This window comes from Oncorhynchus gorbuscha, linkage group LG21, assembly GCF_021184085.1.
Source record: "Oncorhynchus gorbuscha isolate QuinsamMale2020 ecotype Even-year linkage group LG21, OgorEven_v1.0, whole genome shotgun sequence".
NCBI classification, from domain to species: domain Eukaryota; kingdom Metazoa; phylum Chordata; class Actinopteri; order Salmoniformes; family Salmonidae; genus Oncorhynchus; species Oncorhynchus gorbuscha.
Window position 1 is genome coordinate 18,415,995 of NC_060193.1, and position 70,983 is coordinate 18,486,977.

Here is a 70,983-nt window from a genome sequence, read left to right on the forward strand (position 1 = left end):
CTGTTCTGTCCTGTCCTGTTCTGTCCCGTCCTGTTCTGTTCCGTCCTGTTCTGTCCTGTCCTGTTCTGATCCGTCCTGTTCTGTCCTGTCCTGTTCTGTCCCGTCCTGTTCTGTCCTGTCCTGTTCTGTTCCGTCCTGTTCTGTCCTGTCCTGTTCTGTCCCGTCCTGTTCTGTCCTGTCCTGTTCTGTTCCGTCCTGTTCTGTCCTGTCCTGTTCTGTTCCGTCCTGTTCTGTCCTGTTCTGTTCTGTCCTGTTCTGTCCTGTTCTGTCCTGTCCTGTTCTTTCCCGTCCTGTTCTTTCCCGTCCTGTTCTGTCCCATCCTGTCCTGTTCTTTCCCATCCTGTTCTGCTCCATAGTGTCTTTGTTTTCCTCTTAGGTCTGTCTACTCTGTGGGTTAGCACCCTATGGAGAGATGTCCCAACTAAGCATCTTCAACCTGCTGCATTACAATACATCTGTTGTTTATACCCAACACCACTGCATGACTGATAAGGGCCTTTTCATGTATCTACACAGTGCACCAAATGCAGTAAACTAAATGGGGGGACTAATACTATTCAATGATCAACAAATGATCAACATTTGATCCAAAGTCAGTAAATCAAATATGAAACCAGTCGGATCAAGTCTGGGCCTGTGTGTCTAACAAGTGTTTACTCTTCTCACTTGCTGCTCTTCCTCTCCACGCCTCCTCCTCCTCCTCCTCCTCCTCCTCCTCCTCCTCCTCCTCCTCCTCCTTCAGACCTCAAAATGTTCCCAACTTCCCACACATCCAAGCTCTTGTGGGTTTTGGCAGGGGTCGGGGTAAGAGGGCCTGGGGGACAAGCTGGTTGATGTCGCCCTCAGCTGGTTCTTGTGTCCACCAGCTTGAGGACATGATGTCCCCTTCCCTCCCCTCCCGTTCCCTCTTTCCTCTTTCTGTTGATGATAATCACGTTATTGTTTTTATTCTGTTACTATGTCTCATTTCTTTAACTCTGCACTGTTGGGAATGGGCTCGTTAGTAAGCATTACACTGTAAATTCTACACCTGTTGTACACCTGTTCAGTGCATGTGACCAATACAATTTTATTTTATTTTTAAGCAACCAGCAAACCAAAAAACTATTTGTTAAAACTAGGTACAGTGGGGCAAAAAAAGTATTTCGTCAGCCACCAATTGTGCAGATTCTCCCACTTAAAAAGATGATTTTCATCATAGGTACACTTCAACTATGACAGACAAAATGAGAAAAAAAATCCAGAAAATCACATTGTAGGATTTGTAATGAATTTATTTGCAAATTATGGTGGAAAATAAGTATTTGGTCACCTACAAACAAGCAGGATTTCTGGCTCTCACAGACCTGTAACTTCTTCTTTAAGAGGCTCCTCTCTCCTCCCCTGTATTAATGGCACCTGTTTGAACTTGTTATCAGTATAAAAGACACCTGTCCACAACCTCAAACAGTCACACTCCAAACTCCACTATGGCCAAGACCAAAGAGCTGTAAAAGGACACCAGAAACAAAATTGTAGACCTTCACCAGGCTGGGAAGACTGAATCTGCAATAGGTAAGCAGCTTGGTTTGAAGAAATCAACTGTGGGAGCAATTATTAGCAAATGGAAGACATACAAGATAATCTCCCTCGATCTGGGGCTCCACGCAAGATCTCACCCCGTGGGGTCAAAATGTCACAAGAACGGGGGACCTAGTGAATGACCTGCAGAGAGCTGGGATCAAAGTAACAAAGCATACCATCAGTAACACACTACGCCGCCAGGGACTCAAATCCTGCAGTGCCAGACGTGTCCCCCTGCTTAAGCCAGTACATGCCCAGGCCCGTCTGAAGTTTGCTAGAGAGCATTTGGATGATCCAGAAGAAGTTTGGGAGAATGTCATATGGTCAGATGAAAGCAAAATATAACTTTTTGGTAAAAACTCAACTCGTCGTGTTTGGAGGACAAAGAATGCTGAGTTGCATCCAAAGAACACCATACCTACTGTGAAGCATGGGGGTGGAAACATCATGCTTTGGGGCTGTTTTTCTGCAAAGGGACCAGGACGACTGATCCGTGTAAAGGAAAGAATGAATGGGGCCATATATTGTGAGATTTTGAGTGAAAACCTCCTTCCATCAGCAAGGGCATTGAAGATGAAACGTGGCTTGGTTTTTCAGCATGACAATGATCCCAAACACACAGCCCGGGTGTAACAGTATAACTTTAGACCGTTCCCTCGCCCATACCCGGGCGCGAACCAGGGACCCTCTGCACATCAACAACAGTCAACCACGAAGCATCGTTACCCATCGCTCCACAAAAGCCATGGCCCTTGCAGAGTAAGGGGAACTACTACTTCAAGGTCTCAGAGCAAGTGACGTCACCGATTGAAGCGCTATTTAGCGCGAACACCTCTAACTAGCTAGCCATTTCACATCCGTTACACTCACCCCCCTTTTGACCACCTCCTTTTCCTCAGCAACCAGTGATCCGGGTCACGGCACCAATGTAACAGTATAACTTTAGACCGTCCCCTCGCCCATACCCGGGCGCGAACCAGGGACCCTCTGCACACATCAACAACAGTCACCCACGAAGCATCGTTACCCATCGCTCCACAAAAGTCACGGCCAATTGCAGAGCAAGGGGAACTACTACTTCAAGGTCTCAGAGCAAGTGACGTCACCGATTGAAATGCTATTTAGTGCGAACACCGCTAACTAGCTAGCCATTTCACATCCATTACAAGGGCAACGAAGGAGTGGCTTCGTAAGAAGCATTTCAAGGTCCTGGAGTGGCCTAGCCAGTCTCCAGATCTCAACCCCATAGAAAATCTTTGGAGGTAGTTGAAAGTCCGTGTTGCCCAGCAACAGCCCCAAAACATCACTGCTCTAGAGAAGATCTGCATGGAGGAATGGGCCAAAATACCAGCAACAGTGTGTGAAAACCTTGTGAAGACTTACAGAAAACGTTTGACCTTGATCTGTCATTGCCAATAAGGGGTATATAACAAAGTTTTGAGATAAACTTTTGTTATTGAACAAATACTTATTTTCCACCATAATTTGCAAATAAATTCATAAAAAATCCTACAATGTGATTTTCTGGATTTTTTCCCCTCATTTTGTCTGTCATAGTTGAAGTGTACCTATGATGAAAATTACAGGCCTCTCTCATCTTTTTAAGTGGGAGAACTTGCACAATTGGTGGCTGACTAAAAACTTTTTTTGCCCCACTGTACATATTCCTTGAACTGTTTCCTAGAAATATGATGTCAAAGATCAATATCATACATGCTTTTTCTCTCGTCGCTTTCCGCTTATTATTTACAACATAGCTCAAATTCCTCCGTACTCAGAGCTCCATTTAAATGATGAAGCTGCGGTGGCGGCAATACTAATGTGATGTCTGTTGTATGAACTCTATTTATTGTGCATCAACATACTCTAACAAACATGCTAAGAATGTGGAGGCTTGGCTGAATCGAGAGCTTGGAACTCTAAGGTTATAGCTGAAAAATAATATGATTCTGAGATAATTGGCTTTACATTTCCAAGCCCTCATTGGTTTAAATGGTGTCAGCAATTTTCATCTTATATTCTTTTGAACTTAACATGAATGTGGATATTTAGAATAATATATAGGTAGAGAACATTGAACAGAACAAGGCTAAATGTCAATAACTACATTTGGATAAAAATGCAGATAAAACCGTTTAGTCTCAAGCTCTCATGATGCCGTCATAGTAACAGTAATGTGAAAACAGGTACCCATCCTTGATAAGCAAGCAGAAAGCCGTCTTGGTTTGGACATGAACAGGTTTTGAAAGGTAATCTAGACTCTTCTCTGATTCGAAACAGCTTGATGTTAGGATCTGTTATGGTTGAATTTGATCATCTACCTAATGGTCATACTGTGAATGTTGTCTTTGGCCAAAGTGTCATATTTGAATCATCTAGAATACATACTCTCTGCAAGATACGATATACTTTATTGTCCATAAAATGGAAATTCAATTTGTGAAGTCGGCGTACAAATACACAAAACAATACACTATAATACCTGTTAGCACAGTCTTTCCTGTCCTGTTATGTCCCGTCCTGTCCTGTTCTTTCCCGTCCTGTTATGTCCCGTCCTGTCCTGTTCTTTCCTGTCCTGTTATGTCCCGTCCTGTCCTGTTCTTTCCCGTCCTGTTATGTCCCGTCCTGTCCTGTTCTTTCCCGTCCTGTTCTGTCCCGTCCTGTCCTGTCCCGTCCTGTCCTGTTCCGTTACGTCCTGTTCTGTCCCGTCCTGTTCTGTCCCGTCCTGTCCTGTCCCGTCCTGTCCTGTCCCGTCCTGTCGTGTTCTGTCCCGTCCTGTTATGTCCCGTCCTGTCCTGTTCTTTCCCGTCCTGTTCTGTCCCGTCCTGTCCCGTCCTGTTCTGTCCCGTCCTGTTCTGTCCCGTCCTGTTCTGTCCCGTCCTGTCCTGTCCCGTCCTGTCGTGTTCTGTCCCGTCCTGTTATGTCCCGTCCTGTCCTGTTCTTTCCCGTCCTGTTCTGTCCCGTCCTGTCCTGTCCCGTCCTGTTATGTCCCGTCCTGTCCTGTTCTTTCCCGTCTTGTTCTGTCCCGTCCTGTCCTGTCCCGTCCTGTCCTGTTCCGTTACGTCCTGTTCTGTCCCGTCCTGTCCTGTCCCGTCCTGTCCTGTTCCGTTACGTCCTGTTCTGTCCCGTCCTGTTCTGTCCCGTCCTGTCCTGTCCCGTCCTGTCGTGTTCTGTCCCGTCCTGTCCCGTCCTGTCCTGTTCTGTCCCATCCTGTCCTGTTCTGTCCCGTCCTGTCCTGTTCTTTCCCGTCCTGTTCTGTCCCGTCCTGTTCTGTCCTGTCCTGTTCTCTCCCGTCCTGTTCTTTCCCGTCCTGTTCTGTCCCATCCTGTTCTTTCCCGTCCTGTTCTCTCCCGTCCTGTTCTGTCCCGTCCTGTCCTGTTCTTTCCCGTCCTGTTCTGTCCCATCCTGTTCTTTCCCGTCCTGTTCTCTCCCGTCCTGTTCTGTCCCGTCCTGTTCTGTCCCGTCCTGTCCTGTTCTTTCCCGTCCTGTTCTGTCCCGTCCTGTCCCGTCCTGTTCTGTCCCGTCCTGTCCTGTTCTTTCCTGTCCCGTCCTGTTCTGTCCCGTCCTGTCCTGTTCTTTCCCGTCCTGTTCTGTCCCGTCCTGTCCCGTCCTGTTCTGTCCCGTCCTGTCCCGTCCTGTTCTGTCCCGTCCTGTCCTGTTCTTTCCTGTCCTGTTCTGTTCCGTCCTGTCCTGTTCTTTCCCATCCTGTTCTGTCCCGTCCTGTCCCATCCTGGTCTGTCAGTTCTGTTCTGTCCCATTCTGTCCTGTTCTGTCCCGTCCTGTTCCGTACTGTCCTGTTCTCTCCCGTCCTGTTCTCTCCCGTCCTGTTCTGTCCTGTCCTGTCCTGTTCCGTCCTGTCCTGTTCTCTCCCGTCCTGTTCTGTCCTGTCCTGTTCTGTTCTGTCCTGTCCTGTTCTGTCCCGTCCTGTCCCATCCTGGTCTGTCAGTTCTGTTCTGTCCCATTCTGTCCTGTTCTCTCCCGTCCTGTTCTGTCCCGTCCTGTTCTGTCCCGTCCTGTCCTGTTCTTTCCCGTCCTGTTCTGCTCCATAGTGTCTTTGTTTTCCTCTTAGGTCTGTCTACTCTGTGGGTTAGCACCCTATGGAGAGATGTCCCAACTAAGCATCTTCAACCTGCTGCATTACAATACATCTGTTGTTTATACCCAACACCACTGCATGACTGATAAGGGCCTTTTCATGTATCTACACAGTGCACCAAATGCAGTAAACTAAATGGGGGGACTAAATGGGTAGGACGCTTGGATTGCGTCCTACCTGACAGGTCGCTCCTACCAGGTGGCGTGGCGAGAATCTGTCTCCTCACCACGCGCTCTCACCACTGGTGTCCCCCAGGGCTCTGTTCTAGGCCCTATCCTATTCTCGCTATACACCAAGTCACTTGGCTCTGTCATAACCTCACATGGTCTCTCCTATCATTGCTATGCAGACGACACACAACTAATCTTCTCCTTTCCCCCTTCTGATGACCAGGTGGCGAATCGCATCTCTGCATGTCTGGCAGACATATCAGTGTGGATGACGGATCACCACCTCAAGCTGAACCTCGGCAAGACGGAGCTGCTCTTCCTCCCGGGGAAGGACTGCCCGTTCCATGATCTCGCCATCACGGTTGACAACTCCATTGTGTCCTCCTCCCAGAGCGCTAAGAACCTAAATGACTTAAATGGAAATGGAAATGTGAATGTAATGATCAACAAATGATCAACATTTGAATCAAAGTCAGTAATTCAAATACTCAACCAGTCAGATCAAATCTGGGCCTGTGTGTCTAACAAGTGTTTACTCTTCTCACTCGCTTCTCCCTATCCCCCCTCTCCTCCTCCTCCTCCTCCTCCTCCTCCACCTCCTCCTCCTCCTCCTTCAGACCTCAAAATGTTCCCAACTTCCCACACATCCAGGCTCTTGTGGGTTTTGGCAGGGGCCGGGATAAGGGGGCCTGGGGGACAAGCCGGTTGACGTCGCCCTCAGCTGGTTCTTGTGTCCAGCAGCTTGAGAACATGATGTCCCCTTCCCTCCCCTCCCGTTCCCTCTTTTTTCCCATTTAGGAGTCCCCAACTCTCTCTCCCCTCTTCTTGTACCCTCACCTTCCTTTGTGGCATGGGAACAAATAGAACAGAAAACAAGACCAAGACAACCATTCCATATAGGATCCTACCAGCCACCACAAATACATGTTGATGATAAAACCAACCAGCAAACCAAATAACAATTTACTAAAACGATATATATATTCCTTGAAATGTTTCCCAGAACTATGATTTCAAAGATCGGTATCATACATTCTTTTTCTCTCTTGTCGCTTGTTGCTTTATTATTTACAAATTCCTCTGTTACTCAGAGCTCCATTTAGATGAAGCTGCTGTGGGGGGCGAAACTAACGTGATGTCTGTTGTATAAACTCTGTTTATGGTGCATGAACATACACGAATAAACATGTCTAGAATATGGAGGCTTGGCTGATGTCGACGTAGTAACAGTAATGTGAAAACAGGTACCCATCCTTGAGAAGCAAGCAGAATGTCTTGTTGGTTTGGACATTGACACGTTTTGAAAGGTAATCTAGACTCTTCTCTGTTTCGATACAGCTTGATGTCAGGATCTGTTATGGATGAATTTGATCATCTACCCAGATACATAAGTAGTGGAACATTTTCATATTAGAGAGGGTAGATGTGTACTGTACAATGGTTATACTGTGAATGTTGACTTTGGCCAAAGTGTCATATTTGAATCATCTAGAATACATACTCTCTGCACGATACAATATACTTTATTGTCCATAATACCTGTTAGCACAGTCCTGCCCTGCTCTTTCCTGTCCGGTGCTGTTCGGTCCTGTCCTATTCTGTGCTGTTCTGTCCCGTCCCGCTCCATTGCGTCTATGTTCTCCTCCGTCTGTTTGTCTACTCTGTGGGTTGGCACCCTACGGTTGGCCCGGGTCAGGACTGCTTTGTGTAATCATATGGATGTAATTACAGAGGTGGTCAATGCTTCGTCAGAGTTAGTGTGTCTGGGTACAGCAGCCCACAGCAGCCGTGGTCTGGGCACCAGGTCTGTTGTTTCAAACCAGCTCTTTGGTTGCTGATCTGCTGACTCCTGGCATGATAGTATCCCTGGGGAAGGAAAGAAGACAAGGAAAAAGGAAATGAGAGAAAGGAAGACAGTTGAAAGAATAGCAGAATAACAATGTCATTTGCTGTTATTCTGAACAAGAATAGCCCATACACAGGGCATTTGGAAAGTATTCAGACCCCTTAGACTTTTTCCACATTTTGTTATGTTACAGCCTTATTCTAAAATGATTTCAATGTTTTTTCCCTCATCCATTTACACACAATACTATTTTCAGGTCTCTCCAGAGATGTTCGATAGGGTTTAAGTCCAAGCTCAAGCAGGGCAACTCAAGGACATTCAGAGACTTGTCCCAAAACCACTCTTGCGTCGTCTTGGCTGTGGGCTGAGGGTCATTGTCGTGTTGAAAGGTGAACTTTCGCCCCAGTCTGCGGTCCAGAGCAATCTAAAGCAGGTTTTCTTCAAGGATCTCTCTTTACTCTGCTCCGTTCATCTTTCCTCGATCCTGACTAGTCTCCCCGCCCCTCCTGCTGAAAAACATCCCCACAGCATGCTGCTGCCACCACCATGCTTCACCGTAGGGATGATGTCAGGTTTCCTCCAGACGTAACGCTTGGCATTCAGGCCAAATAGTTCAATCTTGGTTTCATCAGACCAGATAATCTTGTTTCTCATGGCCTGAGAGCCTTTAGGTGCCTTTTGGCAAACTCCAAGCGGGTTATCATGTGCCTTACTGAGGAGTAGCTTTCGTCTGGCCACTCTACCATAAAGGCCTGATTGGAGAGTGTTGCAGAGATGGTTGTGTTCTGGAAGGTTCTCCCATCTCCACAGAGGAATTCTGGAGCTCTGTCAGAGTGACCATTGGGTTCTTGGTGGTTCCAAACTTCTTCCATTTTCATCTTCAATGCTACAGAAATGTTTTGGTACCCTTCCCCAGTACCGTGCCTCAACATAATCCTGTCCCGGAGCTCTACAGACAATTCCTTCGACCTCATGTTTTAGTTTTTGCTCTGAGATGCACTGTCAAATGTGGGACCTTATATAGACAGGTATGTGCCTTACCAAATCATGTCCAAACAATTGAATTTACCACAGATGGACTCCAATCAAGTTGTAGAAACATCTCAAGGATGATCAATGGAAACAGGATGCACCTGAGCTCAATTTTCGAGTCTCATCGCAAATGGTCTGAATAATTATGTAAATAAGTTATTTCTGGTTTTTAAGTTTAATAAATGTGGAAAAAAATCAAAAAAACAGTTTTTGCTTTGTCATTATGGGGTATTGTGTGTAGATTGATGAGAATTTTTATTTATTTAATCCATTTTAGGATAAGGCTGTAACTTAACAAAATGTGGAAAAAGGGAAGGTGTCTGAATAGTTTCCGAATGCACTCTATGATTTATGTAGGATTCATGTACATCACTGGTCAAACGTTTTAGAACACCTACTCATTCAAGGGTTTTTCTTTATTTAGACTATTTTCTACATTGTAGAATAATAGTGAATACATCAAAACTATGAAATAACACATATGGAATCATGTAGTAACCAAAAAAGTGTTAAACAAATCAAAATATATTTTAGATTTTTCAAATAACCACCCTTTGCCTTGATGACAGCTTTGCACACTCTTGGCATTCTCTCAACCAGCTTCATGAGGTAGTCACTTGGGATGCATTTCAATTAACAGGTATGCCTTCTTAAAACTTATTTTGTGAAATTTATTTCCTTCTTAATGTGTTTGAGCCAATCAGTTGTGTTGTGACATGGTACGGTTGGTAAACAGAAGATAGCCCTATTTGGTAAAAGACCAAGTCCATATTGTAGCAAGAACAGCTCAAATAAGCAAAGAGAAATGACAGTCCATCATTACTTTAAGACCTGAAGGTCAGTCAGTACGGAAAATTTCAAGAAGTTTGAACGTTTCTTCAAGTGCAGTCGCAAAAACCATCAAGCTCTATGATGAAACTGGCTCTCATGAGGACCGTCACAGGAATGGAAGACCTCAGAAATTGCAGACCAAATAAATGCTTCACAGAGTTCAAATAACAGACACATCTCAACATCAAGAGGAGACTGCGTGAATCAGGCCTTCATGGTCGAATTGCTGCAAAGAAACCACTACTAAAGGACACCAATAAGAAGAAGATACTTCCTTGGGCCAAGAAACACAAGCAATGGACATAAGACCGGTGGAAATCTGTCCTTTGGTCTGGAGTCCAAATGTGAGATTTTTGGTTCCAACCGCGTGTCTTAGTGTTACACGGTGTGGGTAAACGGATGATCTCTGCATGTGTATTTCCCACCATAAAGAATGGAGGAGGAGGTGTTATGGTGTGGGGGTGCTTTGCTGGTGACACTGTCTGTGATTTATTTAGAATTCAAGGCACACTTAACCAGCATGGCTACAAAAGCATTCTGCAGCAATACGCCATCCCATCTGGTTTAAGCTTAGTGGGACTATCATTTGTTTTTCTTGTGTAAGGGCTATTTGACCAAGAAGGAGAGTGATGGAGTGCTGCATCAGATGACCTGGCCTCCACAATCCCCCGACCTCGTCCAAATTGAGATGGTTTGGGATGGGTCAGACCGCAGAGTGAAGGAAAATCAGCCAGCAAGTGCTTAGCACATGTGGGAACTCCTTCAAGACTGTTGGAAAAGCATTCCAGGTAAAGCTGGTCGAGAGAATGCCAAGAGTGTGCAAAGCTGTCATCAAGGCAAGGGTGGCTATTTGAAGAATCTCAAATATAAAATACATTTTGATTTGTTTAACACTTTATTGGTTACTACATGATTCCTTGTGTTATTTCATAGTTTTGATGTCTTCACTATTATTCAACGATGTAGAAAATAGTAAAAATAATGAAAAACCCTTGAATCAGTAGGTGTTCTAAAACTTTTGAGTTGTGTATAAGCTATTGTGACCAGTTGAAACCAGTTGTGTTCTGTTCTGCTCTGTTCCATTCTGTCTCCTCAGCCCAGATGGGGAATCAGAGTCTAGAGGGAAAGGTTCCAAAAGGGTTCTGCAGTTGTCCCCATAGGAGAACCCTTTTTGCTTCCAGGTGAACTCTTTTGGATCCAGGTATAACTATTTTGGGTTCCATGTAGAACCTTCTGTGGGGAGGGTTCTACATGGAACCCAAAAATGTTCTTCCTTGAACAAAAAGGGGTTCTTCAAAGGGTTCTCCTATGGGGAAAACCAAATAACCCTTTTTGGTTGAAATAATTGGTTCTGCTCTGTCTCGGTCTGCCTCTTTGGGCCAGACGGGGTCAGGGTCCTATGGGGGGAGTGAGAAGGGGAGTAGGGCAGATGTTTTCGGGAAATAAGGGGTTGAGTGCCAAAAAATGGGTATAAATCACAAGAAGTCTTGGCTTCATACTCGACTTACCAAACTGGCCAATGCCTTCTAATTGTTTGTCCATTTCCTCTCTATCTTCCTCTCGCCCTCTCATCTTCAGCTCTTGTGTCCTCTTTTAGCTTTCTTGTCCTTCTCTTATTCAGTCTCATTCTGTTTGTGTGTAAGTCACATGAGAAGTGGCAGTCAAAGAATGCCCCTTTCCATCTCTCTTTCTCTCTTTGTCTCTGTAAACTCTTTCTCTGTTTTTCCATTCCATTTCCCTTCACCCCCCCCCCACACACACACGATGTCATGCCTAGTCTTATTTTATAACAGAGCTACCTGACATAGGAGCCTGGCAGGTAGCCTAGTGTTTAGAACGTTGGGCCAGTAACTGAAAGGTTGCTGGATTAAATCCCTGAAATGACAAGGTAAAGATCTGTCCTTCTGACCCTGAGCAAGGCAGTTAACCCACTGTTCCCCGGTCGCCCGAAGACATAGATGTTGATTATGGCAGTCCCCCGCAACTCTCTGATACAGAGGGGTTGGATTAAATGCGGAAGACACATTTCAGTTGTACAACTGACTATGTATCCCAATTGACTTTTCTTATGTGTAGTGTTCCTCTGTCAGTCCGACAGTCATATAACAGCCTCTCTGCTTTTCTCGCCCTCTTTCAGCTTGTTTTCCTATTGAGGAAAGAATCTATATTTATCCCCTTCTAGTGCTAGTAAGGGTGTTTATCTGGAAAGTTAGGTAACAATTACCACAAAGCTGCTGGGTGGCAACAAAAGATTACGAGCTTAAACTGATCTTGTTCTACTACTACACGAACGCAGCAACTCACTCCAGTCCACTCCGGCCCCAGACATCAGGCTTTCCATCTGTATGTCTTACGGTCACCACAGGGCTCGCTGTGACCTCTCACCTGCCCCTGATGCACACTTCTGTTAGTTCTGAGCTGGCTGCCTGTGTCTAACACAACTAATGAAAGCTATCTCCTCTCTTCTATCTATCCCTATGCTTCTGACAGCCTTGCAAAAAACTTGATGTCAGTTATTGACAGGTTTAACAGACCAGTGATTCTGCTTACGTATCACACAGTTATTAAAGTGAATCATTCCTATTGAGTTTACCGGATGTACAGTTTTTGTGCTTTATCAAGGGATTCTTTATTGCTTTCCATTATGTAACTCTGGGTCAAGTTGGGTTAGGGCTTTGATACATGTGAACTTCTCAGTTGTCTGCCTTCTTCATTAACTGTTGGCCAGTATTGAATTACCAGAACCCAGATCATTAAGACTTCATAGGCTACTTGACCAATGACTACTTGACCAATAACAGAAAAACATGTCTAATTTCCCAAAAGTTTTATTGCTTATTTGTATTGTTTTGAGGTATGTGATTATACAAAACAAATATACAAAAGATCATGTTAAAGAAATGGTTGCTTAAAATAAATGAAATAAAGAATGGAAAATAACTTGAGAAACTCCGGAGGAATCCTCAGATGACGTACTGTATGATGTTTCCATGGGCAACACATGAAACAGAAGCAAGGGTTACAACTATGACATGGCAGTTTTGAGATTAAAGAACTACAATGATTATGATTGATATGGCACACTGGCATGATTTGAACATATTAAAAGTAGACAATATGCTTCAAACACAAAAGGGAAAGCTCCTGGCAGAAAGGCACTTTAAAAAAAAGTTGTGTAGTAAGTGATTGGCAGTCCTGGTGCTGGTATGTCATCAGTAGTACTGAGCAATTAACCGAAATGTTGGTTATTTTTTCTTTAAATAAAAAAAACTTATTGAAAGACGTCGGTTAAATGATTTGAATTCCATTTAGTTTGGTTATTTTCTGTGAGCTCAATGTGCAATTTCTGTAGAGATTAAATCAGATCAAGCCTGAAATGAACTGACTTGGAATGAAATAATGAAGTCATAAAGTAAAGTAATGTGAATAAATTATGGTCAATAAGTAATTTTTTATTTATTTTTAATTTTACCTTTATTTAACCAGGCAAGTCAGTTAAGAACACATTCTTATTTTCAATGGGAACAGCGGGTTAACTGCCTGTTCAGGGGCAGAACGACAGATTTGTACCTTGTCAGCTCAGGGGTTTGAACTCGCAACCTTCCGGTTACTAGTCCAACGCTCTAACCACTAGGCTACACTGCCGCCCCAGCAGTTAAGGACCGTCACTACCACCATGGGACTTGTATTAAATGTTTTATTCTGTGTTGTTACAGCGTTCAACACAACATAGTGTATTATATAATCGAACGCAAAATCAAAAACCGTGATAATTTTTTATAATCGAACCGAAACTGAACCGACATGAAAAAGCACTAATCGCTCAGCACTAGTCGTCATTAAAATAGGCTGTGGCATTGCTACTTCTTCTCTCGCTCCATCTCACAATCCACCATCATCCTGAAAAAATAAAACAGAAACAATTATATGTGTTCATAATCACTTCTTGAAAAGGCAACCTCAGATTCAGGGTATTGTGGTTTCTGGAAGAAGAGTAATTCATATTGTTAATGTTCGATATTTTATACATCACTGATTTGACACAGTAATTCAACAAGAGTCAATGGATATGAATATATATGCAAGCGTCTGAAATGGCATCCTATTCCCTAGGGCGCCATAGGCTCTGGTCAAAAGTAGTGCACTATATAAGGAATAGGGTGCCATTTGGGATGCACTAGGTGAGTGAATAAAGGTACACAACACGGGCCTACTCTTACTGTATGTTCGCTCAGCAACTACATCTCAGCTTAATCTTAAACCACGAATTGATTTATTCATTTTAGCCTGGATTTCACTGAGCTGGACTTCAGTCAAATTAGGCTTATTTTTCATCTTTATTTAACTAGGCAAGTCAGTTAAGAACGCATTCTTATTTACAATGACGGCCTAGGAACAGTGGGTTAACTGCCTGTTCAGGGGCAAAACAACAGATTTTTGCCTTGTCAGCTCTGGGATTTGATCTAGCAACCTTTCAGTTGCTAGTCCAACGCTCTAATCACTAGGCTACCTGTGTTGGGTCATCAGATGCTACTCAGGCAATAGTAACCTTTCATAAATGCTTGTTAGAGTGGTTTCTGTGTAATTTCTTCACATGAACCTTACCCAACTATACAGACATGTTGTGCTATACTGTAAATGTTACAGTTCTTAGAAATGGCATTCTTTTACTTCAGAACCACAACTCAACACTCCTCAACTCAAATGTTACAACAGAATTATGACTTCTGCAGAAACACTGGGTCAGCAATATAATATAATTACTTCTAATGAATCAACAGTCATTTAAAATCAATTGATGAATTGGTTTAATTACCTCCTTGTCATCACGGCAGTCCCCACAGAAGCAGCCGATGCAGCCGTTGACCACCTGGATGCCACAGTGATACATTTAAAAAATATAATAATCATTTTTAAACGTTATTTATTTCACCTTAATTTAACCAGGCAGGCTAGTTGAGAACAAGTTCTCATTTACAACTGAGACCTGGCCAAGATAAAGCACAGCAATGATGCACAAGCAACAACACAGAGTTACACATGGAGTAAAACAGACATACAGGCAATAATGCAGTAGAAAAGAGGTCTATATACAGTGTGTGCAAATGAGGTAGGATACCGGAGGTAAGGCAATAAATAGGCCATAGTGGAGAAATAATTACAATATAGCAATTAAACACTGGAGTGACAGATGTGCAGAAGGTGAGTGTACAAGTAGAGATGCTAGGGTGCAAAGGAGCAAAAATGACATGCATCATTATGACAGTATGTCTATGCCCCAAAATGCACCTTATTCCCTTTATAGTGCACAACTTGTGACCAGGGCCCATAGAGTTCTGGTCAAAAGTAGTGCACTAGTATATAGGGAATAGGGTACCATTTGGGACATAGCCTATGTGTTCCATTCAATTCTCTGACCTGGATGCCACAGAGGATGAGTTGCAGGCCCCCCAGGCCCAGCATGATGGAGAAGAGGACCAGGTGCCACAGGGCCGCATTGACAGGGATCACACACAGGTCCCACAGAGAGTGGTCAAACAGGTAACTGCTGTTCCCACTATAGAGGAGGGGGAGAGGGGGATGGGAGGAGGGAGGAAGAAAGGGGTGAAAAAGGACAGGGACGGATGAGAGTGGTTTTAGGGATAAGAGGGAAGAGAGGGAGAGTAGAGAGGAAATGCAAAAGAGGGTTAGAGCAATGATGTAGTCCAATGTGTTTTACATAGATACATTATGAACAGAGGGGAGAAAGTAAAGTATTGAGGGAAAGTAAAGATTAAGAGGCAGGTTTAGTGAAGAGAGGAGAAGTTGAAAAGATGCGCAGAGAAGAGAGATGTTATTCAGTAAGTAGCAAAAGGGAGGACAGGTTAAAACAGTGCAGACATCTGTCATTATCATCTATTCAGTAATCAGCTGTCAAACGTGATTCCCTTCAACCACAGCATTATCTTTGACTCTGACTGCCGTTGCAACGTACACCACAGACACGCCAACATCCTTCTGTTGACTACTTCTACCATAAACGTCTTGCAACTCTGTCATGATGCCATTTAGCTGTTTGATATGTTATTAACTATGTGACCTGACCAGGACAAACGGCGGGCCTGGGCTTGGTTTAGTTGAGGTGGTCAAGAAACATTCAGAGCCCTAGTGCTCCCAGACTGACTCTGTTTGACCACTCCCTGTGAGACCTGTGTGTGACCCCTGTCAATGCGGCCCTGTGGAACCTGGTCCTCTTCTCCATCACGCCGGGTGAGGGCAAGATGGCGCCGACAGATAAGGCAGCTTTGCTTCTAGCTCCTAAGCAACTTTGCAGTATTTAGTTTTTTTGAGTGTTATTTCTTACATTATTAGCCCAGAAAATGTTGTGTTTTTAAATATTGCCAGAAATAACGTTTGGATATCAAAGCGGCGGTAACTCACCAGCATTAAGACCGGGAATACGACTTTCCTGGGCAATTGAACTGATTCCAGAGGCTGATCCAAAACATGCCGGCGGAGAAGAAGTATTCGGAGTGGACTTCTAGTCCGACTCAGGAGGCACGCACATCATCCCCCGCTTCCGAGTATATTACTCACTTATGTTCAGTCTCTGGATAATAAAGTAGAAAAGCTCAGGGCGAGAATCTCCTTCCTGAGAGACATCAGGGAATGTATCATACTCTGTTTCACAGAAACATGGCTTTCTTGGGAAATACTGTCTTTGTCCATACAGCCAGCTGGGTTTTCAGTACATTGGGCAGACACAAATAAAGAACTCTCGGGGAATAAGCAAGGTGTATGTGTATGTTTCATGATTAACTACTCATGGTGTGATTGTGATAACATACATAAACTCAAGTCATTTTGTTCACCCGAGCTAGAATACCTCACAATCAAATGCCAACCTTATTACCTCCCAAGAGAATTCTCTTCGGTTATAGTCACAGCTGTGTATACTCCTCCTCAAGCCGATACCACGGCGGCCCTCAAAGAACTTCACTGACTTTATGCAAACTGGAAACCACATATCCTGAGGCTGCATTTATTGTAGCTGGGATTTTTACCAAAGCAAATTTGAGGAAAACGCTACCGAAGTTCTACTAACACCATGACTGTAGCACTCGCTCTAAGAAAACATTAGACCGCTGCTACTCAGCTTTTTCCTCCCTCCCTCGGCAAATCTGACCACGACTCCATTTTGCTCCTCCCTAGCTATAGGCAGAAACTCAAACAGCTACATCCCAAAAATATGTGTTGCCGCCACCAACTGGAGGGATTGAAACCAAAACAAGGTGAAAAGAAAATCCAATGTGGGGCATTCGATAGACGTGATTTCATGGTTTCCACCACAATTGCAACATGTCACATTTTCATCACTTTTATAGCACATAATGTGATCTTTTCCACAACTTGGACATCTCGGCTCCTCCCTTCTGCAAACACTTGAAACATGACCAAAAGCTTTACAATGATCACACTGCATTGTTCTTAGGATAAATGCTCTGTCCCTCAGTGGCGGATTTAGGTATAGGCGACATGGGCAGCCGCCCAGGACGACATCTTGCCGGGGGTGGGGTGCCGCACCAAAACTGTGGGTCAATTAACCTTGTCGGAGTGGGCGCCCTGATTCTAGTTTGTGAGCTAGGCAGGCTACTTCCTGGGAAGGTCTCCCACTCAGAAGTACGAGATGGTGAGGTGGGCGGGGGGTAGGTTGACTTCACGTGTCCCCACTGGAAGCCTGAGGTAGGGGGAGCGGGGGAATCTTTCAAAATAGCACACCTCTAACTTTGTACAGTACTAATGCAATTAATAAAATCAGTCACACTATGAAATGCTACCAAATAAACCACAATTAATTCATAATACTGTGAATATATAGTTTCACAGACATATTGCTGCATTTGTTTCTGGTTTGTGTGAAATCGTAAAGAATAATATAAACCAGTCTACACACCACCAAGGTGGATTGGTTTAGTCTTGATTCTTGGTCAACAGTGTTGGGGGAAGGGTAATGTAGTCTTGACTCTTGGTTGACAGTGTTGGGGGATGGATAATGTAGTCTTGACTCTTGGTCAACAGTGTTGAGGGATGGGTAATGTAGTCTTGACTCTTGGTCAACAGTGTTGGGGGATGGGTAATGTAGTCTTGAGTCTTGGGGGATGGGTAATGTAGTCTTAACTCTTGGTTGACAGTGTTGGGGGATGGGTAATGTAGTCTTGACTCTTGGTCAACAGTGTTGGGGGATGGGTATTGTAGTCTTGATTCTTGGTTGACAGTGTTGGGGGATGGGTAATGTAGTCTTGACTCTTGGTTGACAGTGTTGGGGGATGGGTAATGTAGTCTTGACTCTTGGTTGACAGTGTTGGGGGATGGGTAATGTAGTCTTGACTCTTGGTTGACAGTGTTGGGGGATGGGTAATGTAGTCTTGACTCTTGGTTGACAGTGTTGGGGATGGGTAATGTACTGATTCTCGATTGCCAAATCAACACAAATGGGTTTTTATTTGTCTTTTTTACTTCTTTTTGATATTTATGAGTCTTATTTTTGTATATATTTGTATATTTATATAGTTTTAAATGTTATGATTATATATTTGTCTTGTTCCAAATGTCTGAATAAAAATTACAGTTATTGCAGAATGGTGCTTTTATGGGGGGTTGGCGGGGGGGTGGGGAGCCATACAAGCTAGAACCATCACTGCTGTCACTACACCCACAATAACATCTGCTAAACATGTGTATGTGACCAGTACAATTTGATTTGATTTTGATCTGGGTTGAGGGTTGAGGTGTCTGCTACTTACCCACTAGTCTATTCTGCCATCAACTGGCTGTTGTCAATATTGCAGTTAATACCCACTTTAAGAGAGGGATGGAGGGAGGGAGAAAGCGATAGAAAGAGAGAGCAACTCACCCTGGTAGGTCCTCAAAGGGATATTTCCATTCTCCACTAGCAATCTGACATTTAGGTCCAATGGCCAGTCCCGCAGAAGAGACACTAGTGCAGTAGATAGCTCCAACCAAACCAAAAGCAGCCGAGAAGACAGAGTTCAGCATCTGTTGGAGACACACACACACTTAATATCCCCCTTTTCTACCTCTCCTTCACTCACATCAGTTTCCTGAGTTTCACTTTTTTTTCTTCTTCCGAGCTGCTCCACACTGCTAACCTTATGCGTAACCCTAACCTTAAATTAAGGCCAAAAAGCAACCCAAAGAAATCATGAAATCTTACAATATAGCCAATTTGACTTTGTGGCTGTGCTATCTATTGGAAACCCTACTCACTCTGCAACGGTTTCCGCAGCAACCATTTCCACAGCAACCCTTGCCCCCGGCCCTGATAGCCGAACAGCTGGGGCACAGCATCTGAAAAGAACACAGACAGACAGAATAACTAGAATTCTACTAAGCTGCATATCATCATCATCATACTTCAACTATCACAACATGTTCTAAAACACAGAGAAAATATTGCTGTGAAAAAAACACACTTGATTGTTATGGGTACTTCTTGAGCTCTTTGCTCACGTTCCAGTATGTGTGTGTGTGTGTGTGTGTGTGTGTGTGTGTGTGTGTGTGTGTGTGTGTGTGTGTGTGTGTGTGTGTGTGTGTGTGTGTGTGTGTGTGTGTGTGTGTGTGTGTGTGTGTGTGTGTGTGTGTGTGTGTGTGTGAGTGTGTGCACGTGTGCGTGCCGTGAATGCTCTTATCTTCTAAAATATTCTTCTAAATATATAAAATATTTGTCAATCCTGAATCGATTTTCCTTCTCTCGTTCCAAAGGGCAAGGACTGACTGGGATGGATGGGACTGGGAGTAAAGAGGGAGCGTTGACACACAGTACAGAACAGTAGTGGGTTGGCTCGAACCACTAGAGCTGTTCACATTTCCTCCAGGTAGTAATGAATACACTGTTAATAAAGACACCCTGTTATCGGCCCTAAAACCTCCTTATCATCACTATTATATCACAGGGTACATGAAACAGGTTGCATAGTTTCCACTGACAAGGCTATCAACGTGGATATTCCGATAGCTGCAACATGGTAGTGTCCTGACCAAAGATTTATTGGCCATGGCATATAAAAAGTGATGTTGGAAACTATCTATCTGTTTCCCACTACTGGCATGTACTTCCCTTTGCCGAACTGGTGCAAGTGTGGCTCTGTTCAGTGTAATGTTTGAGAGAGGTATTCTTTTGATATCACAAAATGCATCCTGGGAGTGGAGGACAGATAGAGTGGGGGAAGTAAAATAGGTTCCCCACTGTAATTAAATAGTCAACCATTAATCCGTTACTCTCTATCTGTGATAATACAGTAGAAACTGGAACCTCTTCCTCCTTCTCTGACATAATCTTTCATCTTTATCCATACCAAATCCTTCCACAATTGTACTTCTATTACTGAATATAAACATTCTGGAAATGCCTTGATCCAGCCAAAGATGTATACATTATTACACAGGTATTTCCATGTCTTTTACAAGAGAGACATGTCCCTGTCGTCTTTGTACACTCTCAGAAGAAAAGGGTTCCAAACGTGTTCGTCAGAGTGAGAACCCATTCAAGAACCCTTTTGGATTCCAGGTCAAACCCTTTTGGGTTTCATGTAGAACCAACCCTCTGTCGAACCTTTTTTTCCCCATGAGCGTACAGGTGAATGAGTGGTGTCAAGGTGTCCATCTATGCTCAGTCAATATACTCACGAATATTCCCCCTCCGATGAGGCCGCCCATGAGCCAGACCTGCAGGGAGACATGACTGCTGTCCTGCTGCTTTCCGTCGGGGAAGAACAGGAGGACGTTGGAGATGATGCAGGCGAACGCCGAGGGCAACAGGATCAGGCCCACCAGGCGAGAACACTTCCCAGTGCAACACATACTGTCTTTACTCCGTCACACGGTAGCTCAGTGATACTGCAGGTAGGGTATGACAGACACCGAGACAGTGGAGAGTAGACCCAGACTGAAGAAGAGATGGTAGATAGAAAAGAGGAGGTGAAAAGACTTCACGATCAAGACAGACTGACACACACAGCAGGAGGAAGAAGGGAAGAAGAGGCTGAGATGACAGGGCTGTTGTTGGTCTCAGGAGCCACTGTGTCCAGTATATTCCACTGTGCTGGACAATAAATCGTCTCTTTCTCTTCAGCCCTTCAGTTCTCCGTGTAGACCCCTAGAAGCGGAACACAGGTCCCTTGCCGGCCTGTGGAATGGAACTAAACAGAACTACATCAGGAGTCAATTCTAGAATTGCCCTTTGATACCTGCCCATGTGTGTACTCTGGCTGTTGGTATCAGTGACATTTATGGTTTGTTAACACAGAGAGGGGGGTTGGTGGACTGGCCGGGGGATTCTGTCTCTCCCTCAGTGAACGGAGGCTGATTAATCTCACAGGGATGTGTAGGGGAAAGCACAAGCACACCAACAACGACACAGAGGAGAAGATAGCACAATTCACCTTAGAATGCTAGAATCCTAACTAACTTAATCTGCCTGACAGGTTACATCAATGGAAACTAGTCACCTTTAGGATTTTCATTTTATGGCTGTTGTATCAATTGACGTGTTTGATTAGTGTTCTCAGTGATGCGATAGTGGTAGGGCTTTATTACTGAGTGTCATAGTGCAGGGTAATAATGACGCCGACCATTTCTCACATGTTGGGACTCTTTGTACTTACATCCAGCTGTGGACTGGACCAGGGAGCTCTCCTTTAGCTGGGAAGGCTGTCTTGAGTGTGGCCCCCATATGGGATATCCAATACACTGACCTTCTCTGTCATTCACTGTATATTACAGTGATGTTACGGTGAATGACAGTGGACATCAGACAGGTATGAGTGCAGGCATGTTAAAAATCACAAACAGTACAGGATGAATACGGTGGTGAAGCCGTGGGACAGCTGAGGGAGGAAGTCACCAAGTCATGAACTAATTGCTCGAGAAACTGACACAAGGCAGAGCTTCGCTAACATTTGCCAGCTAGCTAACGTTAGCCACTTAGCCGTTAGCCACTTAGCCACCTAGCTAAAATTCCCAACATGTTTTGCAAATTGGTAACATATAATACGAATTGCAATTCGTAACATATCCTATGAAATTGGTGAAGGACATCCACAAATTCATACATACCATATGAAATGTAACATATCATACTAAATGGAATATTAATTAATCAGGCTAAAACCTACGTGATCAACCGTGTATTATGACCCTGTGAGCAGTGAATTTGCATGTTTGTACAATTGCGTTTCATTGGGCTAGGCCCGGTTTGCAGTGAAGTGGATGTTGAACCTTGGATGTTGAGTTCTCCTTAACCGTATACCTCTTTAGTATGTGTAGTGTCACTTTTTAGCAACGGTGGGAAAAGTACCCAATTGTCATACTTGAGTAAAAGTAAAGACACCTTCATATAAAATATAAAAGTGAAAGTCACCCAGCAAAATACTTACTTGAGTACATTTACATTTGAGTAATTTAGCAGATGCTCCCATCCAGAACGACTTACAGTTAGTGCATTCATATCACAGGCATAGAAAGTACAAGTGCTGGTTAAGTGGAGGGGGTTTCGAGATGAGGAGGAGGATTATTTAAGATACTGAAGAGGTTGGGTTTCAGATGTTTTAGAAACATGGGCAGGGATTCTGCTGTCCTAGCTTCAGGGTGAAGCTGGTTCCACCATTGGGGTTCCAGGACAGATATGAGCTTGGACTGGGCTGAGCGAGACCTGCCCTCCCGTAGGGGTGGCAGGGCCAAGAGACCTGAGGTGGCAGAACGGAGTGCTCAGGTTGGGGTGTAGGATTTGAGCATAGCCTGAAGGTAGGGAGGGGCAGTTCCTCTTGCTGCTCCGCAGGTAAGCACCATGGTCTTGTAGTGGATGCGAGCTTCAACTGGAAGCCAGTGGAGCATGAGCAGCTCTAATTTCCCACAGTTCTATTAACGATGGTGAGTGCAGGTGTTTGCCTGGCGTTAGCAAAGGACTGGTGTCACTGGCTCTATCTAGTAATAACAATAACAAAGCTATATACAGGGGGTACCAGTACCGAGACAATGTGCGGGGGAACAGGTTAGTCGAGGTCAGTTGAAGTCGGAAGTTCACATACACTTAGGTTGGAGTCATTAAAACTCGTTTTTCAACCACTCCACAAATTTCTTGTTAACAAACTATAGTTTTGGCAAGTCGGTTAGGACATCTACTTTGTGCAGGACACAAGTCATTTTTCCAACAACTGTTTACAGACAGATTATTTCACGTATTTCAAGGCCTACCTTCAAACTCAGTACCTCTTTGCTTGACATCATGAGAAAATCAAAAGAAATCAGCCAAAGAATTCTAGACCTCCACAAGTCTGGTTCATCCTTGGGAGCAATTTCCAAAACACCTGAAGGTACCACGTTCATCGTACAAACAATAGTACTCAAGTATAAACACCATGGGACCACGCAGCCGTCATACTGCTCAGGAAGGAGACGCGTTCTGTCTCCTAGAGATGAACGTACTTTGGTGCGAAAAGTGCAAATCAATCCCAGAACAGCAGCAAAGGACCTTGTGAAGAAGCTGGAAGAAACAGGTACAAAAGTATCTATATCCACAGTAAAACGTCAAAACCCGAAAGGAAGAAGCCACTACTCAAAAACCCCCATAAAAAAACAGACTACGGTTTGTTACTGCACATGGGAACAAAGATCATAATTTTGGAGAAATGTTCTCTGGTCTGATGAAACAAAAATATAACTGTTTGGCCATAATGACCTTCGTTATGTTTGGAGGAAAAATGGAGAGGCTTGCAAGCTGAAGAACATCATCCCAACCGTGAAGGACAGGGGTGGCAGCATCATGTTGTGGAGGTGCTTTGCTGCAGGAGGGACTGGTGCACTTCACAAAAAAGATGGCATCATGAGGGTGGAAAATTATGTGGATATATTGAAGCAACATCTCCAAGATATCAGTCAGGAAGTTAAAGCTTGGTCGCAAATGGGTCTTCCAAATGGACAATGACCCCAAACATACTTTCAAAGTTGTGTCAAAATGGCTTAAGGACAACAAAGTCAAGATATTGCAGTGGCCATCACAAAGCCCTGACCTCAATCCCATAGAAAATGTGTGGGCAGAACTGAAAAAGCATGTGCGAGCAAGGAGGCCTACAAACTTGACTCAGATACACCAGCTCTGTCAGGGGGAATGGGACAAAATCCACCCAACTTATTGAGGGAAGCTTGTGGAAGGCTACCCGAAACATTTGACCCAAGTTAAACCATGTAAAGGCAATGCTACCAAATACTAAACTTCTGACCTACTGGGAATGTGACGAAAGAAATAAAAGCTGAAATAAATCATTCTCTCTACTATTATTCTGAAATTTCACATTCTTAAAATAAAGTGGTGATCCTAACTGACCCAAGACAAGGGAATGTTACTGGGATTAAATGTCAGGAATTGTGAAAAACTGAGTTTAAATGTAGTTGGCTAAGGTGTATGTAAACTTCCGACTTCAACTGTAGGTAGGTGTAAAGTGACTATGCATAGTAAATCAACAGTGAGTAGCAGCAGTGTAAAAATAGGGGTCAATGCAAACAGTCCGGGTGTCATGCAGGTGATAGAGGACCCAAAAGCGACTTAACAGAAACAGAGTTTATTCAAATCCAAACAGGGAGTAACAGAAATCCTCTAGTCTGTAGAGGGGAATAACAAGAGAAGCGGCCACAGACTGCAGGTCGCTTCGGGTAGGCGCAGGCCGTAGTAGACAGAGACACCTGCTCACACGCAGCATCTGATGAAGGCAAAAAACACGACAGGACAGGGCGAAACACAATCACAGCATGGTGAATACAAAACAAGGAACCGACGGGACAGGAACGGAACACAAAGGAATAAATAGGGACTCTAATCAGGGGAAAGGATCGGGAACAGGTGTGGGAAGACTAAATGATGATTAGGGGAATAGGAACAGCTGGGAGCAGGAACGGAACGATAGAGAGAGGAGAGAGAGGGAGGGGGAGAGAGAGGGATAGAAAAAGGGAACGAACCTAATAAGACCAGCAGGGGAAACGAACAGAAGGAAAAGCAAAATGACAAGATGATATAAGACAAAACATGACAGTACCCCCCACTCACCGAGCGCCTCCTGGCGCTCTCGAGGAGGAACACTGGCGGCAACGGAGGAAATCATAGATCAAACGGTCCAGCACGTCCCGAGAAAGAACCCAACTCCTCTCCTCAGGACCGTAACGAAAACGATAAAAAGGGAAACTAGGGTACTACTCTAAAAAAAAAATGAGAACTAGGGACAGACTGAGACACAGCAAGGGCAGGAACAAGAACAGGAGAGATGCGATGGCAGGGAACAGACTGAGACCCAGCAAGACCAGGAGCAGAAGCAGAAAAAAATTACCAGACTTCTTCTGCGCGCAGTCTGAACACGCAGCCACGAAACGGCGCGTGTCACGCTCCTGAGTCGGCCACCAAAAGCGCTGGCGAATAGACGCAAGAGTGCCTCGAACACCGGGATGACCAGCTAACTTGGCAGAGTGAGCCCACTGAAGAACAGCCAGACGAGTGGAAACAGGAACGAAAAGGAGGTTACTAGGACAAGCGCGCGCGACGCAGTGTGCGTGAGTGCTTGCTTAACCTGTCTTTCAATTCCCCAGACTGTCAACCCGACAACACGCCCATAAGGAAGAATCCCCTCGAGATCAGTAGAAGCCACAGAAGAACTAAACAGACGGGATAAGGCATCAGGCTTGGTGTTCTTGCTACCCGGACGGTAAGAAATCACAAACTCGAAACGAGCGAAAAACAACGCCCAACGAGCTTGACGGGCATTAAGTCGTTTGGCAGAACGGATGTACTCAAGGTTCTTATGGTCTGTCCAAACGACAAAAGGAACGGTCGCCCCCTCCAACCACTGTCGCCATTCGCCTAGGGCTAAGCGGATGGCGAGCAGTTCACGGTTACCCACATCATAGTTGCGCTCAGATGGCGACAGGCGATGAGAAAAATAAGCGCAAGGATGAACCTTATCGTCAGACTGGAAGCGCTGGGATAGAATGGCTCCCACGCCTACCTCTGAAGCGTCAACCTCGACAATGAATTGTCTAGTGACGTCAGGAGTAACGAGGATAGGAGCGGACGTAAAACGTTCTTTTAGAAGATCAAAAGCTCCCTGGGCGGAACCGGACCACTTAAAACACGTCTTGACAGAAGTAAGAGCTGTGAGAGGGGCAGCAACTTGACCGAAATTACGAATGAAACGCCGATAGAAATTAGCGAAACCTAAAAGCGCTGCAACTCGACACGTGACCTTGGAACGGGCCAATCACTGACAGCTTGGACCTTAGCGGAATCCATCTGAATGCCTTCAGCGGAAATAACGGAACCGAGAAAAGTAACGGAGGAGACATGAAAAGAGCACTTCTCAGCCTTTACGTAGAGACAATTCTCTAAAAGGCGCTGTAGAACACGTCGAACGTGCTGAACATGAATCTCGAGTGACGGAGAAAAAATCAGGATATCGTCAAGATAGACAAAAACAAAAATGTTCAGCATGTCTCTCAGAACATCATTAACTAATGCCTGAAAAACAGCTGGCGCATTGGCGAGACCGAACGGCAGAACCCGGTACTCAAAATGCCCTAACGGAGTGTTAAACGCCGTTTTCCACTCGTCCCCCTCTCTGATGCGCACGAGATGGTAAGCGTTACGAAGGTCCAACTTAGTAAAGCACCTGGCTCCCTGCAGAATCTCGAAGGCTGATGACATAAGGGGAAGCGGATAACGATTCTTAACCGTTATGTCATTCAGCCCTCGATAATCCACGCAGGGGCGCAGAGTACCGTCCTTCTTCTTAACAAAAAGAACCCCGCCCCGGCCGGAGAAGAAGAAGGCACTATGGTACCGCGTCAAGAGACACAGACAAATAATCCTCGAGAGCCTTACGTTCGGGAGCCGACAGAGAGTATAGTCTACCTCGAGGAGGAGTGGTCCCCGGAAGGAGATCAATACTACAATCATACGACCGGTGAGGAGGAAGGGAGTTGGCTCGGGACCGACTGAAGACCGTGCGCAGATCATGATATTCCTCCGGCACTCCTGTCAAATCGCCAGGTTCCTCCTGGGAAGTAGGGACAGAAGAAACGGGAGGGATGGCAGACATTAAACACTTCACATGACAAGAAACGTTCCAGGATAGGATAGAATTACTAGACCAATTAATAGAAGGATTATGACATACTAGCCAGGGATGACCCAAAACAACAGGTGTAAACGGTGAACGGAAAATCAAAAAAGAAATAGTCTCACTGTGGTTACCAGATACTGTGAGGGTTAAAGGTAGTGTCTCAAATCTGATACTGGGAAGATGACTACCATCTAAGGCAAACATGGGCGTAGGCTTGTCTAACGGTCTGAAAGGAATGTTATGTTTCCGAACCCATGCTTCGTCCATGAAACAACCCTCAGCCCCAGAGTCAATCAAGGCACTGCATGTAGCACCGAACCGGTCCAGCGTAGATGGACCGACATAGTAGTACAAGATCTAGATGAAGAGACCAGAGTAGTAGCGCTCACCAGTAGCCCTCCGCTTACTGATGGGCTCTGGCCTCTTACTGGACATGAATTAACAAAATGTCCAGCAACTCCGCAATAGAGGCACAGGCGGTTGGTGATCCTCCGTTCCCTCTCCTTAGTCGAGATGCGAATCCCTCCCAGCTGCATGGGCTCAGTCTCAAAGCCAGAGGAGGGAGATGGTTGCGATGCGGAGCAGGGAAACACCGTTGATGCGAGCTCTCTTCCACGAGCCCGGTGACGAAGATCTACCCGTCGTTCTATGCGGATGGCGAGAGCAATCAAAGAGTCCACATCTGAAGGAACCTCCCGGGAGAGAATCTCATCCTTAACCACTGCGTGGAGTCCCTCCAGAAAACGAGCGAGCAGCGCCGGCTCGTTCCACTCACTAGAGGCAGCAAGATTGCGAAACTCAATAGAATAATCCGTTATGGACCGTTCACCTTGGCATAAGGAAGCCAGGGCCCTAGAAGCCTCCTACCAAAAACTGAACGGTCAAAAACCCGAATCATCTCCTCTTTAAAGTTCTGGAACTTGTTAGAGCAATCAGCCCTTGCCTCCCAGATAGCTGTGCCCCATTCTCGAGCCCGGCCAGTAAGGAGTGAAATGACGTAAGCAACCCGAGCTCTCTCTCTAGAGTATGTGTTGGGTTGGAGAGAGAACACAATCTCACACTGCGTGAGAAAGGAGCGGCACTCAGTGGGCTGCCCGGAGTAGCAAGGTGGGTTATTAACCCTAGGTTCTGGAGGCTCGGCAGGCCAGGAAGTAACAGGTGGCACGAGACGTAGACTCTGGAACTGTCCAGAGAGGTCGGAAACCTGAGCGGCCAGGTTCTCCACGGCATGGCGAGCAGCAGACAATTCCTGCTCGTGTCTGCCGAGCATGGCTCCTTGGATCTCGACGGCAGTGTAACGAGCGTCTGAAGTCGCTGGGTCCATTACTTGGTCGGTTCCTTCTGTCATGCAGGTGATAGAGGACCCAAAAGCGACTTAACAGAAACAGAGTTTATTCAAATCCAAACAGGGAGTAACAGAAATCCTCTAGTCTGTAGAGGGGAATAACAAGAGAAGCGGCCACAGACTGCAGGTCGCTTCGGGTAGGCGCAGGCCGTAGTAGACAGAGACACCTGCTCACACGCAGCATCTGATGAAGGCAAAAAACACGACAGGACAGGGCGAAACACAATCACAGCATGGTGAATACAAAACAAGGAACCGACGGGACAGGAACGGAACACAAAGGAATAAATAGGGACTCTAATCAGGGGAAAGGATCGGGAACAGGTGTGGGAAGACTAAATGATGATTAGGGGAATAGGAACAGCTGGGAGCAGGAACGGAACGATAGAGAGAGGAGAGAGAGGGAGGGGGAGAGAGAGGGATAGAAAAAGGGAACGAACCTAATAAGACCAGCAGGGGGAAACGAACAGAAGGAAAAGCAAAATGACAAGATGATATAAGACAAAACATGACACCGGGTAGCCATTTGATTAATTAAATGTTTAGCAGGCTTATGGCTTGGGGGTAGAAGCTGTTAAGGACCCTTTCTTACCCAAACTTGGCACTTCGATACCGCTTTCCGTGCACTAGCAGAGAGAACAGTCTATGACCTGGCTGGAGTCTTTGAGAATTTTTAGGGCCTTCCTCTGACACCGACTGGTATAGAGATCCTGGATGCCAGGATGCTTGGCCCCGGCGATGTACTGGGACGTACGCAGTCCAGTGGAGGCTGTTGAGGGAAGGACGGCTCATAATAATGTCTGAAATGGAGCGAATGGAATCAAACACATTATTCAGCTCCAGCTAAGCTTCCACCAACCTCCTGTGGTATGCACTACCCTCTGTAGGGTCTTACAATCGGATGCCGAGCAGTTGCCATACCAAGCTGTGATGTAACCAGTCAGGATGCTCTTGATGGGAGAGTTAAGGTGGTGTTGGCGGGGTGCATTCCACTGGGATTGGTATTCTGTAGGGGAATAGGGATTTAAAAATAGTGGGAAGTCTTTCAGCAGTACAGGGCAGGGTTTTAATAGTAGATATCGATTTGAGGGGTACATTTCTTTGAATAACTATTGCACCATCGACACCCAAAGAAAGGAGGGAAACGATTACCAACTGGACGCTATTTTTATGATAAACAGACAGGTTTTTATGGGGGAGATGACTGTGGGTTATCTCGGAGGGAAAACAATTTGGTTGATATTTATATAGTGGCGCATGCAAATTATCCCGGGTTCACCTGGGGAAACAGCAGGGGCGAGAGGAGCCACAGATTGTGTTTGTCAGGTGTGGACTCTGCACGCGTCACTCCTGTATTCTATACTGACCACAGTTGTCTGTCTCTCTTGCTGCCTTAAATAATGACAATACCTTGTGTAAAGACCCTGAATTAATCTCTAACTTTGTGAATTCTTTCTATAAAAATCTGTAAAAATCTAATTTTAATGGGATTGAATGTCAACATTTTATGAAACATGTCCATTGTCATGTTCCAGTTATTTCTGATGAGTTCACATCCATATGGAAAGATGAGTTCACATCCATATGGAAAGATGAGTTCACATCCATATGGAAAGATGAGTTCACATCCATATGGAAAGATGAGTTCACATCGATATGAAAAGATTCGTTCACATCCATATGGAAAGATGAGTTCACATCCATATGGAAAGATGAGTTCACATCCATATGGAAAGATGAGTTCACATCCATATGGAAAGATGAGTTCACATCCATATGCAAAGATGAGTTCACATCCATATGGAAAGATTCGTTCACATCCATATGGAAAGATTCGTTCACATCCATATGGAAAGATGAGTTCACATCCATATGGAAAGATGAGTTCACATCCATATGGAAAGATGAGTTCACATCCATATGGAAAGATTCGTTCACATCCATATGGAAAGATTCGTTTTTTAATAGTAGATATTAGATTAGAAATGCTCTTAAATCTATGAAGAAAGGCAAAGCACCTGGAACAGATGGTCTTTCTGTACAATTGTATTTACACTTTTGGGAACATTTAGAGGGACCGGTATTCAACATGTTCCAGGAATGCCTAGCTAAGGGTGATTACTACGATGAAACAAGGGGATATTACCAAAACCTGATAAAGATCGCTTTTTCATAGATCATTTGAGACCTACTACATTATTAAATACAGATTATAAATGGATAACTTTAGCATATGCCAATAGACTTATATTGGGCTTAAACCATTTTATTAATGAATTGTTTTCATGAAAGGTCGCCACATCAGCTGTAACATTAGGTTAGTTTTAGAATTGATTGATTACGGTGAGTTAATTGACTCCAACGTATTTATTTTATTCCTCGACTTTTGTAAATAATTTGATACAATAGAACACAAATTCCGTATACATTCGCTGTACACGTTTGGTTTTGGGACTATAGCTTTGTCTCTGTTATCAATATGTTTTATAAAGATATTCATATTGATATTATGATTAATCGTAACACATCTCAAATATTTCAAATTCATCGTAGTGTACGCCAGGGTTGCCCTATTTCAGATTTCTTATTCGTTTTAGTTGTAGAATTACTATCTATTAGCATTTTAAACAACCCCGAATTAAAAGGTATTCCAATATTTGGAAAATAAATACAAATATTTCAGTTAGCAGACGATACCGCTCTGTTTCTAAAAGACAAGGATCAAGTTGCTATTGCACTTAATATCATCAAATCATTCTCTTCAGCTTCTGGTCTGGAACAGAATTGAAATTGAAATAAATGCGAAATATTATCCACACGTAAATCAAATGACCAATCTATTGAGAATATTCCAGTGAAAGATAATGTGAAATATTTAGGGGTGCACATGGCGAAAAAAACATATTGTCCGTCAACATCTCAATTTCTCTCAGATTCAAGAAAAGAAAAATCCATCTTTAACTGGTTCCATCGTGACCTCTCTATTATTGGAAGGGTTATATTGTCCAAAACAGAGGTTCTGTCACGTTTTGTCTACCCTGCTCTATCCTATTTGTAGCTGATCAAACCAGCAAGGATACCAACAAAACTTTCTTACACTTTATATGGAAAAATAAACAACGCAAACTTAAGGAGTCTGTAATATGAAACCAAAGAGCTGATGGTGGGCTTGAAGTACTAGATTTCATTGATATCAACAATACCTTTAAAGTTAACTGGGTGAAAAGATGTATGCTTAGCTAAGAATCTATATGGTACTTCATTTCCTGTGATATTTGTATGAAATTGGGTGGTCTTCAATTTTTGTGAAAGTGCAATTATTCTCCAGCAAAATTACCCATCAAACTGGACAAATTTCATGAACAAGCCCTTTTAGCCTGGAAACCGTGTTATGTCTTCTGCCACGCCACATGTTGTTGATTTAGACCAAACGTGGTGTGGTAGGGAGAAAATTAACCTGGAACTTGCAAATGCACATAGTGTTCAGGGATATATAGGTGTGCGTTCATAAATTCACTCGGGCTATCTACTCGGATTTCAGAGCACTCTCATCTGAGTGTGCCAGAGCGCAGAATAACTGGTGCAACACCTGTTGAATATGACCGGTGTCAAATCAAATCACATTGGTCACATACACATGGTTAGCAGATGTTAATGCGAGTGTAGCGAAATGCTTGTGCTTCTAGTTCCGAACATGCAATAATATCTAACAAGTAATCTAACAATTTCACAACAACTACCTTAAACACACAGAAGTGTAAAGGAATTCATAAGAATATGTACAATATATACTGAAATATATGGATGAGCGATGACCGAAAGGCATAGGCCAGATGCAGTAGATGGTATAGAGTACAGTATATACATATGAGATGAGTAATGTAGATTATGTAAACAAGATGCAGTAGATGGTATAGAGTACAGTATATACATATGAGATGAGTAATGTAGATTATGTAAACATGATATAAAATAGCATTGTTTAAAGTGGCTAGTGATGCATTTTTATCAATTTTTACATTATTAAAGTGGCTGGAGTTGAGTCAGTATGTTGGCAGCAGCCACTCAATGTTAGTGATGGCTGTTTATCAGTCTGATGGCATTGAGATATAAGCTGTTTTTCAGTCTCTCGGTCCCTGCTTTGATGCACCTGTACTGACCTCGCCTTCTGGATGATAGCGGGTGAACAGGCAGTGGCTCGGGTGGCTGTTGTCCTTGATGATCTTTTTGGCCTTCCTGTGACATCGGGTGGTGTCGGTGTCTTGGAGGGCAGTTAGTTTGCCCCCGGTGATGCATTGTGCAGACCTCATTTACCTCTGGGGAGCCTTACGTCAGTAAACTTCGGCAAAAAAACAGTAATTAAATTCTTGCCAGCAGCACAGTTACAGTCATCAACGATCTAGATATCATGACAACAGCCTAACGAGCTCTGCTAGGGCGAGTAAAATGGTTAGAGTGAGGTGTTCTCTCATTTGTGTCTGGAAGTAGCGAGCCAACTTGAGCCAGTTAGCTTGGGTGCTTGCCGTTGTGCGGTCAGAACGTTGGAACCTCCGGAACCTCCGAGAGCGAAACCCTCTGAATTTATGAACAGACAATTTGACAATGTTCTGAATTTACGAACGTCCAGAGTGCCAGAGTGAATTTAGGAACACACATCGAGATGCACCTGCCTGCTATTACTGTAAATGTGGACCATGAAAAGGCTTTTGACAAGGTAAACCATTCGTTGTTATGTAGAGTTCTGAACTATTTCGGTTTTTGATTTGTTTTTAATGATATGGGTAAGGAAGGATTTATAGTAGACTGATGTTGGTAGCAGGGTAAATATGACGAATATTGGTAAATATAATCACGCAAGTACGAAGTGTCAGACAGGGGGACCCTCTCTCAGAGCTATGTTGGTGTTATATATTGAAACGTTCGCATGCAAGAGATATTCAAGAAATGTCACAATTTTATATTTTAGACGACCTGAGCATGAAAGAGGCAATCAACGTCATTGATGAGTTTTCTGTTGCCTCCAGGTCGAAGATGAACATAAATAAAACATAAATAAAATATATGGGACAGTGGAAATGGAGAACTGTTTATGTGGTTTGAATGTGTGCACGGGACCAATGGTAGTGCTTGGGATATCTTTCGGAAATGAAATTAAAGATGACCTGGTGAATTGGAAATACAAAGTAATTTTGGTTAATAAAAGATTGGGACTGTGGAAATAAAATGAGGCGACTATCTTTTAGCGGACATTCTGCCTTCATTACTTCACCTTGCCTATGTGTTTACGGTTAAGGGTCATGGTGGAGTGGGATAGTAGTAAGCCAAAAACTGAAATAATCCCTTTACATTTTCAGAAAATAGTGAATGGGCATGTCGGCTTGTCTGCAAAGTAAAATAACATGTCGTCAACCACAGAATGCTATGTGTTAAATTGCTACTGATAGAATTAAATTGTTTAGACAACAGACGGAACTATTTTAATTCGCTTGTTTTACACAGACGTATTTGAGTTCGTTCAACATTATATAATCATAATTTGGCTCTGAATACATTTTGTCCCAGGGACAATTGTTTTGCAATTGAAACAATGCCCTATGTTTTATGGGAATGTTCTTTAGCCCATTACATTTACATTACATTTAAGTCATTTAGCAGACGCTCTTATCCAGAGCGACTTACAAATTGGTGCATTCACCTTATGACATCCAGTGGAACAGTCACTTTACAATAGTGCATCTAAATCTTAAAGGGGGGGGTGAGAGGGATTACTTATCCTATCCTAGGTATTCCTTAAAGAGGTGGGGTTTCAGGTGTCTCCGGAAGGTGGTGATTGACTCCGCTGTCCTGGCGTCGTGAGGGAGTTTGTTCCACCATTGGGGGGCCAGAGCAGCGAACAGTTTTGACTGGGCTGAGCGGGAGCTGTACTTCCTCAGTGGTAGGGAGGCGAGCAGGCCAGAGGTGGATGAACGCAGTGCCCTTGTTTGGGTGTAGGGCCTGATCAGAGCCTGGAGGTACTGAGGTGCCGTTCCCCTCACAGCTCCGTAGGCAAGCACCATGATCTTGTAGCGGATGCGAGCTTCAACTGGAAGCCAGTGGAGAGAACGGAGGAGCGGGGTGACGTGAGAGAACTTGGGAAGGTTGAACACCAGACGGGCTGCGGCGTTCTGGATGAGTTGAAGGGGTTTAATGGCACAGGCAGGGAGCCCAGCCAACAGCGAGTTGCAGTAATCCAGACGGGAGATGACAAGTGCCTGGATTAGGACCTGCGCCGCTTCCTGTGTGAGGCAGGGTCGTACTCTGCGGATGTTGTAGAGCATGAGCCTACAGGAACGGGCCACCGCCTTGATGTTAGTTGAGAACGACAGGGTGTTGTCCAGGATCACGCCAAGGTTCTTAGCGCTCTGGGAGGAGGACACAATGGAGTTGTCAACCGTGATGGCGAGATCATGGAACGGGCAGTCCTTCCCCGGGAGGAAGAGCAGCTCCGTCTTGCCGAGGTTCAGCTTGAGGTGGTGATCCGTCATCCACACTGATATGTCTGCCAGACATGCAGAGATGCGATTCGCCACCTGGTCATCAGAAGGGGGAAAGGAGAAGATTAATTGTGTGTCGTCTGCATAGCAATGATAGGAGAGACCATGTGAGGTTATGACAGAGCCAAGTGACTTGGTGTATAGCGAGAATAGGAGAGGGCCTAGAACAGAGCCCTGGGGGACACCAGTGGTGAGAGCGCGTGGTGAGGAGACAGATTCTCGCCACGCCACCTGATAGGAGCGACCTGTCAGGTAGGACGCAATCCAAGCGTGGGCCGCGCCGGAGATGCCCAACTCGGAGAGGGTGGAGAGGAGGATCTGATGGTTCACAGTATCGAAGGCAGCCGATAGATCTAGAAGGATGAGAGCAGAGGAGAGAGAGTTAGCTTTAGCAGTGCGGAGTGCCTCCGTGATACAGAGGAGAGCAGTCTCAGTTGAATGACTAGTCTTGAAACCTGACTGATTTGGATCAAGAAGGTCATTCAGAGAGAGATAGCGGGAGAGCTGGCCAAGGACGTCACGTTCAAGAGTTTTGGAGAGAAAAGAAAGAAGGGATACTGGTCTGTAATTGTTGACATCGGAGGGATCGAGTGTAGGTTTTTTCAGAAGGGGTGCAACTCTCGCTCTCTTGAAGACGGAAGGGACGTAGCCAGCGGTCAGGGATGAGTTAATGAGCGAGGTGAGGTAAGGGAGAAGGTCTCCGGAAAAGGTCTGGAGAAGATAGGAGGGGATAGGGTCAAGCGGGCAGGTTGTTGGGCGGCCGGCCGTCACAAAACGTGAGATTTCATCTGGAGAGAGAGGGGAGAAAGAGGTCAGAGCACAGGGTAGGGCAGTGTGAGCAGAACCAGCGGTGTCGTTTCACTTAGCAAACGAGGATCGGATGTCGTCGACCTTCTTTTCAAAATGGTTGACGAAGTCATCTGCAGAGAGGGAGGAGGGGGAGGGGGAGGAGGATTCAGGAGGGAGGAGAAGGTGGCAAAGAGCTTCCTAGGGTTAGAGGCAGATGCTTGGAATTTAGAGTGGTAGAAAGTGGCTTTAGCAGCAGAGACAGAGGAGGAAAATGTAGAGAGGAGGGAGTGAAAGGATGCCAGGTCCGCAGGGAGGTGAGTTTTCCTCCATTTCCGCTCGGCTGCCCGGAGCCCTGTTCTGTGAGCTCGCAATGAGTCATCAAGCCACGGAGCGGGAGGGGAGGACCGAGCCGGCCTGGAGGATAGGGGACATAGAGAGTCAAAGGATGCAGAGAGGGAGGAGAGGAGGGTTGAGGAGGCAGAATCAGGAGATAGGTTGGAGAAGGTTTGAGCAGAGGGAAGAGATGATAGGATGGAAGAGGAGAGAGTAGCGGGGAGAGAGAGCGAAGGTTGGGACGGCGCGATACCATCCGAGTAGGGGCAGTGTGGGAGGTGTTGGATGAGAGCGAGAGGGAAAAGGATACAAGGTAGTGGTCGGAGACTTGGAGGGGAGTTGCAATGAGGTTAGTGGAAGAACAGCATCTAGTAAAGATGAGGTCGAGCGTATTGCCTGCCTTGTGAGTAGGGGGAAGGTGAGAGGGTGAGGTCAAAAGAGGAGAGGAGTGGAAAGAAGGAGGCAGAGAGGAATGAGTCAAAGGTAGACGTGGGGAGGTTAAAGTCGCCCAGAACTGTGAGAGGTGAGCCGTCCTCAGGAAAGGAGCTTATCAAGGCATCAAGCTCATTTATGAACTCTCCGAGGGAACCTGGAGGGCGATAAATGATAAGGATGTTAAGCTTGAAAGGGCTGGTAACTGTGACAGCATGGAATTCAAAGGAGGCGATAGACAGATGGGTAAGGGGAGAAAGAGAGAATGACCACTTGGGAGAGATGAGGATCCCGATGCCACCACCCCGCTGACCAGAAGCTCTCGGGGTGTGCGAGAACACGTGGGCGGACGAAGAGAGAGCAGTAGGAGTAGCAGTGTTGTCTGTGGTGATCCATGTTTCCGTCAGTGCCAAGAAGTCGAGGGACTGGAGGGAGGCATAGGCTGAGATGAACTCTGCCTTGTTGGCCGCAGATCGGCAGTTCCAGAGGCTACTGGAGACCTGGAACTCCACGTGGGTCGTGCGCGCTGGGACCACCAGATTAGGGTGGCCGCGGCCACGCGGTGTGGAGCGTTTGTATGGTCTGTGCAGAGAGGAGAGAACAGGGATAGACAGACACATAGTTGACAGGCTACAGAAGAGGCTATGCTAATGCAAAGGAGATTGGAATGACAAGTGGACTACACGTCTCGAATGTTCAGAAAGTTAAGCTTACATAGCAAGTATCTTATTGACTAAAATGATTAAAATGATACAGTACTGCTGAAGTAGGCTAGCTGGCAGTGGGTGCGTTGTTGACACTACACTAATCAAGTCGTTCCGTTGAGTGTAATAGTTTCGACAGTGCTGCTATTCGTGGGCTAGCTGGCTAGCTAGCAGTGTTGTTTACGTTACGTTGCGTTAAAAGAACGACAATAGCTGGCTAGCTAACCTAGAAAATCGCTCTAGACTACACAATTATCTTTGATACAAAGACGGCTATACATTTTAAAAAGATGATGAAGAGGTAGCTAAATTAGAACTAAAACATTTGGAAAAGTATTACAATTAGTGACTAGTATCACTTATCAAGGCAAAACTTTGTGAGGCCATATGTAGCGTCGATGACTTCCTCAAGTGGTCACCGACGGGATTGGTTCAATTTATAAAACAATGCAATTCGAAATAGATAAGTGGGGCATCATGTGTGTCAAATGTATATGGAAAGGGATTTGCCTTTCATTGTAAATGTATTTTTATATATATGTATAATTGTATTTTCAATTGTATTTTGTAAATATTTGATATATACTGAGGTTTATTATGAGTTCCCCTTATATAGGCTATGTGTATGTTTTATTATTTTTTAAATTGTTATTTTAACCCCAAGCCTACAAATCTAATTAACATAATAAAGTAATTCCGATTAAAATCCGTGTTTAAGCTAAAGATATCAATGTTTTTGCATGGGCTGCGTCTCAATCCACCACATATGCTGATATTGCCCGTCCGCATCTGGGGTGAAAGGTGACAGAGCTAGAGCGGTGTTTGTCAGACCATGAGACATCTGGGGTGAAAGGTGACAGAGCTAGAGCGGTGTTTGTCAGACCATGAGACATCTGGGGTGAAAGGTGACAGAGCTAGAGCGGTGTTTGTCAGACCATGAGACATCTGGGGTGAAAGGTGACAGAGCTAGAGCGGTGTTTGTCAGACCATGAGACATCTGGGGTGAAAGGTGACAGAGCTAGAGCGGTGTATGTCAGACCATGAGACATCTGGGGTGAAAGGTGACAGAGCTAGAGCGGTGTATGTCAGACCATGAGATATCTGGGGTGAAAGGTGACAGAGCTAGAGCGGTGTTTGTCAGACCATGAGACATCTGGGGTGAAAGGTGACAGAGCTAGAGCGGTGTATGTCAGAACATGAGACAAATGGGGTGAAAGGTGACAGAGCTAGAGCGGTGTATGTCAGACCATGAGATATCTGGGGTGAAAGGTGACAGAGCTAGAGCGGTGTATGTCAGACCATGAGATATCTGGGGTGAAAGGTGACAGAGCTAGAGCGGTGTATGTCAGACCATGAGACATCTGGGGTGAAAGGTGACAGAGCTAGAGCAGTGTTTGTCAGACCATGAGACATCTGGGGTGAAAGGTGACAGAGCTAGTGTGGTGTATGTCAGACCATGAGACATCTGGGGTGAAAGGTGACAGAGCTAGAGTGGTGTATGTCAGACCATGTGACATCTGGGGTGAAAGGTGACAGAGCTAGAGCGGTGTATGTCAGACCATGAGACATCTGGGGTGAAAGGTGACAGAGCTAGAGCGGTGTATGTCAGACCATGAGACATCTGGGGTGAAAGGTGACAGAGCTAGAGCGGTGTATGTCAGACCATGAGACATCTGGGGTGAAAGGTGACAGAGCTAGAGCGGTGTTTGTCAGACCATGAGACATCTGGGGTGAAAGGTGACAGAGCTAGAGCGGTGTATGTCAGACCATGAGACATCTGGGGTGAAAGGTGACAGAGCTAGAGCGGTGTATGTCAGGCCATGAGACATCTGGGGTGAAAGGTGACAGAGCTAGAGCGGTGTTTGTCAGACCATGAGACATCTGGGGTGAAAGGTGACAGAGCTAGAGTGGTGTATGTCAGACCATGAGACATCTGGGGTGAAAGGTGGTAGAGCTAGAGTGGTGTTTGTCAGACCATGAGACATCCCAAAAAACAATCTGAACGGTGTGGCCTACAAAGTATCATGTAGGCCTATCCTTTTGTCCTGATTTGGTCATTGTCAGGTTCCTCCCGAGATTTGTCGAATTGCTACCATATGATCCGTAACAGGTGAAACATTTGAATATTATAACTCATTATAATTGTTAATATGATAATTTCACAAGACTAAAATAGCCCATATGGCCTGTGTGTGTAAATCTAAATACAATTGTATTTGTCACATGTACCGAATACAACAGGTGTAGACTTTACCGTGACATACTTAGTCTACTTATGAGCCCTTTCCAAACAATGCATAGTTAAGAAAATAGTAACACAATAAAAAACAATAGCGACGTTATATACAGTGGAAAGAAATAATATGTGAACCCTTTGGAAACACCTGGATTTCTGCATTTGATCTGATCATCATCTAGGTCACAACAATATACATACAGTCTGCTTAAACTAATAACACACAAATTATTCTATTTTTCTTGTCTGTATTGAATAGATCATCTAAACATTCACAATCTAGGTTGGTAAAAGTATGTGGACCCCTAGACTAATGACTTCTCTGGAAGCTAATTGGAGTCAGGAGTCAGTTAAGCTGGAGTCCAATCAGTGAGACGAGATTGGATATGTTGGTTGGAGCTGCCCTGCCCTATAAAAAACCCTCACAAAATGTGAGTTTGCTGTTTACAAGAAGCATTGCCTGAATTAGCCATGTTGGAAAAGAAAGCCATATCTCTGTCCAATGTCTGTGTTCTTTTGCGCATCTTAATCTTTTCTTTTTATTGGCCAGTCTGAGATATGGCTTTTTATTTGCAACTCTGCCTAGAAGGCCAGCATTCCGGAGTCGCCTCTTCACTGTTGATGTTGAAACTGATGTTTTGTGGGTACTATTTAATGAAGCTGCCAGTTGAGGACTTGTGAGGTGTTTGTTTCTCAAACTAGACACGCTAATGTACTTGTCCTCTTGCTCAGTTGTGCACCGGGGCCTCCCACTCTTCTTTCTATTCTAGTTAGTGACAGATTGCGCTGTTCTATGAAGGGAGTAGTACACAGCGTTGTACGAAATCTTCAGTTTCTTGGCAATTTCTCACATGGAATAGACATTAATTTCTCAGAACAAGAATAGACGAGTTTCAGAAGAAAGGTTTTTGTTTCTGGCCATTTTGAGCCTGTAATCAAACCCACAAATGCTGATACTCCAGATACACAACTAGTCTAAAGAAGGACTGTTTTATTGCTTCTTTAATCAGAACAACAGTTTTCAGCTGTGCTAACATAATTGCAAAAGGGTTTTCTAATGATCAATTAGCCTTTTTAAAATGATAAACTTGTATTAGCTAACACAACGTGCCATTGGAACACAGTAGTGATGGTTGCTGATAATGGGCCTCTGTAGGCCTATGTAGATATTCCATTCAAAATCATCCGTTTCCTGCTACAAAAGTCATCTACAACATTAACAATGTCTACACTGTATTTCTGATCAATTTGATGTTATTTGAATGGACCAAAAATGTGATTTTCTTTCAACAACAAGGACATTTCTAAGTGACCTCAAACTTTTGGGTTTGAACCAATAGGGTTCTTCAACTGTACCCATTGGAGAACTCTTTTTGGTTCAAGGTACATCCATTTTGGGTTCCATGTAGAGCCGTTTTGGGTTCCATGTAGAATCCTCTTTGAAAGGAACCCAAAACATGCTGAACAAAAATATAAACACAACATGTAAAGTGTTGGTTCCATGTTTCATGAGCTGAAATAAAAGATCCCAGAAATGTTCCATACGCACAAAAAGCTTGTTTCTCTCAAAATTTGTTCACAAATTTGTTTACATCCCTGTTAGTGAGTATTTCTATTTTGAGAAGATGATCCATCCACCTCACAGGTGTGCCATATCAATAAGCTGATTAAACAGCATTATCATTACACAGGTGCACCTTGTGCCGGGGACAATAAAAGGCCACTCTAAAATGTGCTGTTTTGCAATACAACACAATGCCACAGATGTCTTAAGTTTTGATGGAGCTTGTAATTGGCATGCTGACTGCAGGAATGTCCTCCAGAGCTATTGCCAGAGTATTTCATGTTAATTTCTCTACCGTAAGCCACCTCCAACATCCTTTGGAGAATTTGGCAGTACGTCCAACTGACCTCACAATCGCAGACCACTTGTTTGGCTTGTGGTCAGGCGGTTGGCAGATGTCAATATTGTGAAAAGAATGCCCCATGGTGGTAGTGGGGTAATGGTATGAGCAGGCTTACGCTACCAACAATGCATTTTATTGATGGCAATTTGAATGCACAAAGATATCGTGACAAGATCCTGAGGCCCATTGTCGAGCCATTCATCCCTCGCCATCACCTCATGTTTCAGCATGATAATGTACGGCAGCACATCACAAGGGTCTGTACACAATTCCTGGAAGCAGAAAATACCCCAGTTCTTCCATGGCCTGCATACTTACCAGACATATCACCCATTGAGCACGTTTGGGATGCTCTGGATTGACGTGTACGACAACAAAGGAGATGTGTCGCGCTGCATGAGGCAGATGGTGGTCACACCAGATACTGACTGGTTTTCTGATCCACCCCTACCTTTTTTAAGGTCTCTGTGACCAACAGATGCATATCTTGAAGCCCAGTCATGTAAAATCCATAGATTAGGGCCTAATGTACTTATTTAAATTGACTGATTTCCATATATGAACTGTAACTTAGTAAAATCTTTAGGCTAGGTTGTAGCAACCTCATGATGGGTATAGAGAAAATATGAGTATCATGTAGTAGCCTAAACCTATCGATGTTACATTGAACTAGGTGAATGGAACATGAATGGCAGTCATCTAATATGCTGTAATAGAAATAAGGTCATGAAAAAAAAGAACGTCCTCCCTCATCTTAAACGGCACTGACCGCCACTGGTGAGCACCCACGTCCTGGGGTTGAGGATGGACACTGGGGTGAGCACCCACGTCCTGGGGTTGAGGATGGACACTGGGGTTGAGGATGGACACTGGTGAGCACCCACGTCCTGGGGTTGAGGATGGACACTGGTGAGCACCCACGTCCTGGGGTTGAGGATGGACACTGGTGAGCACCCACGTCCTGGGGTTGAGGATGGACACTGGTGAGCACCCACGTCCTGGGGTTGAGGATGGACACTGGTGAGCACCCACGTCCTGGGGTTGAGGATGGACACTGGTGAGCACCCACGTCCTGGGGTTGAGGATGGACACTGGTGAGCACCCACGTCCTGGGGTTGAGGATGGACACTGGTGAGCACCCACGTCCTGGGGTTGAGGATGGACAGAATGACAGGTTTGGGACAAGTCCAAGTTGTTAAGGTTGTAGAAGTCGTGTAGTCTATGCCCTGCATAATCTTTTTCCTAACAACTAACATAATTATCCTTACCCTAACATAATTATCCTAACCCTAACATAATTATCCTAACCCTAACATAATTCTCCTAACCTGTTGCATAAATTCTCTAACCTGCCACAAAAAGCCACATCTGACAAAGCTGTATCCCATCTCGTCAAACCCCTGATTTATTCTTCAATGATTTCTTCTTCTTCTTCAATAATTTTGAAGCCGACCTGTCAGACAACTCTTGTATAAGGCCGGTATTGATATTATTTCTAGATTGTGGACAATATTGTGAAATCATTGTCTCGTTTGTTGTATATGTATATGTTATTGAATAGTTGTAACAGTTTTTGAATCTGGCACCCCAATAAGATTGTGTCTGTGGTTAAGTTCTTGTCTTACTGTAATTTGTTAGATTGCTTTTTGACAATGACATATGTCAGAAAGCTGATTCCATTGCTTATTTCAAACCAGAAGAGAATTGCTGATGGTCTTGGGCGGCGCCGGGGTAGGGGAGGGTTTGGCCAGTGGGGTTTTCCTTGGCTCATTGTGCTCAAGTGTAGTGGTTCCCAACCAGGGGTACTAGGACTACTGGTGGTACTTGGCCTATCCACAAGGGGTACATGAGAAGACTCATGAGGCCATAGTCCTACTGGTAAAATGCACATGAGGGGGTACTTCAGGGGTACTCCAGGTAGAGCAGAATTGAGTTGGTGGTACAGTAACGAAAAAGGTTGGGAACCACTGCTCTAGCGACTCCTTGTGACAGGTCCGGGCACCTGCAAGCTGGTCATCAGTCCGGTCATCAGTCGAACAGTGTTTCCTCCATCACAATGGTGCGGCTGGCACGCGGGTTAAGCAAGCAGTGTGATAAGAAGTAGGCAGCCAGGTAGGTCATAATTCAGGGAGAAAACTGGGTAAAAAAAATATGCTTGTGGCCATAGTACTGGGACAGGAGACTTCTTGGGAATACCAGGTGCCGTAAAACAAACAAAAAAGGAAGAAAAATAATCAAATAGAAGCAAAAACAGAAGAGAATTGCTGGAACACTTCTGCACTCATCGTGTCATGCACTGAAAAAGCACAAGAGGGCACTATATTATAACATTCAAGTATCCTCTCGCCTCGTCGTCATTACTCCCCCAGTTATATTATGTTGGTGGATCCAGACACACATTAGTCACATTTAAACTTGTGATAATATCCAGCTGGAGTGAGTTTATGTGTTTATGAAGTCCTCGTGCCAAGCAGTTGTACTCACTGGCTCTGCTTGTGATTTACTTATGCAATAACCTCTCCTCCACTTTGTAGAGAGGAGTGTGTATAACCCATAATGATGTGTGTGTGTGTGCGTACGTGTGTGCGTAGGTGTGAATGCATAACCACAATGAACTCTGTTTTTTATTTATAAAAGAAAAATGACTCCAATTGATTCCAAATAGGCTATATTTGAAAAAAGGAAATGTACAAGAAACAGTAGTAGTCATACACCTTAGTAAATTAAATGTACAAACTATGCTAAACACAAAATGTCCTTCATGGTGTATAAATGCTTATAGACATTGTCTTGAATCAATGTTATTGATATCTTAAAGAGGTGTAGGTAGCCTAGTGGTTAAGAGCGTTGGGCAGGTAAGTCGCTCTGGATAAGAGCGTCTGCTAAATGACTTAAATGTAAATGTAAATGTAAGTAAAAGGTTGCTGGTTTAAATCCCAGAGTGTTTAAAAGGTGAAACATGTGTCTATGTACCTTTGAGCAAGGCACTTAACCCCAGTTGCTCTGGAAAGAGCTTCCTGCAAATTACTCAAATGTTTTATAAAATGTGGACACATGGCAGTGATATATTCTTCATTAATGCCCAGTGTTTCACTGCATAAACTAAACGTAGTCTGCGGTGTGATTGAGATGCTTGCTGTTGATTTATTGCCTCTACTTCTAGAACAGTGTAAAAATCCCTGCTCCTTTTTCGTCTGCTATAACATTTTCGAACACAATATATCAATGGTTCAAAAGCAATTTTTACATTAAAGGGATAGCAGATAACGTGGTGGTGTGAGGGAGGTTACTTCGGTTGAACTCAGGCCAGAGGAATGGTTAACTTTGTTCTTTAAACTATGGTGCCTATACTGTAGTCTTCCCAGATATTAGTTTGGCTGCTGTAGTTTTTGTCCTCTTTCTCCTCCTCCCTTCTCTAATGTTCTTCCCTCCTTTAATTTCCTCCCTCTCATCCCATCCCCCTCCTCTCATCCCATCTCCTCTAATCTTGGCTCGCCCTTCCTCCCCCTCACTCACTCTCCCTCCCTCCTTTCTTCCTCTCTCTCTTTCTTACCCCCTTGTCTTTCTCTCTTTCTGCCTCTTCCTCTCTCTTTCCCTCCATCCTCCCTCTCTCTCTCCTCCTTGCACCCTCCTCCAACCTCAATCCCTCCCCTTTCTCCCCCTTCACACCCAGACCTTTCCCTTCCCGCCTCCCTCCCCTCCAGACCTGCTGCCTCCACAGCAGCCCCCTCCCAGGCCATGGTGTTTTGTAGCGGGCAGGTTCTTGTAGACGGCCCTGGAGTACGGTATGAAGCAGAGTCCCAACTGGAGGTGACGCGCCAGGCGGCAGTAGGCAGCCAGAGCCAGTACCAGGAGCGGGGTGACCAGGAGGAACCCGACCACTAGGAGGGCCACACAGCCCCCGTCGCTCAGCAGGTCCGAACAGTAGCGGGTCGTCCCCTGAGGGCGCACCTGGGGAGAGGAGAGGGGGCAGTGGAGGAGAGGGAGGGTTTTTCTGCTTGATTATGTTGCTGTTTTTCACATGACCAGAAGAATGTGTTGCACCAACAACGAAGAGATTGACATAATGTTCTTATGACTGTATAATGACAATAATGCAATGTCAATGCAACAGAAATGTATTGATCTCAAATGTTGCTATAGTTCCTGACAAGCTGATGAAGCGAATCAAGCTTTCTGTTGGAGTCTTGTCAGAACAGATGGAGAGAGTTATTGGTTTCAGCACCCATGTTCAAGAGAAGTGAAGGATGGAGGAGTCAGAGACTAATGCGGGGATAGACAGATGGAGGAGAGGAGAGGAGGAGATGCAGGGAGACGATGACGTGCCCCTGTTGGAATGTGTGTCGGAGGTCAGGACAGACACAGAGCAGATCGCAGTCTGACACACACACACACACACACACACACACACACACACACACACACACACACACACACACACACACACACACACACACACACACACACACACACACACACACACACACACACACACACACACACACACACACACACACACACACACACACACACACACACACACACACGAAGAAGGAGGGGCCCTTCCATAGATGAAATGTGATGAATTGCCATTCTTATATCACAGCTGTGAAACATCACAAAAATATATATGGATCTTTAGAATTAAAATGTCCACCTGCTGGTGTGGTATGTGATGTTGTTAGTGTGAGGGAGAAGTGGTAGAAGTGGTAGCAGAGAATGGAGAGAATGTGAGGAATGCACTGGAGGGAAAATGGAGGGGCTGTCACCCTTCCTTATCTCTATGTGGTAAGAACATAATACGCAAGTGGAGGGGGATGGAGGGTGAGGAGAGGCACAGAGGGGTGAGGGAGGGAGGGATGGCGGGAAACAGGTTGGGAGGTGAACAGATAACACTACAGTATGTCCATGCTTATTTCTACTTTCTAAGGCCAGGGGGTTTATGTCCCACAGCCAACCTTCTGAAAATATTTGATATTCATAGCTCTTATTGGGGTGTCTAGCTCTGGAATCATGCAACTGTATCATGCCAGTTAAAGTTAATCTAGTTTAATGCAGCTGCTTAGTAGGGTAGGCAGTCATTGTAAATAAGAATGTGTTCTTAAATTCTTAACTGACTTGCCTAGTTAAATAAAGGTTAAATAAAAAATAAAAATAAATAGTGAAGATATTCCCTTCCCCTTTTTCAAAATTGTTGGTGAATGTTTTTCAGAGTTTGTGTAATTCAATATTTTGTGACAACGAACTGCGACATCAGGATAACTTGTTTAGCTAGCTTTAACATTCCTTCCTTCCTCCCTTTCTTTCTCATCCACCTCTCTCCTTTGTTTCAATCCTGCCTCTCTCTCCCTCTCCACCCTAATCCCTCCTTAATCTGGTGCCACAAGGTTCCTAATTGGTTAGAGGGGAGGGGAATCCTGTAACACACACACACACACACACACACACACACACACACACACACACACACACACACACACACACACACACACACACACACACACACACACACACACACACACACACACACACACACACACACACACACACACACACACACACACACACACACACACACACACACACACACACACACACAGTCATTAGTAAGGTGGGGCTAACTGGGGTCAAAGGTGTGTGTGTGTGTGTGTGTGTGTGTGTGTGTGTGTGTGTGTGTGTGTGTGTGTGTGTGTGTGTGTGTGTGTGTGTGTGTGTGTGTGTGTGTTCACGCATGTGCTTATGCGTGCGTCTGTCTGTGTGTGAGCTCAAGTGTGCTAAATTCATTTCGCACTTAATGTTTTCCTATTTTGGCTGTGAATATGTGAGTGTGTGTTTAAAGCTTTCTTCGACATAGCCTTGTCCTAGATTTGTAGGAGTTAAAGCATATAGATATGGGACCAGCTAGGCAAGCTAATCCCTACCTCCCTCTATTCTTTAAAGTCTTTCCCTTGACTCCGGACCTGTCCAGTCGGATTCTCAAAAATTCTCTCCAAAATAGCTCCATATTCCCTATATAGAGCAGTACTTTTAACAGAGCTCTATGGTCCCTGGTCAAAAGTAGTGCACTATAAAGGGAATAGGGTGCCATTTGGAACGCAGTCCCTGTTCTTAAACATCTGAGAAATACTGAGAAACTCTCTGCCTGATCTGCTTATGAAACTCATCACAGAGGGCCAAACTCCACCCTCATCTTCTGCTAAAATATTCCAAACTCATGCTGGGTGGTGAAAGTTTAGTTATGAGTTTTAGGATTCACAGTTAGTCCCTCCTGAAATGTCAGCCTATATGACTACTCTGTATACCATAGGATTATCTAATATTATTCTGATCTATTATCTAGTTAGCTTCTCGTGACGATACCTCCCGAAGGCTCTAATGTTATGAGTGTGTTAGCAAACACACCTTCACTCAGACATATACAGTAGATGAGTTATGAATATGAAATTGAAATGACACTCAGGAACTTTGGTTGATGGAGTAACCTTTCCTCTGAATTTTCCCTCAGGTTATTCATTAGAGAGCGTGACAACTCTCTGCCTGAATAGTAGAAGAAGGAGAAGAAGAAGACACACCCCACCGCTTTCCCTCCTTACCGTAGAATGACACAGGAACCCAAACACCACCATCACTATAGCCGGGGTGAGGATGAGTCCGAACACCAGTCCGGCCAGGCAGGCGTTGATCCCCGCTATGACCAGGTTCTGGGCCGTCACCAGCACTGAGCACGCCCAGCAGTCCAGAGAGCCCCTCAGCTCCAGGGGAGCGTCACTCCCTCCTCCCCCGCTCTCGGCTGCAAAGTACGGGGGAGGCACCACCACGCCGGAGGGTGTCCCCACGGGGGCGGTGGAGGCCAGGGAGTTGGAGTGCTGGAGGTGGTGGTGGTGCTGGTGGTGGGGGTGATGGTGGGGGTGCATGTGGGGGGAGAGCTCCTCAGAGAGGTCAAGGGCCTGGTGGTGAGCCCCCTTCTCCAATGTGCCACTCATACTCATGGTCAACTGGGTAGGAGGGGAGGGAGAGAGAGGAAGAAGGGGCAGAGTTTAGCCAGGTTTGAGAAAGCAAAAATGGTCCCTACTTCTCGGATGTGGAAATACTGTTCCAAGCATATGCGAATGTGAAATGGTTTGGCTTTTCACAAATGGATCTTTATAGTGACAGTGTCATGCTTTTTGATAGCCAATTTGTGCAACAGAAGTCTCTCCCTGTCTCAAACTCATGTCTATCGCAAACTTGGTCCGTAGACATATCATAGCTGAGGTTCAGTCTTCAAATGTAGAATGAACCAGGGAGTTCACAGGGAGCTTAGAGGACTTTATCTGTTAGAGGAAGAGGAAGGCAGGCTGCACGGCGTAATCTATCAACTCTTATATCTTCTATCAGAACAGGATAGTTATCTGAAATCTGATTGGCCCAGAGGAAAGGAACCTAATTGCCAGGCAAGGGTGCACAGAGGATGATGATGGATAAGATGAAGATGAAGGGTAAGAGACAGAATCAAAGGATGTGTGTGTGTGTGTGTGTGGTGTGTGCGTGCGTGCGTCTGTGTATGCTTGTGCACGTGCCTGAATGCATTTGTTTATCTTGGCACTGGTTGAAGACTGCAGTTCATGTCTGGTCAGAAATAGAAAACATACAAGTCATGTCATGGCCTTATGTTCAAGACACTGTAAAAGTGTTGTTTGATTCTTCCAGTATGGTAAAAACAACTCCAAATCAGCGCAGACCAAGTTGGAAGTTTCCTTGAATCAGCGATAAGTAACAACTCATAACTGACATGTCCCATTAACAGTGACAGGATAGCAACCTACCCCCCCCCCCCCCTTACTGAGCGTTGCACAAAACGGCCTGAACAATGGACCAGGGTCAGTTGCCAGCCTTCCTCCCAGAAATACCCCTGCCCTCAGCACCGCTCTGTACCGCTCTGCACCAAAGTGATAAATCTATCAGGACAGACCAGAAAGGCCAAGGTCTAGAACTTAACAATGTTAGTTCAGAAGTTGTGTAAAAGTGTATTGAGCAATATCCCACAAGTGCAGGGTAAAACGAATGCCATAGCAAAGAGAAGAATACCCACAAACATTTTGGTGGTATGTAAGTACACTCGAGAGAATTAAGGCAGTGTTTGTATGGGTATTGTTCTTCTTCCTCCCCTTAGTACTTTTAGTACTGGCACATCTAGCACTTCCACAGGTGCAGGATACAAAACCACCCACATATTAGGTATTGGTAGGGCCATGATCATGCTGCTGCTCCCTCTATGATCATTCCACCCACCCCCTCAATATTCTTTACTTAGCTTCCACCCCAATGGACATGTATTTATTCATCACTGCCACAGTTGTTATTATGTATATAGTGCTATTTCTATTTCAATAGTTTTTTTATGACCATTTTCATCATTTTATTTCACTAGTCCTGCATGTTGGAGCTCGAAGCCTAAGATTTTCACTGTACCCTGCAATCACACCTGCAACCCTGTACACGTGACTATTAAACACTCGGAATCTGAATGAGTTTTTCCTGACCATGATAAACTCCTGGCCTAGGTTATACGTGGGTACTCATCTTCTTTTAACCACCCCTTCTTACTTTTACCCGACAAACACACATCACCCGCATACCTCATCCGACCGCTGACCCTGACCCCAACCACGCTACGGAAGAGGTCCACTTGAGATGTGTCCCTGCCAGACGTCGCTACCTCAACAGTGTTCTGTGTCAACCTCCCATTGTTAGTGAAGTGTTGTCGTTCAGGTCTAAGGTCGGGGGTGCAGGAAGAGTCCAACTAGCTCACTCATTGTGACCTAAGGCCCTATACTTGGCCTACACTTGGCCTACACTTGGCCGTTACTTGGCCTACCCTTGGCCATCTGTTTTACACAATGTACTTGGCTTTCTTTTTTCCATTTTATGAGGCGTCGATTGTTTTTCATAACCATGGAGACACTTGATCTTAACGCCATAGAAATTATTGAATTACCTACAGTATCTTCAAATGAGCTTCCTCTCTAGCTTGTGGTGACTGATAGAGCACTGAACTACATTCAAGCTGGTCCTTCAAAGATTCTGACATTCTCATCTAGAACATTCAGGAGAAGCTCTTTTGTTCTATTATTCTATTGTCTTTTGGCTGGCAGTTGCATACATGTGACGCCTGTCTGAAACGTGACCTACGCATTTAATTATCAGTGATGAGAACCAGAATTGTCATTTTAAAATGCTTTTGTGAACGTTCTTTCGTAGATATTAGATTAGAAATCATCTGAAAAGAATGTTTTAGTTAATTCAACCTCTCTGTGGCTGGTTTCTCACTCACATTGCGTGGAGCCGGGTAGAGCCTCTCTCTGATCCTTGCGGTTCTCTTCTCTTCTTGCAAGTTACACTGAAACTCTCTCTCCTCTTAACCACGTATACAAGCAGGTGGACAAGGTTCACAAACGTTAACAACTTCTCTCTCTCTCCCGTCTTTTCTCAAATCTCCCCTTGCGGTTCTCGCGCTCATGCATCAGTTCAGATTCCTTCACACTCTTGTCAATGAAGTCGGGAGCAGCTTGTATTGTAGTGGCATGCTGGTATGTTGGCCTTCTGCAGCCGTAGTGGTGATCTCCTGCTGTTTCCCCTCGTCGTCGGTCCGTCAGGGATAAGTCAGTGTGCTTTGTTTTATCATCCGTTGTTCTCTCCCTGACTGCAGTTGACTACTCCAGCCTCAACGTTTTGGGTCTCAGCTCCTTAGAATTATCCCAAACTTCTGTACCTCCCACCGTCAGTCCGCCCCTCCTCTTCTCCTATTCTCACTCTTTCTCTGTTTGATACAAGAGCCCCTCTTGAGGAATTAGAGGGATGCCTTTCTCTCCCGCTCTCACTCCCTCTCTACCCTCCCTCTTTCCCCCTCCCTTTCTTAACTACTACATTGAGTGCTTGTGCCCCTTCCACTCACTCCCCTCCCTCTATCTCCCTTTTAACTACTATACCCAGTGCTTGCAATGCACCCACATCTCTTCTCTCGTTCCCTCTGTTAACGGTGTGTAGCACTCTGGGGGTCTTTGGGGTTGGAGCTCCTCTGATAACCTGAGAAGTGATGGAGCATGTGGAGAGAGGGAGAGGGGAGAAGGAGAGAGTGAGAGAGGGGGAGCGAGAGAGGGAGAGGGGAGAAGGAGAGAGTGAGAGGGGGAGCGAGAGAGGGAGAGGGGAGAAGGAGAGAGTGAGAGAGAGACGGGGAGAGAGAGAGACGGGGAGCGAGAGAGGGAGAGGGGAGAAGGAGAGAGTGAGAGAGGGGGAGCAAGAGAGGGAGAGGGGAGAAGGAGAGAGTGAGAGAGAGACGGGGAGAGAGAGAGACGGGGAGCGAGAGAGGGAGAGGGGAGAAGGAGAGAGTGAGAGAGGGGGAGCGAGAGAGGGAGAGGGGAAAAGGAGAGAGTGAGAGAGAGACGGGGAGAGAGAGAGACGGGGAGAGAGAGAGAGCGAGTGTTTATTTAAAGAGCTGCTGTGCCGCTGTGGTCTAATCAGCAGTCAGGGATGGAGCAGAGTTAACACGGTGCCCCTGACATCCCCACCATGTTACAGACAGGATCACAACCCTGGTTGGTTAGACTAACTAATATAAAGATATACATTACAGTGCTTTTGATATTGTACAAAGATTTCTGTAAGTAACACATTTTGGTATGAAACTTTACTTACACTATTAGCCCCAACCCTAGCCTTTAATTGAACCCTGACCCCAAACCTAACCCTTAACCCTTAACCATAACCCCAGCCCCACCCCTACCCCTAGCTCAACCCCAACTCTAACCCTAGCTTAAACCCTTAACCTAACCATAGCTCCAACCCTACCCCTAGCCCTAACCCGAGCCCTAACCCTAGCTTAAACCCTTAACCTAACCCTAGCTCCAACCCTACCCCTAGCCCTAACCCGAGCCCTAACCCTAGCTCCAACCCTACCCCTAGCCCTAACCCGAGCCCTAACCCTAGCTCCAACCCTACCCCTAGCCCTAACCCGAGCCCTAAGCCTAGCTCCAACCCTACCCCTAGCCCTAACCCGAGCCCTAAGCCTAGCTCCAACCCTACCCCTAGCCCCAACCCGAGCCCTAAGCCTAGCTCCAACCCTACCCCTAGCCCTAACCTGAGCCCTAAGCCTAGGCATTCAGTTGTACAACTGACTAAGTATCCGCCTTTCCTATTTCTTCAAAACCCACGAGTCTGTAGCAGTGGGAGATAGTGTTGAGAGAGAGCAGCTTCACACAGGGCGGGGATGGGTGGGCCAGTTCAGCTCTGATAGTGTTTAGGGATGGGTCCTGCTGAGAAAGGTCAAGACCCCAGATAGAGAATGAAAGGAACAGAGGATGAAGGAGGAATAGAGGATGGATGTCATAACTGTTACGTGTCACAGAGATGGGGCAGAGAGGGGCAGAAAAAAAATAATTTCTCAACTGATAACAGAGCGAGTACAGATCACAGGAATCAGAGAGACTGTTGGCTAATCTGATTTTCTCCCCTCTCTGTCTATTTTCTCTCTTTTCTTTCTCTCTTTTCTCCTTTGAGTTGGTCAGCAATTATTTTCCTTTCTCTCTCCACTGGGATTTACCCTCAAATCAAATGAAAGTTTATTGGTCTGTAGATGTTATAGCGGGTGCAGCAAAATGCTTGTGTTACTAGCTCCTAACAGTGCAGTAAAATGCTTGTGTTACTAGCTCCTAACAGTGCAGTAAAATGCTTATGTTACTAGCTCCTAACAGTGCAGTAAAACGCTTGTGTTACTAGCTCCTAACAGTGCAGTAAAATGCTTGTGTTACTAGCTCCTAACAGTGCAGTAAAATGCTTGTGTTACTAGCTCCTAACAGTGCAGTAAAATGCTTGTGTTACTAGCTCCTAACAGTGCAGTAAAACGCTTATGTTACTAGCTCCTAACAGTGCAGTAAAATGCTTGTGTTACTAGCTCCTAACAGTGCAGTAAAATGCTTGTATTACTAACTCCTAACAGTGCAGTAAAATGCTTATGTTACTAGCTCCTAACAGTGCAGTAAAACGCTTATGTTACTAGCTCCTAACAGTGCAGTAAAATGCTTGTGTTACTAGCTCCTAACAGTGCAGTAAAATGCTTATGTTACTAACTCCTAACAGTGCAGTAAAATGCTTATGTTACTAGCTCCTAACAGTGCAGTAAAATGCTTGTGTTACTAGCTCCTAACAGTGCAGTAAAATGCTTGTGTTACTAGCTCCTAACAGTGCAGTAAAATGCTTGTGTTACTAACTCCTAACAGTGCAGTAAAATGCTTATGTTACTAGCTCCTAACAGTGCAGTAAAATGCTTGTGTTACTAGCTCCTAACAGTGCAGTAAAACGCTTGTGTTACTAACTCCTAACAGTGCAGTAAAATGCTTGTGTTACTAACTCCTAACAGTGCAGTAAAATGCTTGTGTTACTAACTCCTAACAGTGCAGTAAAATGCTTGTGTTACTAACTCCTAACAGTGCAGTAAAATGCTTGTGTTACTAACTCCTAACAGTGCAGTAAAATGCTTGTGTTACTAACTCCTAACAGTGCAGTAAAATGCTTGTGTTACTAACTCCTAACAGTGCAGTAAAATGCTTGTGTTATAACTCCTAACAGTGCTAAAATGCTTGTGTTACTAACTCCTAACAGTGCAGTAAAATGCTTGTGTTACTAACTCCTAACAGTGCAGTAAAATGCTTGTGTTACTAACTCCTAACAGTGCAGTAAAATGCTTGTGTTACAGTGCAGTAAAATGCTTGTGTTACTAACTCCTAACAGTGCAGTAAAATGCTTGTGTTACTAACTCCTAACAGTGCAGTAAAATGCTTGTGTTACTAACTCCTAACAGTGCAGTAAAATGCTTGTGTTACTAACTCCTAACAGTGCAGTAAAATGCTTGTGTTACTAACTCCTAACAGTGCAGTAAAATGCTTGTGTTACTAACTCCTAACAGTGCAGTAAAATGCTTGTGTTACTAACTCCTAACAGTGCAGTAAAATGCTTGTGTTACTAACTCCTAACAGTGCAGTAAAATGCTTGTGTTACTAGCTCCTAACAGTGCAGTAAAATGCTTGTGTTACTAACTCCTAACAGTGCAGTAAAATGCTTGTGTTACTAACTCCTAACAGTGCAGTAAAATGCTTGTGTTACTAACTCCTAACAGTGCAGTAAAATGCTTGTGTTACTAACTCCTAACAGTGCAGTAAAATGCTTGTTTACTAACTCCTAACAGTGCAGTAAAATGCTTGTGTTACTAACTCCTAACAGTGCAGTAAAATGCTTGTGTTACTAACTCCTAACAGTGCAGTAAAATGCTTGTGTTACTAACTCCTAACAGTGCAGTAAAATGCTTGTGTTACTAACTCCTAACAGTGCAGTAAAATGCTTGTGTTACTAAACAGTGCAGTAAAATGCTAACAGTGCAGTAAAATGCTTGTGTTACTAGCTCCTAACAGTGCAGTAAAATGCTTGTGTTACTAGCTCCTAACAGTGCAGTAAAATGCTTGTGTTACTAGCTCCTAACAGTGCAGTAAAATGCTTGTGTTACTAGCTCCTAACAGTGCAGTAAAATGCTTGTGTTACTAGCTCCTAACAGTGCAGTAAAATTGTGTTACTAGCTCCTAACAGTGCAGTAAAATACTAGCTCCTAACAGTGCAGTAAAATGCTTGTTACTAGCTCCTAACAGTGCAGTAAAATGCTTGTGTTACTAGCTCCTAACAGTGCAGTAAAATGCTTGTGTTACTAGCTCCTAACAGTGCAGTAAAAATGCTTATGTTACTAGCTCCTAACAGTGCAGTAAAATGCTTGTGTTACTAGCTCCTAACAGTGCAGTAAAACAGTGCAGTAAAATGCTTGTGTTACTAACTCCTAACAGTGCAGTAAAATGCTTGTGTTACTAGCTCCTAACAGTGCAGTAAAATGCTTGTGTTACTAGCTGCAGTAAAATGCTTGTGTTACTAACTCCTAACAGTGCAGTAAAATGCTTGTGTTACTAACTCCTAACAGTGCAGTAAAATGCTTGTGTTACTAACTCCTAACAGTGCAGTAAAATGCTTGTGTTACTAACTCCTAACAGTGCAGTAAAATGCTTGTGTTACTAACTCCTAACAGTGCAGTAAAATGCTTGTGTTACTAACTCCTAACAGTGCAGTAAAATGCTTGTGTTACTAACTCCTAACAGTGCAGTAAAATGCTTGTGTTACTAACTCCTAACAGTGCAGTAAAATGCTTGTGTTACTAACTCCTAACAGTGCAGTAAAATGCTTGTGTTACTAACTCCTAACAGTGCAGTAAAATGCTTGTGTTACTAACTCCTAACAGTGCAGTAAAATGCTTGTGTTACTAACTCCTAACAGTGCAGTAAAACTAACTCCTAACAGTGCAGTAAAATGCTTGTGTTACTAACTCCTAACAGTGCAGTAAAATGCTTGTGTTACTAACTCCTAACAGTGCAGTAAAATGCTTGTGTTACTAACTCCTAACAGTGCAGTAAAATGCTTGTGTTACTAACTCCTAACAGTGCAGTAAAATGCTTGTGTTACTAACTCCTAACAGTGCAGTAAAATGCTTGTGTTACTAACTCCTAACAGTGCAGTAAAATGCTTGCGTTACTAACTCCTAACAGTGCAGTAAAATGCTTGTGTTACTAACTCCAGTGCAGTAACAGTGCAGTAAAATGCTTGTGTTACTAGCTCCTAACAGTGCAGTAAAATGCTTGTGTTACTAACTCCTAACAGTGCAGTAAAATGCTTGTGTTACTAACTCCTAACAGTGCAGTAAAATGCTTGTGTTACTAACTCCTAACAGTGCAGTAAAATGCTTGTGTTACTAACTCCTAACAGTGCAGTAAAATGCTTGTGTTACTAACTCCTAACAGTGCAGTAAAATGCTTGTGTTACTAGCTCCTAACAGTGCAGTAAAACGCTTGTGTTACTAACTCCTAACAGTGCAGTAAAATGCTTGTGTTACTAACTCCTAACAGTGCAGTAAAATGCTTGTGTTACTAGCTCCTAACAGTGCAGTAAAACGCTTGTGTTACTAGCTCCTAACAGTGCAGTAAAATGCTTGTGTTACTAACTCCTAACAGTGCAGTAAAATGCTTGTGTTACTAGCTCCTAAAAGTGCAGTAAAACGCTTATGTTACTAGCTCCTAACAGTGCAGTAAAATGCTTGTGTTACTAGCTCCTAACAGTGCAGTAAAATGCTTGTGTTACTAGCTCCTAACAGTGCAGTAAAATGCTTGTGTTACTAGCTCCTAACAGTGCAGTAAAATGCTTGTGTTACTAGCTCCTAACAGTGCAGTAAAACGCTTATGTTACTAGCTCCTAACAGTGCAGTAAAATGCTTGTGTTACTAGCTCCTAACAGTGCAGTAAAACGCTTATGTTACTAGCTCCTAACAGTGCAGTAAAATGTCAAACAAGGACACAAACACATAAAAAAAACATTTAAACAAGAAATCAAGAAATGTCAGAAGGAAACAACAACCCAAATAACACTGTATCAGTATTCCAATTGCAATCTATGTGTATATACACCGAAAATATATACTAAGAAACAGTATATGAAAACATACTAAGATATTGTAAGATATGTAAGGGATAATCAACAAGGGGCTAAGCGTTCTATGGAAAATGATGAATGACGTGGAAGACGTGTGTTCCACAACGCGGCAGCCTAGTGGTGGACCTGACCTTCCACGGAGTTGCATTATTTTACAGAAAACGCACAGAGCCCCACACATAGAGCCCCGAGTTGATTATCCATTTTATACCATGATTATAATTGAACTCATTTGCTTCTACAAATATGTTCATTTACCGGTTGAAATGTGTTCAAATCCACTGAAGTACACTACCGGTCAAAAGTTTTAGAGATGGCACACCTGTTAATTAAAATGCATTCCAGGTGACTACCTCATGAAGCTGGTTGAGAGAATACCAAGAGTGTGCAAAGCTGTCATCAAGGCAAAGGGTGGCTACTTTGAAGAATCTCTAATATAAAATATATTTAAATGTTTTTAACATGTTATTGTATAGTTTTTATGTCTTCAATATTATTATACAAGGTAGAAAATAGTAAAAATAAAGAAAAACCCTTGAATGAGTAGGTGTTCTAAAACTTTTGACAGGTAAATTAGTGTAGCTAGCAAGTTCACTAGATAACTACAGAAGTTGCCTTGGTAACCAAACAAACAGACTTGCTAGTTTAACCAAACCATCAACCCTAGCTTGCTATTATGAAAATCAATTCAACAATACCAATACTGTTTTTAATTCTACGTTTGCTTTCAAAAGCAGCTCAAACAAAACATGTAAAAATGATCTTTCGCCATTGAATTCTACCGTGCAAATATTACGTGCGATATAGGGAAATAATGCACGCACTAGAATGCCCTTCAAGTCAATAAGAAATGAGTATTCAACAATGCCATGGTATAAAAAATAATATATACTAAGATAGAGATAAATGAATATAGTCACTCATACCTGAGTGGTGGAGGACAGACGCCCTGTTTATACCTGCCAATAAAATACGTCCTTCATCCTGATCTTGATCTGACCTATCTGTTTAGACTTTTAAGATCTGATCACAATCAGATCACAATTGACCTTTTAGTCGTCTAGACCTGTCTAAAAATGAAGGCACGATCAGAATGTGGACAAGATCAGGACAAAAGATGCACGTTAGAATCAGGTATAAATGGGGCTAGAGAGACAGAGGCGATCAAAACAGGCTGAAATATATGAGTTAGAGATACTGATCTTTACATGTTGATGTCATTAGTTAGATGATATAATGCTTATCAGAGCAAAGAAAGAAGACAAATGCCCCATCAGTACCATCTTCTACCTCCGACTGTACTGTACATCCAAGAGCCTGATTTGCATCTGTGTTTATGTCACACACACGGCCTATGGTATACGTTGTTAATGTTGGATTGTGGAAGAAGTGGAAGATGAATGAGTAGATGGGATGGGAGGAAGGTGGAAGATGTGGAAGATGAATGAGTAGATGGGATGGGAGGAGGGTGGAAGAAGTGGAAGATGAATGAGTAGATGGGATGGGAGGAGGGTGGAAGTCAGGGATGTGGTTTTACGCAATGCAATGAGAAGTGCTGCTGAGAGAAAGAGAGTGACCAAGTAATAGCTTCCAAAACTAACTGTTGAAACCACACAACTCTGATATCACACAGGTTGATTGAGTAATTGTAGGGTTTGCATTTTGTGAGTCTGTCCAACCAACTCTTATGGAGACTCTCAGCCAATTTTTGCCAATACTCCTCTCCTACTGTGCCATGTTGAACCTATTCACTGAGGGAAACCTTGAAGAAACGTCTTCAAGTAAGGTATATATATCCACATAATAATCTATATATTGCATTGATACCATCTGAGTAATAGTAAATTAATAATAGCTTACTTCATAGTCGGAGCATCGGCTATGTTTATTAATAACCCCACACACATCATCACCTAACCCCCCCCCCCGCCCCACCCCAGACTGACCATCCGTGGCGGTCGATATCAGGGCGTAGTGGACGCCGGACGCAACTTCCTATGGAAGCAGGATATCCTCCGGTCTGTCCAGCGTTCCTCTGTCCTTGACCCCTTGTTGATCTCTTCACCCCGGGTCACAGGACGGGACACACGGACATTCTATCTCTCACCACTTTCCACTGATGAGGCAGGAATGAATCATTATTCTGAAATAACTGATATTAGATGGACCCAATAGAGAAAGATTAGGTAAAGGACCAGATCTGTGCTGGATTGGTGGATATGTGTTTGGTGATTTTGAATATGATCAGCCTTCCCTCAATGTTGTGTATATGTCTGTGTTGAAGTCTCCTGATTGTATTAGATCAATCAGCATCCGTAATCATGGATGTCAAAACAATTACTAGCTATTTCACCACCATTCAGCGGTAGTCCATTCCTATCCCCTGAAATAATTCACACGTACTATAGAGTTGTCTCTGTCAGTGAAATGATCAGGGGAGAGAAACTGAAATCTCTACTTTGTCATTGAGTCCTGTGTGCTGCTCCCTGCTATTTCCTGCCCTGTCTACTATCTGTATGACACTGCTGTTGGTTAGGGCCTGCTTCCTCACGCAGTTTACCTTGGATGAGATTCACCATATGGAAACCCCTGTTAACACCGATTTTATTTTTTCTACACACACAAACAAAACTGTTAGTGATTGTCTTGAATGAAGCGACCTCTGCAAGTGCCAGGCATATGTTGCGACAGCCGAGCGATATGAGGGTTTGGGTTGTTATTGTATATGGGGCCAAAGTGTAAATAGAAGATATCCGCTCCTCTGTCTCACATCCCCTCACACCCACGTCAGTGGTTAGTCTGTCAGCCAATCAGCCACAGGCAGGAAGTCATGAGCTGGATGTTGAAAAACACCATAGATGGATTATTATTATATATTATATTTTATTTAACCAGGCAAGTAAACAGTCAAGCAGGGTTTTTCCCTCTCGGTTTGAACAGGCCAAATGTTCATGGGTAGCCCTGAGGGCTTTATTCATTATGCTAGATTCTACACTATATTTTATAGTTACAAGGCCACAGTAGCCTACAGTATATTTTCAGATTGACTAACTGGGATGGTACATTATTTCTTTACGTTAGGGGATTTCCAATTGGTGGTGGTATCTGGTAAGAGATGTGGTCTGTTTCAGACATCGGCCAGAACAACTCAGGTGACTGTGTTAGCAGTTCAGCTGAGGTGAGTACCATCAATTTAATTCAAGTTACAAAAAATATATATGCAAATGTGGCTTTAATCGAAAGGATTTATTTATTAATAATAGTCATAGTAATGTCACACAAATTCACAAAGTGTTTAAGACATGTCTGGCTCAGTTTGTTGTTGTGTGTGTGTGTGTGTGTGTGTGTGTGTGTGTGTGTGTGTGTGTGTGTGTGTGTGTGTGTGTGTGTGTGTGTGTGTGTGTGTGTGTGTGTGTGTGTGTGTGTGTGTGTGTGTCTGTGAATTCTCTAAACAGTGCAGTTTAAAATGAATTAAAAGGTATTTTGGAACAGGAAAAATAGAATTCTCATCTTAAAAAGGATGAAAAAGAAGAAATTGTTCATCAGAGAACTGTCAATACTCCAACAGATAACATTTTTTAATCTAAAGGCCCCTAAAAAGGATGAAAAACAAAATGACGATTTCTCCGATAAATTTAAAAAAAAAAATGTACAGAAAATGTAGTTGTTTTTTTCACGCATTACAAAGACAGTATTCCGTTAGTCAATTTTCTACCTTGGCTGTGTATCCTAGCAACTACAGGGGAAGGTGTAAGTTATATTCATTAGAAATATCATTTATATATATTGGAACCAGAAGCACCAGAGAAAACATTGTCCTCCTGTGACACAGTTGTTACAGAGGACTTAGAATCACCATAAAAAAAACTTTCACAACTTGTACAACCCTAATAAAAACAAGGGGAGAACATAGACAGCCAATAAATACGAGACACATTTTAAATTAAAAAAGAACAATGTACAATGTAAAATCACCCCCCCCCAAATCTGTATGTAAAAAAAATACTCAAAACAAAATCAGAGGTACAACACAATTAATTATTACACAAACTGAAATATTATCACGATGAAAAATGGAAACAATTCATTAAAACAAAGACCTGATGTCCTAAAGAGGTGTGACAATTGCCTTCTTTCTCTCTCCTAAGGAAATAAACATTATACATTTGTAAAAACACAAAATTTACAACACATACAAGAGTCAGAAAGACAAGAACTAAAAAACAAAATTGTCTTTAAAACCCGTATGTTTCGAAGCATTCCAAACCCCCCCAAAAATGGCTCTTCTTATTCTTAATGCTTTTAGAAAAATGTCGTCTCTCTATTATTAGTATTTTCCATCTTAGTTATCTTCTAAATACAAGTCACAAGGCCAATGTGGTATATATCTAGGCTGATCTAGTCTTAAAAAAAAAAAGGAAAATAAATTATTTTAGAAAACAGCACCCCACAAAAAAATACAAACAGCATTTACACATTTCAGTATTCAAGACGACAATTTGTTTTAAGAAATCCGGAAATAACAAAAATTCATGCCATTGATAACAACCGTCAACTCAGTTGCTTGTTTACAACGGTAGCTAGCACCAACTGCCTTTCCGTTTTTTCAAGTCCTCCAGAAACCAGTAAGCTGGTCTTGAGCACCATAGACAACAACTGGAGTTTGATTGGCGGTTTGGTTTTGTAAACAGGGATGATGAGTAGTAAACTGGTTTTCGATTGGCTGCTTTGATCGGCAGTAGTAGTAAAAAATATCTTAAATAAGGAAGGAAAAAAAGGTTAAAAGACTTTTTAAAAGGTGTGTTCAGTCCCGTCTGGCAGGAGTTTTGGTTATGGCTGCGAGACGTGGAGGATCTTCATCACCGTGAACTGGGCGCTGCAGCCTGGAGAGAGAAGACAGGACAGAACATTAGATATACTAGCCTCAGATTGTCAGGCAGATGTATACAAAACACAGTCAGGGCAGACTGAGTGAGCGTGCTCGTGTCTTACAAAAAAAATGGAAAAAAGGTTGTGTGTGCGTGTGTCATAATAAGAAATAGTGTGTGTCTGTGTCTCATAAGAAAGATACAAGTACTTGGAAGTATAGCTAGATGGTGCACTGTCCTTCTCTCAGCACATATCAAAGTTGCAGGCTAAAGTTATATCTAGACTTGGTTTCCTCTATCGTAATCGCTCCTCTTTCACCCCAGCTGCCAAACTAACCCTGATTCAGATAACCATCCTACCCATGTTAGATCGGCAGGTAAGGGTGCTCTGGAGGGGCTAGATGTTCTTTACCATTCAGCCATCAGATTTGCCAGCAATGCTCCTTATAGGACACATCACTGCACGCTATACTCCTCTGTAAACTGGTCATCTCTGTATACCTAACGCAAAACCCACTGGTTGATGCTTATTTATAAACCCCTCTTAGGCCTCACTGCCCCCTATCTGACATATCTACTGCAGCCCTCATCCTCCACATACAACACCCATTCTGCCAGTCACATTCTGTTAAAGGTCCCCAAAGCACACACATCACTGGGTCGCTCCTCTTTTCAGTTCGCTGCAGCTAGTGACTGGAACGAGCTGCAATAAACACTGAAACTGGACAGTTTTAATCTCAATCTCTTCATTTAAAGACTCAATCGTGGACACTCTTACTGACAGTTGTGTCTGCTATGTGTAATCTATTGCTCTCCCTTCTTGCCTGTTGTGCTGTTGTCTGTGCCCAATAATGTTTGTACTGTTTTGTGCGGCTACCATATTGTTGTCATGTTGTGTTGCTACCATGCTGTGTTGTCGTCTTAGGTCTCTCTTTATGTTGTGTCTCGTCCTATATTTATATTGTATTTATTTTTGCCTTTTGGTAGGCCGTCATTGTAAATAAGAATTTGTTCTTAACAGACTTGCCTAGTTAAATAAAGGCTAAATAAAAAATATGCGTGTCTCTCATAAGAAAAAGATTTGTCTCCTCACCAGGTTGAATGTGTCGTAGGTACTCATTAGCTCCTCCATGCGGTACTGCTCCAACACCACTACGTTGTTGGAGAGGCTGGGATTCCTCTGGCGGGCACAGTCCTCACAGTGGACCACGTAGGTCTTCCTGCTGCCGCTCTCAGACGTCACAAACAGCAGGTCAAACACCTCCACCTGGTGGACAGAATATACACACACACCCAGTCAGTATACAGGCAGGGATCACTGGGCTGTGCGACAGGGCTCGTATTGTAATGCATGGGGATGAATTGAAAGCGTGCTGAAGCTATCATGAGGGAAGACAGCGGGTTGAAGTAATGCGGTTTTCAGAAGAGAGACGGGCTCTCTCTGATTGTAAGGTAAGTGTTTGTGTTTTGGGTTCAGTTAGAAGGCAGTTTGGTGCTGGCAGACGGGGGACGGGGGACGGAGGGATTGAGGGTTTGTATCGAGAGAGCTGGGTAGATGTATTACTCACGTCACACTCGTTGCAGTAGTAGGCTGGCTCATCCTTCACCCGGCTCTGGTAGGAGATCTTCTTCCCTGCGGTCACCAGCTGGTCTCGCAGAACCTGGATGTGCTTGATGGACTGCAGCAGGCAGTGTCTGAGGGAGGGAGAGAGGATGAGGTTCGAGCCCTGAATGGAATACCACGGGTGTGACAGAAAAGGACTTTTTACTGTTCTAATTATGTTGGTAACCAGTTTATAATAGCACTAAAGCACCTCGGGGGGTTTGTGGTATATGGCCAATATACCACGGCTAAGGGCTATATCCAGGCACTCCGCGTTGCGTCGTACATAACAGCCCGTAGCCGTGGTATATTGGCCACGTACCACTCTTTCTCTGGCCTTACTGCTTAAATAGAGGACCCATCAGCCTGCACTCACTTGATCATCTTGTATGTGTCTGGGTCGGTGACCTTCACGGTGCGGGCCACGTTCCAGGACACGTGGATCATGGGGACGATGGACTTGACCTTCTTCACTTCGTTCCACTCAAACCTCTCCAGGGCCAACTGGTACTGGTAGGCTGCAGAGAGGAACAACGCTAACATTAGTGCCTGACGTTCTGAAAGCTCTTCAACAGTCAAATTGTTAGTGACCTTGTATGTTTCTTCAACGGATCTTCATCTTCCGTCCCCTACTTATGCGTTTGGTTGGTGTGGATTTGGACTATGGTCATTAACCTCAAAACTCTCAAGTCAAAATGACTGACCACGATGGCTTTAAGGCAATGCGTTTCAGTAGATGGGCGGAGTCAAACATTTGCATCTGTAGCAAGAGTAATGTAGTTCCCTTTATCAGGGAGTTAACGTACAGTTGAGTGGTCCCACGTTCCATGCTATGTTGTTGCACCAGCCCACAGCCTGGACCCAGTGGACGGTCCCTGCGTTGATCCACACCAGGTCTCCTGGTCTCTGAATGAAGCGGTACACAGGGATGTTGGATCGGTACAGGTCCTCCAGAACAGGCCACCAGGAACCGGTCAGGTAGTCTACTCCATGCCTGAAGGAGGGGTGAAGGAGGGGGGGGATACTGGGGTTAGATCCTCTGAGGTAGTGGGTGATACGTTGGGAGAATGGTACACTTGAGTAGATGAGACACTTGTACTATTTTACACTCGAAGGACTCACGGGCCGAGCTCTAGTTACCCGGAAGGGCGAATTGGACAGATTTCTTTCCCTACATCAAACAGTCTCAAATCAGGAATGGATTATTGTTCCTCATCATCAACACATTCAGTAAGTCACGCTAGTGTATCAGCCAATGGCCACACTACTTACTTTTCACAGAAGTCGTCGATGGCCGGCCAGTAGTTTTCGTGCACGGAGAACCACTCGCAGTCTCCAGGCCCAATGTTGATGTTGACAGAGCAGAAGTTGTTGTTCTCCTGGTGGCCAGGCGTGCGGCTCCCGGGGACCTTCATGTAGAGCTGGACAGTGTTCATTCCCAGGATGGTGTGACCGACGTGGCTCAGCATGTTGCCGCTGGACGCCACGCGCATGAAGGCTGGTAGCTTCTGGAGCTCCTGCAGCTGGGCCTTCCACCTGGGAGAGAGAGGGAGAACAGGGTTATTGTATTTTTTTAACTGGCCAACAGAACCCAGTCTGAGTGGCAGTAGTAGCATCAATGCTATCATCACTAAGGATCTTATGTACTATCGTGATTTTGCACAATATGGCCTTGCTTAGCAATGGACGTGGCTTATGTAATAAAGATGCAGTACTGAAACCTGACCAGTAGGGGTCAGCAAAACCCCAGAGAAAGGTTCTGGAACAAATGGGAAAAGTCCCACATGTTCTATGTGGTAATAAAATGCATCCCTATCTCCAGCTTACCTCTTGGGGTCTGACAGATCAATGTTGGTGCCAAACTTGATGATCTTCCCCACTGGTTTCAGCTCGGTACTGGTAGCGTCTTTGCTTGTGGGGTCTTTGTTAGACGTCTCAGAGCTAGTCTCCTTACTCTTCTCTTTGTCTTCCTCATCTTCGATATCATCATCTTCATCACTCCCCTTCTCCTCCTGAAGACACAAAAGAAGAAGGTAGAGGTAAGTGAAATATAAGAGGCGTGTGTGTGTGTGTGTGTGTGTGTGTGTGTGTGTGTGTGTGTGTGTGTGTGTGTGTGTGTGTGTGTGTGTGTGTGTGTGTGTGTGTGTGTGTGTACACATGGTGTGTGTGTATCATTGCATCCATCCATACCTGGAGGCTCTCCTGGAAGCTGGAGGCCTGGTACTGGGCGTACTTGGCGATGGTGGTGTGTGAGCGGCTGCTCTCGCAGGGCCAGGTCTGCCCCGTGCCGCTGGGGTCCCAGTTCTCATCAGCAGGCTGCTGTACCTGGGTCCTCACCTCCACAGCATGCTCAGAGTTAGCATCCACCAGAGACTTAGTGGAGAACAGACCCAGGTCTGAGGAGAGAGAGAGAGAAACAGTGGTTTAACATAAACTCAGCAACAAAAGAAACGTCCCTTTTTCAGGACACGGTCTTTCAAAGATAATTCGTAAAAATCCAAATAACACGGTTTCCCATGCCTGTTCAATGAACCATTAACAATTAATGAACATGCACCTGTGGAACGGTCATTAAGACACTAACAGCTAACAGACGGTAGGCAATTAAGGTCACAGTTATGAAAACTTAGGACACCAAAGAGGCCTTTGTACTGACTCTGAGAAACACCAAAAGAAAGATGCCCAGGGTCCCTGCTCATCTGCGTGAACGTGCCTTAGGCATGCTGCAAGGAGGCATGAGGACTGCAGATGTGGCCAGGGCAATAAATGTCAATGTTCGTACTGTGAGACGCTACAGGGAGGCAGGACGGACAGCTGATCGTCCTCGCAGTGGCAGACCACGTGTTACGACACCTGCACAGGATCGGTAGAACCCGAACATCACACCTGCGGGACAGGTACAGGATGGCAACTGCCAGAGTTACACCAGGAGAGCACAAAATAGGTTGAGAGAGGCTGGACTGAGAGCTTGTAGGCCTGTTGTAAAACAGGTCCTCACCAGACATCACCGGCAACAACGGCGCCTGCGGGCACAAACCCTCCGTCGCTGGACCAGACAGGACTGGCAAAAAGTGCTCTTCACTGACGAGTCGCGGATTTGTCTCATGATGGGTGATGGTCGGATTCGCATTTAACGTCGAAGGAATGAGCATTACACCAAGGCCTGTACTCTGGAGCGGGATCGATTTGGAGGTGGAGGGTCCGTCATGGTCTGGGGTCGTGTGTCACAGCATCATCGGACTGAGCTTGTTGTGATTGCAGGCAATCTCAACTCTGTGCGTTACAGGGAAGACATCCTCCTCCGTCATGTGGTACCCTTCCTGCATGCTCATCCTGACATGACCCTCCAGCATGACAATGCCACCAGCCATACTGCTCTTTCTGTGTGTGATTTCCTGCAAGACATGAATGTCAGTGTTCTGCCATGGCCACCGATGAGCCCAGATCTCAATCCCATTGAGCACATCTGGGACCTGTTGGATCGGAGGGTGAGGGCTAGGACCATTCCCCTCAGAAATGGTCGGGAACTTGCAGGTGCCTTTGTGGAAGAGTGGGGTAACATCTCACAGCAAGAACGGGCAAATCTGGTGCAGTCCATGAGGAGGAGAGACTTAATGCAGCTGGTGGCCACACCAGGCACTGACAGTTAATTTTGATTTTGACCCCCCCTTTGTTCAGGGACACATTCCATTTCTGTTAGCCACATGTCTGTGGAACTTGTTCAGTTTGTCTCAGTTGTTGAATCTTATGTTCATACAAATATTTACACATGTTAAGTTTGCTGAAAATAAACGCAGTTGACAGTGTGTGATGAAATGGTGTGGCATGATTACTATTTGTAGGTAGGTAGTGCAGTTTGAATGAATGATTTGTGTGGTTACTGTGGTAGATCGTGTTGAATAAATGATTGATAACGACGTGAAGTGTGTGTGTGGCGGGATGTGTTAAACTCACTGAGTCGTAGGGACCCGGCCAGTCCTCTGATGACAGTAACAGGGTTCTTGGGGTCTGTACAGAACTGCAGTAGTACTGGGGATAAGGCATCTCTCTTACTCTCCAGCTATAGAGAGGTGGGAGGATAGAACAGTTAGTACAATTATAATAATTCACATCAGGTGCCGTTATCTACCAACAGAGGGCAGTACAGTACTGACTCAAAGTGGAGGAGGGATTGACTTCACTACTTGTATTTGTGTCAGATATTGACATGTTGAATGCATTGAGCTGTCTACTGGCACACAGCTCGGACACCCGTGTATACCCCACAAGACATGCCACCAGAGGTCTCTTCACAGTCCTCAAGTCCAGAACAGACTATGGGTGATGCACAGTACTGCATATAGCCATGACTACATTGAACTCTATTCCACATCAGGTAACTGATGCAAACAGTAGAATCAGATAAAAACAATAATAAACCTGATGGAACTGGGGAGACTGAAGCAACACAAACATAGGCACAGACACATGCATACCTACACAATAACATACGCACTATACACACACGTACACCTGGATTTTGTGTTGTAGATATGTGGTAGTAGAGTAGGGGTCTGATGGCACACAATGTGTTGTGAAATCTGTTGTGATTTGTTTTTTAAATTATTTAACCTTTAGTTAACTAGGCAAGTCAGTTAGGAACACATTCGTATTTACAATGACGGCCTACCCAGGCCAAACCCTCCCCTAACCTGGACGAAGCTGGGCCAATTGGGCGCCACCCTATGGGACTCCCGATCACGGCCGGTTGAGATACATCCCGTGATCAAACCAGTGTCTGTAGTGACACCTTTAGCACTGAGATGCTGCGAAACTCAGGAGGCCCAAAATGTCATGTTTAAAATATATAACTGCCTAAATTTTGCTGGACCCCAGGAAGAGTAACTGGCAGCAACTAACGAGGATCCATAAGAAATACAAATACAGGCATAGAAAATGATTTTAATTATTTCACGCTACACATTATTAGAGAAAGAGACGGAGTGTAATAATATCATGGGAGACGGGGTGCAGAGAAAAATAGATATGTGAGATGTGTGGTGGGGTTATGGTGAACGACAGGGACTTACATAGATGCTTGGTGTGGGAGGGTTGAGTTTCTCCCGTGGGATGGGCTCTGTAGTAAACAGGGGCTTGACAGAGAATGCAGGGAGCAGGTAGGACTCTCTGAACTTCCCTTTCACCCTCGCACCCCTGAGAGAAGAGTTCAATTATCATTTTTTTATAGATAAAACACAGTCACAAACTAGAGCATAAAAGCTGTCTTTTTAGAAATGTATTTACTAGAATGGACCATCTTTTACTTCGAGTTGGTAAAAACACCCACACTCTCTCCCACAACACTCCTGCCTTGTTCACCCCTCCATCCCCCTCTCCTCCTCCATACTCACTTGCAGGCCCGTATGACCTCTGCGGCTGTGTTGTTTATGGTGATCTCCTCCAGCGGTGTCCCCTTCTCCTCCACCTCCGAGGCGATGAACGTCTCTCTGTCTCCACTCTCCACCTTGATCAGCCTGATCTTCAGCTCCTTGGGCGGCCCGTCCGACAGGGCCTTCAGCTCTTTGGGCGGCCCGTCCGACAGGGCCTTCAGCTCCTTGGGCGGCCCGTCCGACAGGGCCTTCAGCTCCTTGGGCGGCCCGTCCGACAGGGCCTTCAGCTCCTTGGGCGGCCCGTCCGACAGGGCCTTCAGCTCCTTGGGCGGCCCGTCCGACAGGGCCTTCAGCTTCATGAAGTCAGCAGCCGAACCCTGCAGTGTCGATCCAACCTCACTGCCCTGAGAAGAGGACATGACACCAGAACTTTTTTCACTTCTACTATGGGACGCCCATTCTGAGGGTTCGTCTCCGCTAGTGCCACCAGCCTGTTTCCTCCTCTTCCGGTCTCTCTCCATGTCAGCGTGAATGTGGTCGCGGTCCTTCTCCCGGATCTCCTTGCTCTGGAGGTCCAGGCTCCCAAGGATCCGCAGGTGCTCCTTCTTCTCCTTGTGAACTTTGCCCTCCTTGTGCCATTTGGAACTGGAATGGGAGGAGGACATCTCCTCTCGTTTCTCTCGGTGCTTTTTCTTCCTCTCTTTCCTGTCCTGGTGTTTCTTGCTGCTGCCGTGTTTCCTCTTCTTCTCAGTCTCTCTGTCCTTCTCTCTGTCTCGTTCCCACTCTCTCTCAGGCTTGTGGTGCCTGTCCTCGTGTTTCAGCTCAGTCTTGGTCCTGTCTGAGGTGTTGTTGCTGGGGAGGGAATTGGAGTGCCGGGTCAGGGAGACCTCACAGCTCCGTCCCAGCTCGGCTAGAGAAGACTCAGAGATGGTAGTGAGCTTCATCTCTTCTTTCGGCTCCATCTTGATGGATTGTGTGGAGGGATTCAAATGTGACTTTAAGGAATGGATCCTCTTCTCCGTGGCCTCCCTCCCATCTCTCCAGATATCAGGCGCCTCCATCTTGATATTGACCCGTCTCTTGGCCTCCCAGTTGGAGGGTGAGTGTGGGCGGGACTTTCGGGGCGGTGTAAAGCCCGGGTGATTGGTGGAATCGGAGGTGGGGGAGGTGCTATTCTGCTGCTGTTGGATGTCGGGACCCAGAGAGAGGGAGGAGGAGTACTTCAGTCCCCCCAGAGCGGAGGGGGGCGGGCGGCCAAATGGACCTCCTCTGTAGGTGTACTTCTGGTTCTCCAGGGCGGCCGGGGACTTGAAGGTGCTGCTCACCCCCGTCTGGTGGAGGTGGGGCCTCTGGGGCGGGGGAGGGGAACTGGACGGGGTCTCCGACTCCTCTTCCTCATCTTCGTCGTCGCACTCGCTCTTCGCGGGCTCCGGGAGACCGTAGAGTTTAGCCAGGTCGCTGTGGCTGTAGTTAGTCCCTGACTGGGGGTTGGGGTTGAGAGGGACGGCTGGCTTGTGGAGCTCCGGTGCGGGTTTCGGGGTGGGACAACCCTCCTCTTCCTCGTTGAGGGAGGAGGTCCGACTGCAGGGGGAGGCCAGGGAGCCCTGTCGGCTCAGCACGGGGGGGCTGGCGTGGAGGTTCGCCCCAACAAAGTCGTCCTGCGGTTGCTGCTTGGGCGCCGGAATGAGGTCCGGGGCGCATAGGTAGCTCTTGTCCGGTGGCACGGTATCAGAGAAGGTGTTGTTTTCTCTAGCTACGTTTCGGTCGCTGCTATAGAAAGATTCCTCCTCTTTCTTGATGGACTCATCCAGCATGGCCATGATGTTGGCCAGACCGTCCGGGAGTAACGTAGACAGCTCCGATGGTTCCTCCTCAAACTGGGCGCTGTCCGAGTCTCCGCTGCTGCTGCTGCTAGCGCTGCTACCCAGGCTGCCTAGGCCTCCGCTGGGCATGCGCTTGTGGAGGAGACCCCCTGTGCTGGAGGTGCTGCTGGTGGTTCTGGAGGGGTTGGTAGAGGACGAAAGGCTGTCCCTGGGGAAAGCCTGGAAGAGTTTGGGGGGCTCTCGGAGGGTGATGCTGATGGAGCTGTGGAGGGGACCCGTAGCCCCCATCACTCCTCCTCTGGCCTGCCGACTAGCTTTCTCCTTGGGTCGGAGAGTGTCTTTGGGTGGACTGGGGGTGCCTCGCATGGTGGTGTTATTTAAGGGGTGGTTGGGGTAAGAGGTAACAGCAGAGGGGTTGTTAGGGTAGGAGGGCCCCGACGAGGACTGGGCGTTGTTCCCTGAGGTAACGTTACTACTGTGAGATGATGACTGGGGACTCCCACTCCATTTCTCCCTCTGCCTCTGCTTCTCCCTGGCATACTCCGTCTGGGGGGTGAGAGGGGGCGGCTGCGACCTCTCCAGGGGAGCGGGAGACGGTGGTGCCTGGCCTGGGGGACAAGGGGGTGCCCCGGCCCGGCTCAGCCAGGGGTAGGGGGGCGAGGGGGAGGACTGGCTGGTGGGTGGTGGGGGTAGAGGTAGGACAAAGGAGGAGGTGGAGACAGTGGACAGGCGAGGAGGAGGTGGGGCAGAAGAAGTGCTGCCTGACAGGAGTCTCTCCAGACTCTCGATGGCGGA

The 70,983-nt window shown here is 45.0% G+C and overlaps 3 protein-coding genes across 8 annotated transcripts in view; all 3 read right to left on the reverse strand.

The window, feature by feature from the left end:
* Window positions 1–13,221: 13,221 nt before the first annotated feature.
* Window positions 13,222–20,749, reverse strand: tm4sf5 (transmembrane 4 L six family member 5). Its single transcript, XM_046320539.1, has 6 exons — window positions 20,225–20,749; window positions 18,806–18,886; window positions 18,432–18,574; window positions 14,957–15,095; window positions 14,355–14,408; window positions 13,222–13,438 (listed from the first exon to the last, which is right to left on the reverse strand). Exons 1-6 carry the CDS (start codon window positions 20,396–20,398, stop codon window positions 13,421–13,423), a joined length of 609 nt encoding a protein of 202 aa, XP_046176495.1. The 5' UTR covers window positions 20,399–20,749; the 3' UTR covers window positions 13,222–13,420.
* A 23,875-nt stretch (window positions 20,750–44,624) lies between these two features.
* On the reverse strand, window positions 44,625–50,764 carry LOC124008837 (transmembrane protein 88-like). Of its 2 annotated transcripts, XM_046320418.1 has the most exons (4): window positions 50,290–50,764; window positions 48,536–48,584; window positions 47,570–47,971; window positions 44,625–44,927 (listed from the first exon to the last, which is right to left on the reverse strand). In XM_046320418.1, the coding sequence occupies exons 3-4, from the start codon at window positions 47,963–47,965 to the stop codon at window positions 44,640–44,642; spliced, it is 684 nt and encodes a 227-aa protein (XP_046176374.1). In that variant the 5' UTR covers window positions 47,966–47,971; window positions 48,536–48,584; window positions 50,290–50,764; the 3' UTR covers window positions 44,625–44,639. The 2 variants fall into 2 exon arrangements, with proteins under 2 accessions (XP_046176374.1, XP_046176373.1); XM_046320417.1 differs by lacking the exon at window positions 48,536–48,584 and having other exon boundaries at window positions 50,290–50,760.
* A 9,098-nt stretch (window positions 50,765–59,862) lies between these two features.
* LOC124007660 (lysine-specific demethylase 6B-like) overlaps window positions 59,863–70,983 on the reverse strand; it is a 154,927-nt gene continuing 143,806 nt past the window's right edge. For 3 of the 5 annotated variants that reach the window (XM_046318331.1, XM_046318330.1, XM_046318332.1), the window contains 11 exons: window positions 68,387–70,983; window positions 68,066–68,189; window positions 66,951–67,056; window positions 65,187–65,392; window positions 64,824–65,008; window positions 64,269–64,532; window positions 63,803–63,990; window positions 63,373–63,514; window positions 62,962–63,088; window positions 62,487–62,660; window positions 59,863–61,408 (listed from right to left, as the gene is read on the reverse strand). The exon at window positions 68,387–70,983 is cut by the window's right edge and continues 1,227 nt beyond it. In XM_046318331.1, coding sequence (XP_046174287.1) covers window positions 61,385–61,408; window positions 62,487–62,660; window positions 62,962–63,088; window positions 63,373–63,514; window positions 63,803–63,990; window positions 64,269–64,532; window positions 64,824–65,008; window positions 65,187–65,392; window positions 66,951–67,056; window positions 68,066–68,189; window positions 68,387–70,983 — 4,137 coding nt within the window. In that variant the 3' untranslated portion in view covers window positions 59,863–61,384. The remainder of the gene's footprint in view (window positions 61,409–62,486; window positions 62,661–62,961; window positions 63,089–63,372; window positions 63,515–63,802; window positions 63,991–64,268; window positions 64,533–64,823; window positions 65,009–65,186; window positions 65,393–66,950; window positions 67,057–68,065; window positions 68,190–68,386) is intronic. The other 2 variants (XM_046318333.1, XM_046318334.1) reach the window with 2 other exon arrangements.

Bases quoted from the DNA above. Each gene is read 5' to 3' on its own strand.
- tm4sf5 (XM_046320539.1), bottom strand. From the start codon at position 20,398: ATGTGTTGCACTGGGAAGTGTTCTCGCCTGGTGGGCCTGATCCTGTTG. The intron at 18,575-18,805 runs GTGAGTAGGGTT...TGTCTCCAACAG, and splicing joins GCTGCGGAAACCGTTGCAGA to ATGCTGAACTCTGTCTTCTC. The intron at 15,096-18,431 runs GTGAGTTGCTCT...CCTCCTCTATAG, and splicing joins CCCTTTGAGGACCTACCAGG to TGGGAACAGCAGTTACCTGT.
- LOC124008837 (XM_046320418.1), bottom strand. From the start codon at position 47,965: ATGAGTATGAGTGGCACATTGGAGAAGGGGGCTCACCACCAGGCCCTT. The intron at 44,928-47,569 runs GTAAGGAGGGAA...TCCTCTCCCCAG, and splicing joins GGTTCCTGTGTCATTCTACG to GTGCGCCCTCAGGGGACGAC.